Consider the following 66497-nt stretch of genomic DNA (forward strand, 5'->3'; position numbering starts at 1 on the left):
TTTGTAAATCCCAGTTCAGACCAAAGATTCACAACAAGTTGAGTTGAAACTTGCAACTGCTTGTGATGAGCCACTCTGCAACGCTTGTCAGTTGACACCACTGCAACTGAAGGAGGCGGTGCATCGATTCCAGGACTCAGTCACACAGTTTACGTTAACATTAACTGTTTTTTCCTGCATCCTTATCATCATGATAAAGCATAACATCAGGCTGTATGATTGCTGCTCTGACCGTCTCTAGTGATGAGCAGTGTGGCAGTGAAAATTCACAGCACATATGGACACAAAAATGCTTGGCTAGCTCAGCCTTGTCCTAAGTAATATCTGCTGAGACTAATTATCTTTCCCCACATAAGTTTTGTTTCTTCAGCCTCGAATATCTCCCTTATTTCATATATCGCTGCACGTCCTGCTTCCGTGCACAGCTGGAAAAACTAGAGCCTTTTCAAAACAAGATTTCTACTTCCCTTTATCCCAATTATCTGCTTTTTGGAAATGATTGCATCTGTCTTTTTTTAGTTTTCCACACAGAAACTTCATCCCACAATCATTCCATCAGCTGTGCATTTAAGCATGACATGAAGCGGGCAAAAATGAGGTTTTTATTTCATTTTTTTCACATTTATCGCTTTATGTCCTGCAGCCCGCTGTCTGGAACTTAACAAGCTGAATCCCAGGCAGTTTGCTTTAAGAACAATGTTCTAAAAGGATTTTGATGCATCTTTGGTGTGAACTGGGTTTAAGGTGTTTTGCTCTGTGTGCTTAATAAAAAGTCCCAGAATCCTGCTGTGTTAGCAGCAGCTTTAGACCTGCACTTGTTACCGTAAAAAGTTGAGTCATATCAGTATGGCCTCTGCCACTGTATTTGACAAAACTGGCCTCAAAAGTCCTGCCTTTTCTTGATTTTAATTGGCCACTGAGGTAGATGTGACCCTGACTGGTGCAGCACTTTTCCAAAAGTTTCCCTGTTTGAACTGAAAGCCCTACAACAAAAAACGGCTGCCATCAAGTGCGTTATTCCTCTCAGGATGCTGAGCACTAAAAATACTGGACTGCATTGGTTTAGCATTCAAAAGGAGTCCTGCCAGTGCACAAATCAGCAGCTATGGACACAAGCCGTTAAAGATGTAGCTTCACAATGTAGCTTAAAGTTTACACATAAATTAAAGATTGCTTCCTCTTCTGAACCCTTTCATTTCCCAGTGTTTTGTCTTCATTTACCCATCTTTTGTTGTCTGTATTTTATTCTAAAATCAAAAACAAAACAAAGTTTTCATGCTAAAAGCAACGACTTCTGCAACTCAGCGACACAAAACTAAAAAGAGGAAAAGCCTTTGTAATATTTCATCGGGGTAAAAACTGTAAAATTCGTCATGGTCTCTGTTGTTTACTCTAAACCATTTGTACTCCAAAGAAAATGTAGCTTCACAGTAGCACTCTGTGTGTTTTTGTCGTCCTCTGTCTGAGATGTTAGATTTTTATCTGAAGCCATAAGCAAAGCTGTGAACTGCAGTAGCAATTAAACTCTGAATTTCAATCCATTACAACAGAACAAGTGTTTAATATATTCTCACAGGCCTGTTTTTGCTATTTACTGATATTTTATTATTTCCTACTATTTATGTCCCTCTAGGCTGTATTATCAGTAACGTGCACATGCATTTTCTGTTTTATTTTATATTGTTGCTGTTACAATAAGTTGTCCTGTTTATATTTGTACTCTGTCGTCTGCAGATATTTCATTGTCCTACATGTCTTCTGACCCTCATGTGTATCATGTGACCCAGGTAGCCGCTTCGCCCGTGTTTTACTGAAAACGATGACTATAGTGCCTGATAGAGATCTTTAAATAAAAGACATTTTATCTTCAAACTAAAGGTGTGATCTTGTCTCTTTGACAACATTTTAGCTTTTAATCATATTAACATTTCTTTTTTTCAGTGCATTCAGACAGTAGTGTTTAAGAACATGACGCAACTAGCATTGCACATCTAGATTGAGGAATTTTCTGCCATGCTTCTTTGCAGATCTTTGCAGGTGAACCTTTGGTTCAGTCTGAGGTCCTGAGCACTGCGGAGCAGGTTTTCATTGAGCATATCTCTGTATTGATCAGTCTCTCAGTCCCTGCTGCTGAGAAGCACCCCCACAGCATGATGCTGCCACCACCATACTTCACTGTTGGGATGGTATCAGGGGATGAGCAGTGCCTGGTTTCCTCCAGATTTAGGATTGAGGCCAAACAGTTCAATCTTGGTCTCATCAGACCAGAGAATCTTGTTTCTCACAGTCCTTCAGGAGTTTTTTGCAAACTCCAAGCAGAGAGTCATCTGTCTAGCTACTCTGCTATAAATCCCAGATCCATTTAGGACTGCAGAGATGGTTATGCTTCTGGAACTCTGTCCCATCTCCACACAGGATCTCTGGCACCATCAGGTTCTTGGTCTCTTCTCTTACTGAGGCCCTTCTCCCCTGATCGCTCAGCGTGGCTGGGCAACCAGCTCTTGGAAGAGTCCTGGTTGTGCCAAACTTCTTCCATGAATTCTGGAGGCCGCTGTGCTCTTGGGAACCTTCAAAGCAGCAGAAATGTTTTTGTAGCCTTACCCAGATCTGTGCCTGTCAACAATCCTGTTTCTAAGCTCTGCAGGTAGTTCAAGTAATTATACATACAATTACTTTCAGTGATTAAGTTGTGCAATTCAAAGTAGCTAAAGGGTCAAGAGTGATATCTAATAGATTCTGGTTATCCTTAAAGTCCCCGAGGAAGACCTGCAACCATGCAGTTCATTAAAAATGCACAGTTTTTGGCAGAAAAACTGGTATTTTGCCATCAAAGGATTATTTAAGATCATCTTCCTCATATTTCAGCTATCCTTCAGAACATTTTGTTCACTCAGAATGATTGTGTTTACCTAAACAGGCGAAGGCCACTTGCCTGAGGCCCCCAATTAACTAACACTAGCCCTGAACATTATGTATGTTTCCTCTGGGTATTATTAAGAGAAAACACTCCATTAATGCTCATTGTTTGCAGATGATACTCATACATGTACCAAAAAAAGACAGAGGAGGAAAAATGAGGGGAAAGGATTTAAAAAGAGAAAGGACAGAAAGTAAATGAAGTGGTCAGGAGGTAGAAATGTGGAGTGTTTGTTCTCCCTTTCATGTGAACCTCTTCACTCCTCTTTCATTCATAAATCCTCTCAAATGTTAAGAGCTGAAAGAACCCCGTGCCAGACAGCAGAGCACTCATGAACTCAAGCACACGGTTGTATCCGCTGAGTCAGACCACTTCTTTTTCTTCATAAATATTCAACAACTCTCAAATGATCATGAATTACTTACCTTAGTACTCCATATAATGCTGTGAAATAGTGTTTCCCCCAAAAATGTCTTATTTTTTTACGTAATTGTCACTTTAGTGTTTGTATGTAGTGAAATGAACGTTAACATTAGACAGGATGACTTAAATGAAAACAGAATGACGATTTAATATTTAACTTTCTTGTTAATTTATTGTGTTATTTCCTTTCACTTTGGTTGCAAATTTGAAGTATTTATAGTTTGATGTATTGACAAAATGCAATGCACTGTTTAGACTTAATCAAGATTGCCAATTTGAATTGCACACCTGTTGCAAATTCAGGTGTCTTGAATTGAATGGAGCAAATAAACAGATGCACAGCTGAAGTATGCCCTGCATTGAAAATCTTCAAACCACCCTTTATGATAGACTATTGCCTGTCCCAGGCAGGACGTGACCGACACAGTGGGTAACTTTACTCATGGTGCAGAAGTGTCTAACATTAAAAACATCCATAATCAGCCAGAAACAAGAGCAACTGAATCCCAGCAGTGATCCCTGTATACCTGGCACATATAAATATACATCTTCTTCTGTCTGGTCAGTCCACAGAATTTTTCCCAGAAGTCTTTGGGATCATAAGGATGTTTTTAGTCAAATGTAAGACAAGTCTTTGCGTTTTAAGCAGTGGTTTTGGCCTTGCAACTCTCCCATGATGCCATTTTTGCCCAGTCTCTTTCTTAGTGTTGAATCATGAACTCTATAGGGAGGGGTTGGCTTACAGTTCCCCCCTGCTCACATCTAAAAAAAAGCTAAGCAGCCCCAGGACCCACTTGGGAAAAGAACAAATCATTTTTGTTTTCATTGAAAAAGTCCAACCAAAACAGGCCTGCACACACTTGTTCTTGAAAAGAGATCTATGTTTTTATTGTGATGGTGTATTAAGGCCACTCGAGAAAAAGGAAAAATAATAGAGGACCTGTTAATGTTCAAGAAAAAGATTCGCAAGTTTGAAAAGTCATTAAAAGTCATGAATTTTGTAATTTTACATCAACCAAAACTTTGAATTTTTGATATTAAAAGATTGAAAATCCAACCACTGTTTTCAGTTTGGTTTCTCAGGTTTTTTTTACTTACAATGTTGTGAATTAATGATTTTAAAAAACTTGACATGTTAGAGATTTTAAATTCAAAATTTAAGACTTTTAAACTTTTACAGACCCAAAAGTTTGGTCTAAACCCCAGATATTTAACTTCATGGGCTCTCTCCTGATGAACTCTGACCTTAACTGAGTCAGTGAGGTCTGCAGGTCTTTAGATGTCCTGGGTTCTTTTAGGACCTCCTGGATGAGCTGTCAACTGACTCTTGGAGTAGTTTTGGTAGGCTGGCCACTCCTGGGAAGAGTAGTTCAAAGTTTTCTCCATTTGTGGATAATGGCTGGCACTGTGGTTGGCTTAGAAATGGCTTTATAACATTTTCCAGATTGATATATGTCAATGACTTATTTAATTTCTTTAGATGATGCCATCATGTGTTGCTTTTTGAGATCTTTAAGCCTCCTTTACTTTGTCAGACAGGTTCTATTAACGGGGTTTCTGGATTCAACAGGTCTGTAATCAGGTCTGGGTGTGGAAAGTGAAACTAAAATTCTGCTTTCCTTTATATTTAGTTAATCACAGCTAATGTATGAGGGGGCAATGACTTTTCCACATAGGGCCAGATAGGTTTAGATAGCTTTTTCCCTTAATAAATGAGATCATCATTTAAAAACTGAATTCAGTATTTACTCATTTACTCTTTGTTGAATATTGAAATTTGGTCTGAAACATATAACTGTCACATATGTGTAAAAATAGAAGAAATCAGCTAGTCAGTATAATCCTTAATGTATTCCTCATTCTGTTAGCTTCCTCTCTTTTATCAGCAGTCTGCAGAGTCATGACTGAGCAGCTGTTTATGAGCTCAGCTGGATCAGAAACCTGCAGACTCTTGTAGCTCTGTGGCCGTTAAACACCTCTGCTGTTCAGCCTGCACTTCACACTCCCCCCATAAATATTAACAGCACCACCATCAGCACAAACACGACCTAATGAGACCTGTACATCAGCCGCTCCCTTCAGAGCTGACGATCAAGAGAAAACAAAAACCTCCAACGACCTCAAACCGTCTTTTAGATGTGCGCTGTGATCAGCAGAGGGGCTAGCGGCGAGGACAGACTTCACATTTGAAGCACGATTATGGCCCGGTCTGGCAGAGGTAGGGTTTCAGGTCCTGGAAGATCAGAAAAAGGATGGTTTTATTCTAGTAGTGATTCAGAGTGAACGACAATCTAGGCCAAAGCTCGACCTCCCAACAGACCGATGAGTTCTCTTTCTCCCTTTCAGAGTTTGTTCTGTCACTTCAGGGATGTTTCCCAGAGACTTCTGCTAGGTATAACCTCACAAGAGTACAGCCCCAGTTCCAAAAATGTTGGGGCGCTGTGTCAGGAATATAGGAAATCAATAGGTGTTTTCATTTGATATTTTCAATTTTGAATCTCACATTCACAACTTAAACTTGGGATTTTTTTTTTATTGTCATATTATGACATTTTATAATAGTAATAATAATAATTCTTAGACAGATCTTAAGATTTCAAACTCTTGATTTTGAATTTTATCTCATGTTTGGCCTTGTCAACTTCTAAGTCTGACTTTTTATTTCATATTTTGGAATTTTAACCGCAAAATTAAAAAATTTTAAACTCATGTTTGACCTTAAAAACTCACTATTTCAATTTGTATCTTGTTTTTTTGCTCATATTTTTACCTTAAAAAAATCTCCTGATTTCAAATTTTATCAAACATTTTGACCTTTTTAACTCCTTGGTCTGACTTTCAATTTTATTTTTAGACTTTTATATTCACAATTTGAAATCTAATGTCATAATTTGACCTTTTAAACTCATGATTTTGGATCTAATCTCACATTTTGACCTTGAAAACACATGATTTAAAATTTTATCTCATGTTTTGACCTTTTAAACTCATGATTTTGACTTTTTATCTCAAGTATTTGCCTTTAAAAATCTAATTTTAACATTTAATTTTGTATTTTGACCTTTTAAAGTCATGATTTTGAATTTGTTTTTATATTTTGAAATTTTAAACTAATAATTTTGACTTTCTATCTCATGTATTGCCTTTTGAAAACATTACTTTAAGCTTTAATTTGTATTTTGAATTTTTAAGGTCAAGATTTTGAATTTAATCTTCTATTTTAACCTTTAAAACTCATGAGTTAAATTTTTATTTCATATTTTGATCCATAAAACTCATGATTTTTAATTTTATCTCATATTTTGACCTTTTAATCTCATGATTAAAATTTTATCTCATGTACTTGCCTTGACCTTTTGCAATAATAACTTATTTCAGATGTTTTTGCCTTTTCACGTTTTTACTGTGGCTTTCAATGATCTCAGAACCATTTATTGTAATTGGTTTTTTTTTTCTGCATAATTCATTACTGATGAAAATCACACTGACAGTTAAATGTTGACCATGTAGGCGCATCTTTGATGGTATGGGGTTGCATTAGTGCTTACGGCGTGGGCAGCTTACACATCTGGAAAGGAACTATCAATGCTGAAAAGTAGAGAGGGGTTTTAGAGCAACATATTCAGTCTAAATCTTACACATTAGACAAGAATGGGACAACATTCCTCTCCCATAACTCCAGCACTTGGTCTCCTCACTCCCTAGATGTTTACAGACTGTTGTTAAGAGAAGAGGAGATGCTACACAATGCTAAATATGACCGTCCCAACTTTTTTGAGATGTGCTGCAGCCATAAAAACTCAAAATGAGCTAATATTTTTCATGAGATGGTAGAATGTCTCAGTTTCAACATCTGATATGTTGTTTATGTTCTACTGAATAAGATATGGGTTTATGAGATTTGACAATCATTGTTTTTATTTACATCTCACACAGCGCCCCAACTTTTTTGATATTAAGGTCATAAACAAATAAATTGGCAGGATGATGAAGAAAAATAGGAGCTGTTTGCTGTTTGTGGTCTGACCTTGATTTAAAGGAAGTGTTTTTATCATACTGGATCTGCATGTAAGGAAATAAAGTTTGATAAATTAATCTAAAGAGGAGAGGGGGAACAGATTTTGCCTTCTTTGCTCCGTAGTCCTTTTTTTGTAATATGGTGTGTGTTTAAAAAGTAAGAGATGTAAAATGTCAGCCTCATTGATAGAGAAAGTTTTAAAAGGTCAGCTCTGAGATATTCTGCAGCACCATTAAAACTGAAGCGGACAGGCGGGAGTCGTCCAGCGTCTCGAGGTGATTATTCACTGCAGAGAGGAGCTGATGAGAATGAGAACGAGCTTCCTATTAAAACAGAAAAGACTCATTCAGGTTCAGGTGGAGAGATTAGTTTCAGATAATTAGAGCACAGTCTAGATGATCTTTTATATAAAGTTATAGTCTTTGCTTTTATATCGTAGTCACAGTATCTCACTTTAGGTCCTCTTTCATTTGCTGGAATTAGGACCATTTTTATTCAGAATGTTAAAGTTTGGTCATGATTGTTTTTATTTCAACCATTAGTCCACAAGTCTTTGACTGTCAGTCACCAATCATCTAGGAATGAGATCAGCTGACTAACTACACATCCTGTTTTCCATAAAGCAGCTGGTTTAGCAGTAGCACAGCCTACTTAACTTTGTAGCGCACTGGGCCTTCCTATAGGGGGCAGTGTAACTTTAAAAGGAGCATGAAAGTCATCCTGATTCAGTCAACAACATACTTTTTACTTCCTGTACTTCCTAAAGGAGAAACACAACAAACATTCTACAGTTGTTCCTCCAATAAAATTAACTTAGCTGCATTATGCAACCAGTTCAATCACGGTAAACTGCTGAGTAATCAATTTTTTTTTTTTTTTAATTTTTTTTTTTTTTTTTTTTTTTTTGTGGCATAAATTGTTGTGTGAGTCCCCCTTATCCTCTTTTTGCTTGGTTTTTGGTCTCCACCACTTCCTGAGTAAAACATCTCTGTATTTAACTGCTAAATTACCAACTGTACTTTCAAAATAGAATAATTTAGATAATCTCCACCCATGTGAGAGTGGGGATTGTTCATTTTTATTGATACTGATACCCTTATCAATACTCTCTAAATGATCTGAGATTTTCCTGATAACACGATAAATACTTTTCTTTTTTTCAGACAAGTTTTTCAGCTTGTTTGGTTCCCATTCTGGGGTCCGGGCACCCTCAAGTTGGTGCTCTGCTCTAAGCTTGTAAAAATAAGATGTACACATCATTTTTTTTTTTTTTTTTAAACATGATGAGAAACATTATGTCTTAGGGCCAACTTAAAAGATTAAAAAAATTAAGAGAATCTGTTCATTTTCGTGCAAATAAATTAACATTTTTTAAGATAAAAACATTTAAGCTCATACTGTTTTTTTATTTAAAAGTTCAGTGTTTAAAAAGTTGGACATTTACAAGAAAATTTGCAATTTCCACGTTTAAAAAGTCTTAAATTTTGAAAATAGACGCTCAGAAAATTTAAGTTTTAAATATCCTAAATTTATGACAGTGATAAGCCAAAAGTGAACCAGAATCCGACCTGAAAATAGTGCTTAGATTTTTAGATTTGGTTCACTTGAGTTTACAACTTTTGAGGTAAAACAATACACATTTCTTTCTAAAAAATTAACGACTTTTTAACCTGAGAATTTCTTAAAAATTAACTAATCCCTTTTTTAATTGTTTTTCGAGAATGGCCCTAGTACACCATCGTAATAACGGATAGTTTAGACATTGATCTTTTGTCAAAAATGAGTGAATGTACGAAAACAAAATTGATGCCTACTTTTCTAAGTGGGTCCTGGAAGGGCTTAACTTCTCTTAGATAAAAGTAAGGGCGCCCACGAAAAAACGTTTTGGAACCACTGAGCTACATTAACAGAGTTTGACTCTTTTGCTATTCTGCTATTTACTTATACATGCCAGGGCTGTCACATTACTTAAGTGTTAAATTTCTAGATGATTCTATTCATATTTTAGCATTTTTCTTTTTAAATAGAGTCTCTTGGGCGTTCATGCAGTCTGCTCTTGTGTGATCCTCTTTAACTCACTGTCAGGACCAACTTGAAGCTCCTGGGATGTTCATTAATTTCTAACTTTGCTTCTGTATAAATCTCTGACAAGTTAGAGGACGCTGGGAAGAAGAGCATGAGGTTTGGTCCTGAAGGATTTAAGCTCAACTCTGACAGGGAGTCCTCGCAGCTCTTTAAAGCCGCTCATAGTTGCTCTACATGGGTAACCCAGTTCCTCTCCGGCCTCGGCGTGCCCCAGATCGATATGGAAATCAGAGGGATGGAATCCGGCTCCAGACATGGCAGAAGAATACAGTTCAAATATCCAAGTCTGAGTTTCAATTACTGTAGTATCTGTGTAGATATATGTGTGCACTGCTGTTTCCATCAAAATGTTCTGGTACATATGAATCTAGGTAGTGTGGACTTACATTAGTGTTAGTATATTTTGGCGTGTTAGTATGTGTTGATTTCTGTTTTAATTCTTTCATCCATGATTTTATTTTCTATATTGGGCTGATTTAGAGGAATCATTCAGGTCTTTTGTTGTGTGATGAAATCTGTTAATATGGATATGTATTGATTATTTTCACTGAAATATTTGAGTTTAATCAACAAAAGAACTGACACCAAAGTTTGAAAAGTTTTATTTTATAATCATTTAATAACCCAGTTTCCAGTGATCTGACAGCAAAATTTAAAAACAGATGTACATTCTTAGGTCAGTGGTATATCATAATATCAATAAAATATATTTCTGATAAGAATATGTGTCACTTTATATCAGTAGAACAAACTTAATGATGCTATACACTAGAGGAGTGTGGGTTTTCATAACCTATATGATGACTTTATAATAATACTAATCTAAACAACTTATCATTACGACAGAATATAAACTCAAAAAACTGGAACTATATAAAAAATATCTATCCAATTAAGGATAATAGTTTCAAATTGCAAATAATCACATGAAATATGGTGAATTTGACACCTACATCATTATAAAATGTTGCAAATTTTGACAATCTCATCCCATATAGTTGCAAAACAAAATTTTCAACATATGTTTCAACAATATATGAACAACTTTTATATAAAAAAGGTTATATGTTAAATCTAAATATACACTTTAAAAGCAGGTTACACTTGAGTTTGAATACAGCAGTTGCATCTACTTTGCCAAGTGTTTGATTTCAGAATATTACAAAAAAAAGTCAACATACAGTAAATGTGCATAATCATATCTTTAAAAAAAGGAGTATTACATCAATATTTACATACAGCAATGTGTGTAACATATTAAATAAACAGCTTATAACTGAGAACATACAGTAAAATCAGAAAACAAAAATGGCTCTTTCCCTCCTGCAACTATACAGATATTTTGAGGTTAGTGGGTCGCTATCACTGCTAACGTTTTAAACTTTGCTATCCACCAACGACCTGAGATCAACCCGTTTGTCTTTGAAAAACCCTTTAACAAGTTAGATTAACACCAGTAATTTTGTAGTGAAAGTCTCAAATATTCCCCCAATAATATTGCATTACTTGCTTTATTTTCTTTCATAGCATCCTGATTTGCCCCTTTTTGTCTTGTATTTCACTTACATCCTCTATTAATTGGGATGGTTTTGAAATTTCAAAGTAAGCCGCAATAGAAACATTTCTTTGCTCTTGATGGGATGATGGTTTAGCGTCCGGTGTAAATGAAATCTGTAGAGAAAAATAGGAAGAGCTGTTATTCATCAATCATATCTAAATTGCAAAAAATCATAAGCCTACAACTACTATTTCTATTACCATGGTACTGAAACAGGCATGGAGTTTGTTTATTTTAACAGAATCATATGAAAATATAATAATATTATATTTCAGTAAAAGCTTTCGTCCTGTATTCTCACCTCGGCAGTACTCAGGGTTGAAGTTTTCATAGATGGGGTAGAGAGGATTCTCCTGCTCACTGCGATGTTTTCTGGCTCTCAGAACGTCTCGAACACACTGGTGCAGGAAGGCATACTGGCACTGTAACAACCACAAGAGAAAAGAAGAGTATTTAAAACTTGAAAGTCATTTTGATACCGAAACAAAAGGGTTGTCAAATTTTTTCTGTGCTCTTGAGAACTCTGTTTCCAAATCATCAAATCTTCTACGTTGTAATGATCAGTGGTGTCAGAAAGTACAGGGTCAAGATGATCTTTGGTCATACTTTTAGTCTAAAGAGAGACAGAGAGCACTGTCTAAATTGCACAAATATGTTGACAACATTTTTGAAAAGTAGGTGGAACTGGCAAAGAATGAGGGGAGCTCTTGCTTCTCTCCAGTATCAACCACTTCTCCAAAGGTTGCCTGTATATTTGTGGAACATAGACTGTACACTGTGATTTCTAATATTTTAAAACAATAAATCACCAAATAATGGCTAGCACTTCTGTTTTGTTACCACGGCATCAAAGTGGTTTCAGTATCAGTTTTATTTTCTATTCCTTATTGTAGACTTACTATTTTAAGGAGCATTGGGACAAACATCTTGTTTTACTGTAGACCAGGGGTCATCAAGTACATTTCACAAGGGCCAGCTTTAGTCTTGACAGAGACTCTGGGGGCTGGACTTTCAAATAGGCAAAAATTCAATAAACATTTTGGTCTGATTAACATATTATTGATTTAGTATTTTTATTTTCTTCCAGAACGCAGGACATTTCTAGTCATTACCAGTGAGATCAATCCTTATTATCTATAATGCAGCAGGCCACAATGAGACAGGCCTGCCTACAGAATTAGCTGTGCCCCTGAAAATCTCAAAAAATAGGCCCTCCCCAGTTGTGATTTTTGTCCTCTTTCTTTTTGTCCCCTTGTGCCCCTCTTGAATACCTTTTCATCACTTAATCTGGCTATTTTTGCAAAATTTCTTCCAGTCCTGAACAATCAAAAAAAAAAAAAAAACTTATAACGGCTGACAAGAAAAATGTTAAGTCATTCTATAACTATTTCTATACTTATTGTTTTTGGGATGGATTTAATAGCTGCAGACATTTGAAGTTGAAAGATAAAATTCAAATCACAACATCTTTTCCTCCAGTTCTAAATAAAATGATCTTCAGAGGCCAGACAGGAAGCTTTGGGGGGCCTGATTTGGCCGCCAGTTGATGATCAGTGCTGTAGACTTTTGTTTTCAAGGAGCATTAGGCCTAACATCTACTATTACTGTAGACTGTTGTTTCAAAGGAGCATTAGGCCTAACATCTACTATTACTGTAGACTTTTGTTTTCAAGGAGCATTAGGCCTAACATCTACTATTACTGTAGACTGTTGTTTCAAAGGAGCATTAGGCCTAACATCTACTATTACTGTAGACTGTTGTTTCCAAGGAGCATTAGGCCTAACATCTGCTATTACTGTAGACTTTTGTTTTCAAGGAGCATTAGGCCTAACATCTGCTATTACTGTAGACTTTTGTTTTCAAGGAGCATTAGGCCTAACATCTACTATTAGTGTAGACTTTGTTTCCAAGGAGCATTAGGCCTAACATCTACTATTACAGTAGACTTTGTTTCCAAGGAGCATTAGGCCTAACATCTACTATTACAGTAGACTTTGTTTCCAAGGAGCATTAGGCCTAACATCTACTATTAGTGTAGACTTTGTTTCCAAGGAGCATTAGGCCTAACATCTACTATTAGTGTAGACTTTGTTTCCAAGGAGCATTAGGCCTAACATCTACTATTAGTGTAGACTTTGTTTCCAAGGAGCATTAGGCCTAACATCTACTATTACTGTAGACTTTGTTTCCAAGGAGCATTAGGCCTAACATCTACTATTACTGTAGACTTTGTTTCCAAGGAGCATTAGGCCTTTACATGTACTATTACTGTGGATTTTTGTTTGCAAGGAGCATTAGGCCTAACAGCTACTTTGACTGAACACTTTCGTTGCTAAGGAGCATTAGGCCTTTACATACCTGTAAAGTCTTAAAAAAGAGAGGCAGAATCTTGCATTTCACAGTTTTTGGATGCATACCTCAGTCTGGACCATGTGTTGGCGGTGCAGGCGGAGGTCAAACACGCAGCTGTAGAGGTCAATGGTTCCCTTGGTGTCCAACTGCTGCAGAACCCGATCCAAAGCAATGAACGTCCCTGTACGGCCAACACCAGCGCTAATAAACACAAGGAAATACACAGAGTCAAGCCTAGAGCAAAGAGTTCATAGCTTGGAGACCATTTTTTTGTTCTCTTTTGAGTTTTTTCACTTCCTCATTCCTACCTGCAGTGTACGATGGTGGCTCCGGTGCTCGGAGATCGGTCCACGTAGTCCCGGACCGTCCTGACAAACTGGATCAGAGACTGTGTGCTCTCTGGGACTCCATGATCGGGCCACACAGTGTAGTGAAAGTGGCGCACCACCCGAGGGTAACTGCAGCTGCTCTCCTGTTAGGATTCATTTAAAATAATAATTCAGTTATTTTTTCATTTTATCAACATTAGATTAATTGTCAGGATGTCAGGATTCATGGTAAGGGGAGAAGGGCAGGTACCGATGTGATCTTGAACTCTCGGATTGTCCACTCTGGCAGGACCGACTCTGACAGCATCTGGAGGACCAGATCACCATAGTACAGTGGCTCTCTGTCTGCAGGCCAGTACTGATCACATTTCACCTGGAACACATAAATACAACATTCATAGGATTTAACAGTTCCTTAAGAATGGACTTTCTTAGTTTTCAATCCTCTTCTTGTTGAATTTAATTTTATTTAGTCAGAGCTTAAAGATTTCTTCCAAGCTATAGGATATTTCAATATAAGAATCTGAAAAATATTGAGTTTTGATTGATGTAAATGTCCAACTTTTTAACCCTAAAATTTAAATTTTGTTGGTATTAATTCATGACGCTAAACTGAAAAAAATTCTAAATATACAACTTTATTTAGCTGAAAATTATTTTAAAGAAATTAATCCTCTTTATAAATCTTTTAAGAGTGGCTCTAATATACGACTGTAAGTAAGAATACAACTACAGTCCCACCATTTTTCAAGTCTTCTATTAGTTTACATTCTTATTTCATGTGAATAACTAGAATCAACTTTAACTGTAAAGATATTTCCTCTTTAATTGTTGGACTAATTGGAGACTAAAACAGTAAAACCCAGAATTAAACCTTCACTGACTCACCCGTCCTTTCTCCACACACTGTGTCACCATGACGACATTGTAGACGCCGTGCTCCCACACCATCCGCCAGAAATCGTCTTTGGTGCCGGGTAGTGGGCCCTGAGTGGCGATGTACTCCCGGCGGTAGTTGTTACCCTGAAGAAAAAAAACAAAAAAAAAACAGGAGGGAAGTTTAAGTGTGTGTTGAGTGTGTGGGGTGTTAAATGTAGAAATGCATGTTTTCATTTCAGTACGTACAGGCATGTAGCTGGCGTTGATGTAGTCTGAGCAGGGATCATCCTCCAGGTATGACAGTTTCACTCTGGTGGAATCATCTGCAAAAAAACAACTATTATTCATTATGTTACTATTTAAAGGGGTTAAAGTCAGAACTTTCTGTAAAGTAACAAAGTCAAAGGTAAAATGACAAAAAATAAATTTTAAAAGAAAGGTTATCCACCACCTCCTGGGGGAAATAAAGCTGCTAAATTATCTGTTTGGTTTGAAATATACTCTAATTCAGATTATTACCATCTGAAAATAATTCAGTTTGGTCCTGAGTTTGCAACTTTTTGGAAAACAAAAAGAAAAGAGGCTGACGTTAACATGCCTTTCCCTTCCTAAATAAAATTATATATATTATCATATTAAATTATTAAGAATGCACAGGAACATTTTTTGATAAAACTCATAATTTTATATAAAAAAAAATTTAACAAAGAAAAGTTTGTATCCATAGCGACTGCTTTATTCACTGCCAGTGCAAATTTTCTATACCAAATGAAAAGGCCAACACATCCAAACATCTGTGAGTTTTTCCACTGCACAAATAAAATGAATGTATATGTCATTGTTATAGTAGAGGTAGCATAGTAATTTCAAAATTCCCTAAATCCTTTACTGAGGTCATACAAGGGAGAACTGAAGAAAAATCATTGACCCCAAGCAGGTGTGGAAGACAGTCATAATAGGTACAATGGGAAAACTTTATCCTAAGTGCATCATTGTCCTCTATAACAGAGGTTCTCAACCTTTTCAGCTAGCAACCCCCAAAATAAAGGTGCCAGTGACTGGGGACCCCTGCTGAACACAGCCATGCACATATAAGAATAGTCATGTGCACACAAGGCCGCCCACAAGGGGGAAAATGAGAGAGCTTTCTGGGGCCCAGACAAACTGGTAGCCAGCAAAATCATGGTCCATTGTAAAGTTAAGCAGTGGTATTTTATATTTAACCTGAATAATAACCACTCTTATCAAAGAAACACATTTTAATTCATTTGTGTAGTAAGTAGCCCTCTTAAAAATGTAAATCCTTTTGTTAAAAACAGAATTAAAATACATTAAAAATAACTAAAATTTGTTCATAATGGCAAAAAATGGTCGGAAAGGTGGGGAAATCAGATTTTTAAAAAGTAGCAGAAATGGGTTAGAAATGCCAAAAATGAGATATAAGTTGCAAAAAATAACCAAAAAAATGGCAAAAATGGGAATATTAAGTAGTGAAAGGGATTTCAAAAGTGGCTGAAATGGCATTAAAGTGGCAAAAATAGGTGGACATTTGGTGAAATGGGATTAAAATTGATATAAACTGACAAAAAGGGTTAGCTGAAGCAGAAATAGTCAGAAACTGGCAAAAATGGGCATATCAAATTGTGAAATGTGGCTTAAAAGTGGTAAAATGGGTTAACAGTGGCAATAATGTGTCAACAGAGCCAACAATAGGCAGACAGCTGCAAGATTTGGTTTAGAAGTGGCAAAAACAGGCAGAAAAAAGTGGTGGAAAGGGTTTAAAATTGACAAAAAATATGTTTTAAGTTGCAAAAATAGGGAAAAAGAGATGAAAATGGGTTACAATTAGGCAAAATTGGTGTAAAGTGGCAACAGTATAATTCAAAAAAAAATTTCAAGGCATCTGGAGACCCCCTCTCAGTGTCTCATGACTCCAAATGGGGTCCAGACCCCAACATTGAGAACCCCTGCTGTATAACATAACTGAAAGTTATATTTTGTGTAAAGTTATGGCCAGGCTTCCTCAGGGTCAGGTAATTAGTGGCCCTGACCTGCACCATAGCCTACCATTTAGGGAGTCAAGCCCATAACAACAAGAAGAGAAGCAACAAACCCTGTTGTGTTTGAAATAATAACTGAACTGAATCGCATTTTAATGAATGAACATGTCCCCTGCAGCATAAATAACACCACCAGGCTCCTCTTTCATTCTAAAGGATGCCGACCTCTCGTTGTTTGTTATTATAAGTGAGAATATTAATAAAAATGTTGAATGGCTCTGGTCGCTGAGTCACAGCTGAACTCCTTCACATTTAGGCGGAGAAACAGAGTTATTTATTTTACTATGACTGTGTGTAATGTGTCATTATGAAGCTGCTGTTGGAAACAAATCAGATTTTTTTAGAGAGAACAGGCCGCAGTTACACATGAGTGATGTTTAATTATGTTATTTAAAATGAGATTCTGACACATAATCAACAACAAACACACACATACACTACAGTTTCCTTAATGTGGTTTTAAACCTCACCATCAGTCACTTTATAAAATGATCATGAAAATATAATTAAACTGAAATTGAAAACCAGTGAAGGAAAAATAGAAGAATCGATGTGTCAAATGTTTTATTTATTAAAAAGTTAATGATGTAGAGAATCTAAGGTTTCAAACTAAAACGTGTACAAAATTTTGTTTAATTTTTAACTTGGCTGACTGTGGCTCAGTAGTCGGAGTCAGAGACTAACTGGGCTTTGTATTATGTGCATAATATGTTTTTGCATTAAATTGATAAAACAGGGGCGCAGGTGGTTTAGTGGTTTGAGGCGCGCCCATGTATGCAGACAGCCCAGGTTTGAATCCCGTCTGAGGCCCTTAACCACATGTCTCTACCCCGCTCTAATCCCTGTTTCTGACTCTATCCACTGTCCTCCTCTATCAAATAAAGGCCCAAAAATGTCCAAAATAAACCTTAAAAAAAAAAACATAAAATAATGCATGATGGTATGATGGTGCATGCACTAATGCACCCTCATACCATCATGGATACTGTTCTTTTAACTGAGCACAAATGGCAAGCCTGACTGCCCTTCATCTCTCTGGCCTGAAGGACAGAGTGTCCACTATTTACAAACTGAATTATACATTCTGACTCATCAGACATCAGGACAGGCTGCTCTCTTAGTGTTTTTTTATTTAAATGTGGGGTTTCATTATTTTGAAATCCATCATATGTTGTTTAATGTCTTTTTTATAGAGCGTCCCAATTTTTATGGATATTGGGGTTGTAAAAGTTTACTGGGGGTAAAATAAAAGCAACTTTTGGGCATTTGAGACACTGTTTCATGAAGCAAAATATAAAGTAAACCAAACATATTGAATCCAAATTAGGATGAGTGTTTTCACAGTTTTTGGGCGATAACCATTAAAAGTACGATAAATCAATGAAATAACAGGTGGGATAACTGGTAATGAAAGTGGAAGCTCTGCTGAATGAGGAGAGAACAGGGAAAGAAAAGAGAAGTGATGGGTCTGATGTCTGAGGGAGAATGAAGCCGTAAAGGACAGAGGGATCTTTAAAAACACATTATATGGTATTTAAATTAGATTTTCTGCTGCAGCATGAACCCTCTTCTGCATGTTAAGTTGAGCCGTTATTAATGTTTTTATCACCTCCAGGCTCAACCCTCACACTCCTGCATCTCTGTCGCCATGGGAACAAGAGTTACAAGTTAATTAAAGCTCTTGTTGAAGTCGTCATCATAATGATTTTCCTATTGATTGGTTTATTTTACTTTCAGAGGGAGCCGATGGCTGCAGGCTTTCTACAACTATCACATTAGAAACTTTATTTCTGCTCAGTAACTTCAGGTTTTGATTTGGTGCGGCAGAGAAAACTTTAATGCAGCAGGACTCACATGGCAGGATGTTGTTGTAGCGGTTCTTTCCTCGGTTCTCGGGCACTCGGGCGACGTCCATCGTCTGGTTTCGTCCGACATCCTTCAGATCCTGAAAATAAAATCAAAAATATGTCCATGTTTACAAAATATGTCTATGTGTGTTTTTACATCAGTAATATTATCCTTGCCCAACACAGTCATTGACGGTATGAGCACAGTTGACTTGCAAATCCGCCAAGAAGAAAGAAGAAAAAGAAGCAGCCGTGCAGCTAAAGTGATGAAATGGGTCCATTCTGCACAGATACAATGATTTTCAAAGAGACAGGAGAGTTTTTAAATTTACTTTCTAGCTCTTCTTGATGAGCATTCATAACTCCAGTGTACCGTGCCTGAGTCTATATGAATCATACCCAAGACTAAGCGGACTTGAGAACCCTGAGTATGGTGTACTTGCTTTCACACTGAGTAAGAGAAACCAGACTTTGGGGTCAAGATTACTCAGATCCAGGCCAGATCCGTTCCTCATGTGAAACCACCATAAAAATGCTGTAGCAGAACACATGCAAGGCCAGTAGTTTGCAGTGTGACTTTACAATGAAACAACGTGCGTATTCTCTTCCTTCTACAGAGCATGGCTGAGGTGGGCTTGTTACTCCAAGTGAGCCTAAACCACAAAGCAAGAAAATATCCAATTAGAACTGGCTGCCTAAGCAGAAGTCCCAGTCCATCATTGTTGTTGTAGTCCACTGACTCGCACAAGGCTATTGACTAGAACCATAATGTGCATGCATGAAAAAGAACCTGCTTTCAGGCACCCAAAACACAAGCTTTGTGCTCAATCACTCTCCTATGTTCTCCTCTAAGCTTCACAAGTCACCAGCCTCTCAGCCTACCTTAGCCTCAGCTGTTGTAATGAACACTACAGAGATAGTCTAACTGGCTTCGTTTTAGCTGAAGGCCTGTGTGTGAACCACTCCAGATAAGATGTGAGGACTTCTCTTAAGAGAACCATGGTCTGCTGCCAAAGTTACATAGTTCTGAAAGCAGACTCAAGGGCAGGGCTCTCTGTGGAAATGGGATAGACAGTGCTCTACACCTTGAAAGTTATTGTGCAGTCAGATCAACTTTGTCTATTCAAGGTGGAAAAGTTGACTATTGTTGCTTTGAGTAGTGAAAAAATAAATCAAACTTTCCACTTGAATAAAGGTTAAACAACAGGGTGTCTAAAGTCTCTCTGGTTTGATTTTTTTTTTAGTTGTATTTGATATGAAACTTAGGGCACAATAGTTGCCTGCATCCCGATGTTGCTGTAATTGCAGGCCATGCATGCATCTACCGCATATTGTCTGCATCAGTTCCCATATTGTGTGCCCTGGTTATACAACTATGATATAACTGCACTGAGAGACTGTAACCCTTGTTAAAAAGGCTATTGTGCATGGATATGGACATGGTGTTCTTCAAGATTCTGACATAACCTTAGGTATGCCTTGGGGAAAAAAAGAAGAAGAAAAGAAAAGAAACATACTGTCTTATTGTATTGTATTGTGACCTAACCTCTCTTTTCCTATAATTGGTTGGTTAGGAAAGAACAAGAACAAAAAGGATAATTTTTAACACTAAACTTACCTCAAACTCTTCAGAGAGCAGGTAGTTGGAGTCAGCCTGTAGTTTGCTTAGGTGGGACTCAAAGTTGCATGCTTTAATGGGGCTGTAAACAGACAGATTGATACCAATTCAGGGATGTCAACACTTTTTCCACTGTGGACCACATACAGAAATATCTAAGCATGGTGGGGCCAATTTCATGTTTCCTCTTGAGGATATTTAAAACCAATGAAACCAATCTAATGTAGGTTAAGATATGAAAAGTTACTGAGTGAGTCTAAATGGCTAGTTAACAGCTGACAAGGAAAACGGACATTCATTTTCAGGATTTTGGGGAGGCCAGTCAGATTTTAGGGGGCCCTGTTCAGCCCTGGCTACCACTGGCTCCGCCCCTAAAATGTTACTGGTACTGCTATTTGCTTCTGTAAACCATCAGGGAGTTATAAATCAAGATAGCAATTTTAGTCACAAAAAAAGCATAATTAAATTTTTGTCAAAATGTTTGTTTACAGAATAAACATGGTAGCACCAGCTTGTGCTGAAACTACGAAGTTCAACACAGTCAAGCACATTCATGTTCAAACGTGGGCCATGTTTCATTTTATATAAAGAATTTGTTCAGGGCTAATCAAAAATGGACTGCGGGCTGCATTTGGCCCCCGGGCCATAGTTTGGACACCCCTGTGCAAGTTGTTTGCAAGTAAATAGCATGATGAAGTACTGAGAGAGACAAACTTTAGAGTCACTTGGACAAATGTGATATAGTTTAATATAAGTGGTTTTCATCATTAAAGTAATAGATTCTTACCTGGTTACCCGACGATTACTACAACAGGAAGAAGAAGAAAAAAAAATATTAGTCATGATAAAAATTTGGTTATAGATGACAAAACCCTGCTAATAATGCTCAAGACAGAGAGAAAGTAGTACTATTTCTGTACTACTGGACTGAGAGAAAATGTCTAAGCAGATTTTTTTTCATTTTTTGTTCATTCTAATCAAAGCAGGATGTGAATTCAAAGGTGAAATTATTGCACAAGTCAAAGTGCATAAATGCATGGCATAACTTAAGTTGTGTTGACATCTGCTTTTAGATATTAGGATAAACTAGAGGGATAGAGGGGATGCATGTAAGAAGCTAACAGAGCTCTTAGGTTTGTCATTTTTAATGGTCTCATGTAAAACCAGTTATCCATAGACAGTCTAACTGAGCTATGATTCCAGTATGGCTTCACTTTGCATGTAAAAACCATCTGATTTCATCTCTGTAAGATCTTTTTGTTGCTAACATTGCGATAGGTTGCATGAATAATAGTGAAAGTGATATTTCCTGATGATACTGCTGCAGCTCTAATTATAAAGACAACTTTAAAGTCTTACACCATAATTAAGCACAGAGACAATCTGCCTCTTCAACTACGACTCACTGATCTGAGTGGAACAAACAGCAACACACAACAACACAGTAACACACACACACACTCATGGTAATTAACAGATGCTGTGGACATTGTGGGTGAGCGATGAGGTAATCTGAGAGAGAGAGGGAGTGTTTTATTGGAAACTAATACTTCACACACTCACATATTGGATGGAGGAGGTATTGGAAACTAATATCTCTCTCTCTCTCTGTCAGACTGAAGAGAAACAAACTCAGTCTTACCTCCGGACGCCAACGTATAATCCTGAAGATGGAACCTCCTTCCACATGCTCATCCTCACCACCGGGTTCTCCTGCACCGCTCTGCAAAGATGGATAGATAACATCACTGACCACTTCATTAGGTACACCTGTTAACTGCTTATTAACAGGAATATTGAACCAGCCAATCACATGGCAGCAATCAGCATTCAGGAACGCAGACATGGTTGAGGCTGAAGTTCACACTTTGCTTTAGAATGGAAAATAAGGGTGATTTAATGGACAGACAGAAATTGAAATTTAAAGTTTGCAGTCATTGGATAGATTTTTGTGAAGGCTGATATAAAATGAGGTAAACCTAGAGCCCTATCCAGAGCAAAGATTTGCGATTAAAACAGCTGTAATGCTACGAATGCCTGTCAATTTACGTCACTGAAGCAAGAGACCTTACATCATTTGTGTGGCAAAAATGGACCTGACTAGTCAGGCGACAGCTACAGGCTTGGTTTACATGGACTGTAGGCCAACAACTGCTGCCAGTGAAGCTATCAGCTTGGATGCAGCTTTAGCGACATTTTATTTTCCAGACCGGCTTCAGCTTGAATTTCATCCACCAACAAGCTCCACCACTCCAGCAGCTTGTCTGTCAAGCTCAGGTTACTACCAGAGTTGTGTACGCCTACTACCTCACTTTGTCCTGACGCTCTGATTGGCTTGTCATGAATGTTCGTCAAATCATCTTCTGAGAATGTTTTGAAAAGTCCTGCCCCTCCCGGACACTTCCTATGGGAGGTTTCCAAGACAAATGTAAAATAAATCCATTCAATGGGTATATGAAGTCCTCTATCTGATGCTGGCATATGTTTCCTGCATGAGGGTGATTGATCACTAATCCCGCTTAGTAGAAAAGCTTCTGGCATGCTTAAGACAAGATAAGATGAGATAGACTTTATCGATCCCCTATTTAGATAAATACAACATCTTATAGTCAGCAAATGTTTAACAAAAAAACAAAAGGAAAGTTTCTTGTTTCTTGCCACCACCATCAGCTCAATTTCACATATACAACATATAGGTCAATCTTGTTATAGCTAAGATATCTGTGGAAAGCAATATTTTTGCCATGGACAAATTTAGCCTCTGTAGCCTTAAGTTGCTCATAGATACGCAAATATAGAGCTTCATATCCTGACAGGAGTGTCGATCATCAGACTGATGTTTTTGTGTGAAAAGCTGATTTATAAAAACAGATAGATTTAATCATTTCCAACATTCACGGATGATTTTATCTCATGAACTGCTCTGCTTTGTCTAGTATTTGTTTGCCCTTATATCCTTTCAAAATAAGACTTCCTTTTCCTGTTTATCCGCTTGAAACCTCCTAAAACCACCCATTTGTGATTTGACAAACTGAATCGTAGGCATCTTCAGCTAATCTGATTTAAGCTTCAACAACTCAGTTCACAGAGCTGCAACCGTCCCCTACATCATGCCAAAATGGTGTTACTGCCTTGCTAATCTTTGTTTTTTCAAAAGAAAAGTATGCATGTGTGTTTTTGTGCACTCACACTTTGCGTAGCCTTTGTCTGTAGACCAGCAGAGAGACGACGGCCACCATCATCCCAATCAGGAACATCCCAGCACTCAGACCCTCCACAACGCCCCCTAGAGGCTCTGACACACAATAACACACAGTTAAGACTTCACAGTTTCATTTCACCGTTGGAAAATAACTTCTACTGTTTACTCCTAACTGACTAAAAAAACAGAAAACTCGCCACAAATTATCCAACACTTGAGAGGAGTAATCTGAGTGTTAAAATGAAGTGGTTATCTGGTGGGTTTTTTGGATTAAAATGATCAGATTTGTACATTTTGTTTTGCAGTTGGCATCTATGTTATATAACAGGCAGATGAAGTTTATCCAACACGCAGTTTTCCTCCTCATCTTTATTTAGGACATTTGTTTGTGCCAGAAACGCCTTTGGTCTTCCTGTTTTCACTGGAGGAAATACAGATCTCACAGTGTGGGAATTTTCCTTTCATTAGGACAAGGTTTAAGGGGAAATACTGGCTATTATTCCCAGAAGAATCTGGGAATAAAGCGTCAGTAAATGTCCTCAGAGTTATGTAAACTCACCTGCGTGCGTCCTGAGCGGTGCAGACAGGTAGGTGTCACTGAACAGAGGCTGAGGGAACTCTTGGTGGTTTTCGTCGAACAGTTTGGTGAACGCTCTCACGCTCAGCCTGTAGGAGGTCTTGGACTTCAGCGGCCCGTCACAGAAGCCGCCGTAGCTGTCACTAAGGTAGAGGTCATCATCATGGTAATGGTCACAAGACCCGCCAAGGCGGTCCCCTCCAGCACCCAGGTTCACCTCGATCACCTGAGAAAATTTCAATTGACAGATAAACTTGTTTAATACTGTAAAACTTACACTTGTGCCTTTTCATTCACTTTTTAGGACTTTATATTTGGGCTGTTTATTTTACACTGAAGATGTATGGCATAGAAGGTAAAGTCCATTCTTTCCTGGACAGCATTTTAGCAAACAGAAGTGTGTTAATGATACTGTGTCAGAATTTATGATGACAACCTGTGGAGTACCCCAGGGATCAGTGATTGGGCCACTACTGTTCATGATATCTGCAATATTACTCATTTTTTTAAACATATGTAATATTTGCAGGTAAAATTGATTTTATTTTGTTCTGGACAGAGTCGAAAAGAACTTTTGTGTGGCATTGAAACAGAACTGGAAAACCTCAAAACTTGGTTCAATGCCATTAACCCTTAAGAGATCCTTTAATATTCTTATGCATTTGTCCCTAGGACAAAAAATGTCAGCTTTCGAAAAACTGCTGTAGAATTAATATATATTTTTCCAAAAAATCTACTTAAAGGCCAATTTGTTTGTACAGCTCCACTGTTTTTTTTTTTAAATCAAAAATAAAATAATTTAAAATAAATTCCTTAAAATAAATTTCTGCATTCAGAGTATTTGATTATTATTATTACTATTATTATTATTATTATTATTATTATTATCGGGCCCTGACATGGGTCAGTGAGTAGCAGCAACATTGATTTTGATGCATTGTTATTTTTTTGCAGTGTCAGATTTAAAAAAAAAAAAACCTCAAACCTGTGGTCCCATAGACAAAAAAGTCTCCTTCCCAAAAAAACACTTTTCATTAGCGTTCATTGGTTCATTTCAGTACCAAGGCATCCTTGCAGAAAACAGTAAAAAGTGTGAAATTTTGCAGCATGCTTTGGCAAAGAGTAGCACCATCTGGTGGACAAATATAAAATTAAAATTGAAAGCTAGTAGTCCAAAATGGAATCTTAACATAAAGAAATGAATTAGTTTATGTTGAGATAAATGTGGGATCAATAATGTCATTTTCAATGGTTTTCAATGGGACATTTTTGGTCCTTATGAACAAATGTGTCAGTTTTTGTGTAGTTTAGCCATTTAACAACAACAGATTGACTATATGAAAGTTTTTTAACTGTTTTATTTTTACCTGTCCAGGTGAGGACTCGGTGTCCTGTGGGCAGCGGCTGACGAAGTAGGCAGTCTGATACGCTCTGACGGAGGAGTTACTGATGTAGTCGCGGTAGGAGGGCAGAGGGTGGCGCTGCTCCGGCTGCAGCATCTCATTGGCTGTCAGAAGAGAGACAAAAATGGCAACTTTAAACAAATAAGATATAACAGAGACGTTCATGTGACTGGTCACATAAACAACAACACAAAAATGACTTACTTAAAAATGAATTATTGCAGTTTCTTTAACATTTTAACTAGGGATGCATGATGTTATCGGCAGATATTAAAATTTCTGATGATATCTACATCTGATATTTTAGCCATGAATATCAGCATACATCCACTGTAGAATCTGTCCATACACCAGTAAATTAGTGGAGTTTTAGGCTGAACCAACACACCTGTAAGTTAAGATTGTTTTCTTTATTCATCCTCATTCTTTAAACTTTAAAGTTTTCTTTTCTTTTAAGAAAAAAAGTTTTTCTTTTTTCATCCTCAAACCTTAAATTGGTGAAAGGGCTGAACTTTTAGTTACGTAAAACATATTTAAATATTGGTATCGATATCAGTATCAACTAACTGAATCTGTGAATATCGGCATATCGAATATCGGCAAAAATCCAATACCATGCATCCCTAATTTTAACATACATTAATGTAGGAGTCAAGTCCAAAAACCTCAAATTTTAGACAGCTTTTTGCTAAGGACACGCATCGGTACATTTCATTTTACTCTGTTTTTACTAGATTTAGAGTAATTATTAGATGTTTTTCAAATTGTTGACTTATTTATCTTATGTTTGGATAACAACACTGGTTCCCCCATGAAAAGAAGTATATAAGACATTATGTGAAGTCTTTTTCTTGAGATAATCAGAATGAATTTATCTATTACAGTGAAATTGGCTTGTTATCTTGAGATAATGACATAAAGTAACTCAAATGTTTTTAGGGATAATTATTGACTAGAAACAACTAACTAACCATAAATGACTGCAAACATCACCTATAAATCGATTAATGCTAAAGCTTTTTTATCGTACCATCAGACTCGGCCACGATCACAGCGAAGTATCTGACGGCTCCGTTGGTGTCGCTGAACCACGAGCAGTTGAAGCGGAACAAGATGGAGGATGACGTGAGCTTCGATGACTTCTCGCTGACACGGACGCTGGATGGCGGGACCGGAGGACCTGAATGGAAAAGGATTGATTAAAGCATAATGTCGATCACAGTTAATAATTGATATTTCTGTGTAACATTCTTATTTTCTGTGTTCAACTGCTAATTAGTTTTGGCTTCTTAGAACAACATATTTTATTTTGTAACAACATATCAGATGAGATTCATGAGTTGATGTTCCATGTAACCACAGAACAGTTTTCCATGTTTCCTCAGTCCATTTTAAAGAGCTTTGGTCCAGAGAAGACGGCGGTGTTTCCAGATCCTGTTCATATGGCTTCTTCTTTCCATGATCCTGATTTAACTTAAAAGTCATCAAAATCCACATAATGACTGAAAAGTCAAAAATAATGAGATGCAAATGCAGAAAAACCATCAAGTTTTTACTTTGCCCACCTTTTTTGTCCTCATAAATGAATTTCTGTAAAAAGAGAAACTGACCTCTGGCGGTTCATCCTTGTTTTTCTCTGCTCTAATTGTCAAAACGTTATAAAAAGGTAAAATCCTTTCCCCTTTTCTCTCTCTTTTAGTCTCGTCTAGGTTCAGTCTCACAGTCCAGTTGTGTCAGGATGATTTATAACACAGACGGAGGCAGGGATGTAGAGATTGTGGGCGAAACAGGTAATAAAGAGAAAGAAGAGAGAAGTTTCTAGACTGTGTTTTGGGTCACAGAGACTTTTTAAAAAGAAAGAATGAAGTTAAATATACAGCTTAATAAATGGAAGGTACTTTATTCAAAACTGAAGCAAATAAAGGTCCTGTTCTGTTTTACACTGCATCAGGAGTTGGTCACAAAAACCTATCTTTAACCCAGATTTAGCCTGGTCATGTTAGCTAAAGCTACGGTGTCACATCATTCAATAAAAGGTTGTTTTTCATATTCTAACAATGTTAACAAGTGGTATCTGCAGCATTTGTGCCTTCTCTGTCTTTCTTACTCTCTGTGGTTGTGCACTTAAATGTAAGGGAACTAGCTTTCCTTCACATGCTGCATTGGTGAATGTGCACACATTAAAATGCCATCTAAGGATCGATGTGCTGCCATGTAAAATGTAATAAAAAAAAAAAAGTCATAATTTGCAAATCTCATAAACCCATACATTATCACATAGAACATTAACAACCTATGAAATCACATTTTGATCAACCGACCACAGAACAGTTTTCCATGTTTTCTCAGTCCATGTTAAATGAGCTTTGGTCCAGAGAAGACGGTGGTGTTTCTAGATCCTGTTCACATATGGCTTCTTCTCTCCATGATCCAGCTTTAGCTGTCATTTGTGGATGGCACAACCCAACTGTGATGTGTTCCTGAGCCCATGCAGTGATTTCAGTCCAGAATCATGCCTGTTTTTAATGCAGTGGCCCCTGAGGGCCCCAAGATCACCAGCATTGAATACAGACCATCAGTCTTGTCCCTTGCCCACAGAGACTTCTCCAGATTCCCTGAATCTGTTGGTGATATTATGGACTGTAGAACATTGGTCCTCAACCTGGGGTCCTGGCCCCTCCAGGAGGAGTGCCAAATTTATTTTTTTTTTTTTTGGGTGGGGGGAGCCTCTGTCTGCTCTGGCATTGTCAAATTAGATGAACATATGTTTTTTTTAAACCACCAAAATATGCAACGGCTTACTAGAACAAACCTAAAAAAACTTAAAAAACTAGAGTATTTGTTAAATGTTGAGGCAAAATCCCTAGAGTTTAAAAAGTTGTTAATTTGGTTAAAAAAAAAAAATCAAAATTATAAAGTTTGAAAAGTCATAAATATAGGGAAAAAAATATTTTTCTAAGGTTTAAAAAGTCGTACATTTTAAGAATATAAACTCAAAAAGGTTATGCTTTTAAAGTAATAATTTATGACATTGTTAAGTCATAAATTACAAGAAATCAAACTGAGAACAATTGTTGGATAACCCCAAGTCCAGATGACAGTGATAATGTGATGATTCAGGGCTGAAATCATGAGGATTTCTTTATTGATCGGTCCCAGTAAAAGTATAATCTGATCTGATCAACAGCAGAACTTGTGCTAGGAAAACAGCTTCATCTAAGGTGATTTTCTTCCATGCAATTGGCTATTTTAGACTTTATAATCTCAAAAATTCTAAGTTTTCATTCATGTTCATTTCTGATTTTTAAAGTAAAAGTTCCAACTTTCAGGGATGCGCAGATGGTTGAGTGGTTTAAGGCGCGCACCATGTACGCGGGCGACCTGGGTTCAAACCCGGCCTGTGGCCCTTTGCTGCATGTCTCTACCCACTCTCTACCCTGTTTCCATGTCTATCCACTATCCTCCTCTATCTAATAAAAGCATGAAAACACCCCAAAATAAATCTAAAAAAAAAGTTTCAACTTTTTTTTCCTGTGAATTTACAACTTTTCAAACTTGAACATTTTAGAGTTTTTTCCTGGAAAATTAACAGATCTCCTCTAATATTTTAATTTTCAGAGTGACCCTAATATGCCATCGTACAAATGGATAGATACAGTAAATCATGGTAAGTAGGCCTAAAATGTTGGGATATTGTCATTAAAAACATTTAAAATTTATGTTTAACTTTTCTTAGTGGGTCCTTGGCTAAACCTCTGCCCATCTTTACTTCAGATAGGCTTTGCCTCTCTAAAATGTTCCTTTTACACCCAGTCATGTTACTGACCTGTTGACAATTAACCTAATTAGCAGTAAAAGGCTCTTCCATCTGTTTTTCTAAGTACCTCTTACTTTTCCAGCCTTTCATTGTCCCGTCCCTACTTTTTTGAGATGTGCTGTTACCATCAAATTCAAAATGAGCTAACACTTCCATTAAAAGGTAAAATAGCTCAGTTTCAGCATCTGAAATGTTGTTTTTGATCTATTGTAAATAAAATATGCATTTATGAGATTTGACCATCATTGACTGATTTATGTACATTTTAAACATCGTCCCAACTTTTTTGAAATAGGGGTTAAGAAAAATAGGGAAAGATTCATAAGCATGTAATACTTCTGAAGACCCCTCCTAAACACCAGGTATCTACTCGATATTTGATGTCAAAACAAAAACAAATGTTGAATTTTCTGATGCAGATTTTTGGCATTTCTGACCCACAATCCCCTGCAGCATTCAACTAAAGGAACATTTTCTTTTAATTGTGCCTCCTGATTTTATTCATTTGTAGTTTATTTATTGTCATTGTCGATTTATTAGTAGGATCAGAAGAATGTGAAACAGAGATCATGAATAAAAGAATAAACCCAGCTCTTCTCCTGCTTCGTCTCTGTGTCTCCCAGGTGAGTCGTCCTATTTATCTAAACACCAGACTCCAGCGCCTCAGGGACAGAGTGTGTGTTTCTGTGTGTGTTTTCAGTGTTGTGTATGCGTGAACTCACGGTCAATCATGGTGACAGTTGTGTGCGTTGCCGGCGGACTCGTCTGCCCGGCTGACGACACTCTGACCGTCACAGAGTACTTCCTGAACGCCTCCAGGTGATCCAGCGTTACCGCGTTGACGCCTCCGGCCAGGCGCAGCGCAGAGGTCAGCTCCCCATCATCGTGGCGGCGGCACTCGACCTCGTAGGAATCGAAGTCCGAGGGAGGGGGCGACCAGGAGCAGGAGAGGGAGGAGGAGGAGAGAGGGAAGCAGTGGATGGACCGGAGAGGAGACGGACCTGGAGGAGGAGACGAGTGATGGTCTAGATCAGGGGTTCTCAGCGGGCGGGTCAGGACCCAGAAGTGGTTCCTGTTTTCAGTGGGTTGCAAATTCAACACTAGCTTGTAATGTCAGCATTTACTGTCAGTGGATAAATTTAAACTAAAGTGTCATCCTCATATTAACACTGAAACATGGACAATTAATTACAAAAGAGGGAATATTGATGAAACAAAGATTTTAACAGTATGTGCTATTTCCTGTCACTTTCATTTTTTTTCATGCACTTTTCTTAATTAGTAAAAATTGCTATTTTGTATGGATACCTATGACAAACTCAGGTTAAGATTAAGAGACTAATGTAGAGTTGGGAAGCACCCTTAACACTTGTTAAGAGTAACAATTTTTCTGCCAGTTCTCCCAACATTAAACCTGTTTATGCCATTCTCATTACCCATTCTTGCCAATTTAAGGCAAATTTAGCCACTTTTAAACAATCTCCACCACCTCTTCTGCCCATTTTTGACACTTGACGCCTTGTTGAACTAGTTTATCATTTCCACCAATCCTTTCCTCCATTTTTGCCACTATTAGCCCTATTTATGCTGCCTTTAAAATCCCAATTTCACCACCTTTTCTCCCCATTGTTGCCACCTGAAACCCCTTTTAAACTTTTTTTCTGCCTCTTTTGCTACTTTCTGTCAATTGTTTCCGTATGCCATCCTATTTTTGCCACTTCAAACACCTTTTTTGCTATTTTTAAAAGATTTCTGCTATTTTTAAAATCCTCTTTACCACCTGTCTTGCCCATTTTTGCCTTTTTAATCCATTTAATTCTGTTTTAAGCAGGGCTGTCAAAATCAACGTGTTAATGCGGATTAATCCATCATCATGATAAATCTGATTAAAACTTTTAATGCAATTAATCCACCTACAGCGCAGATTGACTCAAAATCCCTGAAATGTCTCTGGCAACGCATTTTGGGCAGTTTGTCCAAGTAGGGTTACTGTCGAGCACGCCGCCGCAGATGCGCAGATGGGCCGTTGATCCGGTAGTGACCAACCAACTCAATATGGAAGACGCTACATAGCACATTGGCCCTCTCGACCAACATAAAGTATTATGCACATCCTTCAGGAAAGAGTTTTCTTTTCATGGAAGCACTTCCAGCTTAAAACACCAGGGATTCTGTCAGCACTTTGGCTAATGCGTCACCAAGCTTGCAAAATAAAACGCGATTAATATAAATTAAAAATGAATGTTATTCAATCATGATTAATCAGAATTAATCCACAGCAACCCTGTGATTAATCTGATTAAAAATTTTATATGTTCGACGGCACTAGTTTTAAGATAAGTGGTTTACATTTTTAATAAATAAAAAATATATATTTGTTACTAACATAAGTATGGATTTTTATTCATGTAAAGAAAGGAAAATAAAATATAGTTATCAGAGCTTCACTTTACAAAGGGCCATGATTTTGCACTACATAGGCCCCAAATTCATCAGGGCCCCAGAGAGCACTCCCCTTTATCCCCCCTTATGGGCGGCCCTGGATACTGGATGCAAGAGAATACAAAAACAAAAAGAAAGGATAAAAATAGGGGACACAAGAGAGGTGGGCAGAGGAAAAAGAAGGAGGAAGGGGCAAAAGAGAGGAGAAGGAAAGGGAGTGAAGGAGAGGATGATAGGAGGGAGATAAGGAGGCTTATTTGGTGCTCAGACTATAAAAACACTTTTATTGTTCTTTTTTCTTCATCATTTAAGTTTTGCTCTCAGTATTTTACGGGCTGATCATAAACACAAAGCGTCTGTTTTTCCTAAAGTTAAAGCTTGTTTTTGTTGTAATGAGACGATAAAAGTGTCTCTTTAAGGGATGATGAATGAGAGAGGACGGGAAACGGAAGGAGAAGGAGGGCGCATTCATCTTCTTTTGGCTGCAGAATACCGATGATAAATTTTCTCTAACCTCTAAAATCATCTCTTACGTGGACACCATAGGTCAGCCTAAATATACAAACACTTCAATGCCTTATTTGCCCTTTTTTTCTGTTATGTTTTAGAGTCAAAACAAACAGCTTAGACTCCTGTAACTAATGAAAGATCAGTCTAATATTTTTCTTGATTTTTTCCCTCAATTAACAACTAAACTAAAGTCTAAGACTGCCTCCATGACGGTCTGACTCCTGTAAATCCTGTCTGTATCTCCTCTTTGGCCGACCTAAACAGACTGGAATGAAACCAGGTCATGTCATCCTTATTTATAAATGTCTGTCTGTCAATCTATGTCAGTTTTCTTCCTCATGGCAGTCAGATTTGATCCCTGCGGCCGAAACGTCAGCGACAATCAGAACGTGATTAAAAATGTATCAATAACAACAGACAGAGAGAAGGCAGAGTGCTCTGGTTCTAGATGTAACTCTGCTGTTATGCTGCCATCTAGTGGTGAGATGATTTTAAAGGGACATTTCACAATATTTTAATCAATGGACTCTCCACATTTAAGTCTAACTGATTACATTTAATCTAATACAGAATGATTTGGTGTGACTGGATTTGAAACAGAAACTTATCATGGATAGAATTATAAGTTTGACCTGCAGTGAGATGTATCACTTTTATCTGATTATTCCTTTATATCAGACCTTCTGCACATTGATATTTATTTTTAGTTAAAGTGGAGTTACTAGTGACTGTTTTCATCTTTCTAATGTGATCTAATGCAGAAAATTACCTTCATGCATAATTCTGGCAGATATTTGGATTTATTTCAAGTTTTTTCTGTGGCATTCACAAAGACACTTCCATTATAAGTTGTAGCATAAAGGTCAAAAAGGTTCACAGGAAATAAAGGGTTTGGCCTGGGTGGGTTTTTTTAATTAAGCTGTCTGAGACAACCAGATGTAGTCTCGTAACCTGGTTCAGGACTGAAGGTCTTTTCTAATGAATAAAGAAACTCACAGAAATGTTTGGATTTGGACCCGTACCTTTACAAAAATGGTGGATTTTGAACCAGTTTTTCTCTACAGAAATGATGGATTTTGAACCAGTTTTTCTCTACAGAAATAAGGGATTTTGAACCAGTTTTTCTCTACAGAAATGGGGGATTTTGAACCAGTTTTTCTCTAAAGAAATGGGGGATTTTGAACCAGTTTTTCTCTACAGAAATTATGGATTTTGAATCAGCTTTTTTCTACAGAAATGATGGATTTTGACCCAGTTTCCTCTACAGAAATGACAGATTTTGAATCAGCTTTTTTCTACAGAAATGGGGGATTTTGAACCAGTTTTTCTCTACTGAAAGGGTGGATTTTGACCCCCTATTTGTCTACTGAAATGGTGGATTTTGATCCAGTTTTTCTCCACTGAAATGGTGGATTCCAAACCCCTATTTCTCTCCTGAAATGGTGGATTGTGAACCAGTGTGAACCTCTACTGAAACTTTTCTCCATGGAAATGGAGATACCATGATTTTGTCAAACCACACGTAGTACTGATTTTAGGGTATCAGGGACTCTGCTGCTTCATCCACCACTTCCATGTTGTTCTTTTATTACACATGAAGTTCTCTCTCTGCAGGGATCTTTCCTGTTGTCTGGTCATAAACTTATAATACCAATCCTAGCCTGTCAACAACTTTTGAAGCCCCTACTTTGATTCATCTAGCTGGCGGTTGCAGCAGTGTCGGCCAGTTTCATAACTTGAGGCTGGGGAAATCCACTGATGACTCACTTTTTGGCACATTTATTTGCAATAAATGGTAATTTTTTGCAGGAAATTTTCCACCTACTTGTCCTGACATTCCTCTGGATCGACCGACTCCTAACTGTAGGCCCGCCCCTAGCTCCGCTGCCGCTGATTGTCTCCACAGTAAAGTTATACCGTCGCCCTGGAAACATCCCGCCCACGATGCGGCTGGTGAACTGGTTCTGTCTGACCGACAGCTGGTCTGGAGGAGTCCACTGAAGGCTGAAGCTGTCATAGTCTCCAAAGGCGGGAGCGGACCAGGACAGCTCTATCGTGTCATTGGTCGGGCCTTGTTTGACGGACAGGTGGGTGGGCGGCTCTGGAGCTGGGAGGAAAGTAAACATTAAACAAAATAATAATGGTAATCTTTGTGTTTTTGTATTTGAACTTGACTTACTGGTGCGTCCGAGTGCTGAGACGTTATTGGACAGTTCTCCGCTGTGTGTGATGACCTCAGCGCGATACAGCCTACCAGGAATCAACCCAGAGAACATGTGACTCTTATGCTCCGCCCCCAGAGTCTGTGCACCCAGAGAGGCTCCAGAGATGTCGTATAAAATCACCTTAGAGGTGGAGAAACAGCAGGTGAGACTTTTTAAGACTTTATATGTTCAAAGAAAATCAAAGCTGATCGTCCTTGTGTTTACCTGGTAGCTGCTCCAGCTCCCTTCTCCGTGCTCCCAGCCCAGCGTCAGTCTGTCCGTCATTTCTGAACTTTTCACGCTGAGAGACGAAACTGAAGACGGGACTGAAGAGCAGGAAAAACAAAAGACACTATGACGATTTACAGCAGGATCAGAAGAAAAGATAAGACCATCAGCAGTCTGGTCTTTTAAACGATGAATTTAATAATAACATGAGGACTGACCGGTTCTGGCGAGTACAGACGAATCACTGTTCATGCCTCTGCTCCAGCTCTCCACCTGCAGCCTGTACAGACTTCCTGCTTTCAGACCGGTGAACACACAGCTGTCCACATCCCGACCGACTTTCTGCAGGTCCACCAGCTCCCCCAACACCTGCAGCATGAACACAGGCCATGATTGTCATAAAGATGGCTTTTATACACATCTTAAAAAAATAAAAAATATTATTACGCCAATAATAGAGACAAAAGTAGCTAGGTAGCTGTAAAAGACACATTAACATACAGAAGAATGAGAAAATATCAGTATCTCTACTGTCGTTATCTTTAATGATCCCACCTGGTGATGCTCCTTCCTGCTCCCTGCAGCGTTCTGTCTGTGATTGGTTGTTGCCTTAGTGACGCTGTAAAGCGACAGGTCGTAGATGTCAACGTGGCCAGTGGATGGGCGCCAGGAGAAGGAGAGAGAGGAGGTGTTGACAGAGGTGACGGTGAGATTAGTGACTGCAGACGGACCTGGAGACAGAGATTGTATTTCAAATTGTCAGAGTCTTAAATCAACTGAACGTTAGCCAAGGAAACACAACTTTACATCATTAAACAATGGGGGATTTAAAAAATAGACCTAAAAGCAAACTGGAGTGTAACTGACAATAATTATTACCAAAGTTTTTGGTTTTATTCTCTTCCTTTCATGTTGTATAGTTTTGTATTGTTTGGTTTCATTGCTGTCTCATCATTTCCTTTTGTTTTGTTCCTGTGTTATCATATCATTTTGTTATAATGTTGTATCGTAACATAATGTGACATTACATAATGTGTCATCTGTATCATATCGTCATATATCTATCATATCATAACGAATACTACCATAACATAACATATCATAACATGTTGTATGGTATGTTATGGCATGGTATTGTAACATATCACATCGTAGTGATTTATGAACTCACGGGTTTGTCCCTCTGCTGTGGCCTCCTGTGATTGGACTCCCCCACTGAGCGTCACCACCTTCACTCTGTACCACTTCCCTGATGTCAGACCCTCCAACCGCTCGCTTCGACTCTGGGCGGGGATCGACCGATTGGTCAGAACGACTCCAGCCTCGTCCAATAGCTGCAGACTGTAACCGTCGTAGACGCCCACCGGCCTCTCCCAGCTGACGGTGAGACTGTGGGTGGTGTGGTCGTTATCGGCCTGTAGGGCGGTGACGCTGGCCGGAGCTGGAGAGAAAATAGTCAATGATCATCAGTACTGGCATATTTACATCTAATTAAATAGCTAGATTTAGTCTTACCTGTCCTGCCGGTTGCTTTGTTGCTATTGGTCAGCTTCCCGCTCTCAGATTGGACAGTGATGGTGTAGGCATTTCCCGGGATCAAATCCAGGAAGTCCAATGAGGAGATGTGTTTGGGAACGGGACGTCTCTCCACAACAGAACCATCCTGGAGAAAAAAATATCAGTCATGAACATACCCTCTATCAGTTGTCTATTTCCATATATATTTTTTTATTTACAAAGTGAGGATAGAATAGTAAGAGTTGCTGGATTTATTCATTCTTGTTAATTTAGTTGAACTCACCATGGTGGATAGTGTGACGGCGTACATCTCCATGTCTCCCTCTCCAGGTGTCCAGGTAACATAAAGTCCACCTGGTCGAGGAGCGAGGTGCAGGTTCCTGACTGCACTGGGGACTGTAGAGAAGAATCTGAGCTCAGGAAAACTGGACTTAAATGTAAAAAATAAAATGTGAGTTTTATGATGGTCTTACCAGTCCGTCCCTTGATGAACTGAGCTCTCTGGTACGGTCCGCTGAACGTCGACACCACAATCTTATAAAGTCGTCCAGAGTTCAGTGACGTCAGCCGATGATGTCTCACATCGCTGCTCAACACATCCGGAGGGAAAATGCGAGTGTCGTTGAAGAATAGAGTCACCTAGGGACAAGGAGTGGCATTAATAATCATTCAAACATCACTCAAAGAGCATCTTAGAGGGCTCTTTTTTATGTTACACCCACTCAAAGGGCATGCTTGAAAGGACTTTATCAAATGTTATCCCATTTAAAATACCGTAGAGGGAACTTCTGTCAAGTTCTGTCTAGCTTGCAGGCATTTTGTCATGGTTTTTTTTTCCACTCCATAGGGCACTTTGTTCAATGCTTTCCAGCCTCAAAGGCACTTTATCAACATTTGTCCACCTTAGAGGGCACTTTATGTTCACCCTATGGGCACTTTGTCAAGTAACATCCATGCTAAAGGGCACTTTGTCAAATTATGTCTAACCCTTAGGGCATTTTGTCAAATAATGTTCAAACTAAAAGGTACTTTGTCAAATTACATCCAACTCAAATGGCACTTTGTAAACTAACATCCATGCTAGTTGCCACTTTGTCAAATTATGTCCACACTAGAGGGCACTTTGTCAATTTTGTCTACCACAGAGGATAATTTGTCAAATTTTGTCCCATTGGAAGGCCCCTTAGAGGGCACTACACATAAAGTAACAGCATGTGATGTTTCGATCATGTTCAGTATGACACTGATACAATGCAAATTTACCCCTCCATATCCCTAGTAATGTTACCATAATGTTATGCTGACATTGCTATCCTGTAAGGTTAGCTTACTAGCTTTAATGTCAACCTACAACTGAACATTACTGCTGGGACACCGAGGCAGATAAGACTGTCTAACACAGTATGTTAATCCTTATTTGCAAAGCAACCACTTTTTAGATGAAGTAACAGAAACCAAGAGGGGCTGGACTGTAAAAGTACCACTTAAAGGCCTCAGCCACTATTAAAAAATGTATGGTTATTGATTATCACAAAAGTGCAGACACAGACCTCATAGTGGTCCACGTCTCCAGGGGCGGGGTTCCAGGTGACGGTCAGATCACTCGTCCCTGCGTTGCTCAGAGACAGATTTCCAACAGCTGCAGGAACTGAAGAAACATTTCCCATTAATAATTAATAAAAACAACATTTAAAGGATTCAGTTTCTCTGGTTTTTGACTCACGGGTCCGTCCGTCGGTGGAGACACTGCTGACAAAGTCCCCACTCCAGGTTTCCACTGTGACGGTGTAAAGTCTTCCAGGGGTCAGAGATGAGAAGGCGCACTCTATGTGTCCAGCAGAGACGCTTTTGTTCTGCAGGACGCTGTTGTTGTAACGGATCAGAACCACATAACGGTCCAGATCTCCTGCTGCGGGACGCCAGTAAACCTGAACACACAACACAGGACCAAAACTACTAAAACTCAAAGTAAACAAACCAAAACCGCTCAGCAGAAGAAGTTCTTCAAACAAACCTTGAGGAAGTCGTCTCGTGCAGAATGAACGGCTGTTGGGTTCTGAACAGTCGCAGGTTCTGCAACGCAAACACAAGAAAATACAAAAAAATTAAAAACTGGTAGTATTCTCAAGTTCACATATTTTAAATCATTGTAGTTTAAATTTGAGATATGTCAATAATTTTATAGCATCATTACACTGAATGATCAATAGATTCTTTCTGTGATGAGCATTTCTTCTTACGTGTTCTGGCTTGAACCGTGGTGATGTTCTCTAGGCTGCCGCTCCTCGTTACTATGACGACTGAGTACAGTCGACCAGCAACCAGTGAGCTGAAGGAGCACTCTGGTGGCGAGGAGTGGGACACTGTAGACGTGTGGACAGTTCGACTCCCCTCCTGAAGGCGCACTGTGTAGCTTTCCACAACACCGACCGCCGGACGCCATGACACCTGCAGAGCATCTGACCTGCCGCCGTTTGATGCCGTTACCTCGGAGACGGACGCTGGAGCTGAAAAGAAGACGAGAGCTCTATTTTAATGGATTAGCTTCATGAGACATCCACACCACCACCATTAAGTACATTTATTTGTTAAATTTGGGAACTAACTGACCAAAAGAAAACCAGCATCATTTACCAGGCCAATCAGCCAATAGGATTTAATCTAAGAACCCTAGGGGCAAGACGTGTTGTTATCTGAGTCCTGATTGGCTGGCAGGTGAAGCACACAAAGACACAAACATTCAGGGCTGAAAATAACCGGGACATTTTTCAGGAACACAATAGGTGCTCCGAACAGGAAGTGGGTGTTTGTGGACAGGAAGCCTTTGAGCAGAGCTCTGGGAGGGTCTCTGTGTTTTCATTCCACTTCGACTTTCTGGTATTTCAGCTATTGTTCTCAAAAATGTTATCATATAATACACTCTGAACCACACACACACTTAAAAATACACACTTTAGCCTCGAGACCTTTTAATGTTTTTACCTGATAAAAAAAAGATGACGGTAAAAGAGGAAAACAACAAGTTTAAAGACCTGGAATAACCCGTTCTTTATTCTAGAGTTTCTATTCAACTAATTCTAAGATTTACAAAGGATTACAAAAATAATGAAATAAATAATTTCTGAAATAAAAACTTAAAAACATGCCCAGAAATGCTGAATTTTCAGCCAATCAAATTATGGTAAACTCTCCTGTCTAAGGAGTTTTCCCATCAACAGCCTCTGAATGTGAAACAAGAGAATGATTATTTCTCACAATCTGACCAATCAGACAATCGAGTTACATAACCGCTCGCATTTCTGACCTCGTAAACAAAAACTACAGACACAACCCCATTGAAGACGAACTTCCGCTCAGGATATTTCAACCCTCAAAGCAGCACTGAGAAATTCTGCTTGTAATCTCTTTGTTATAAAACATTAAACTGAAGTTATCTGAGCAAAAAATTCTAGTCATGTAGAGGAGAAAAGCTGACATGAGTATAGTTTCCATTTAAAGATATATATAAGTCTTAATACCATGGCTGTCAAACTCTTAAATTTTTTAGTCAAGATTAATCACTGTTTAACCCCTTTACCAAATCTAGCTATTTTTATATCAAAACAAATTTTTAAGGCATACAAAATAATTCTTCCTTGTGAGTTGATTTGACAGTAAAATAGTCAAAGAGATGGCTTTTATGATGTTGGCTTCAGGATATCAATGTGTACTGCACTACGTCAATGTTCAGTGGTCCTAAACTGGTCCGGACTCAGGACCCACCACCTCCTCCTTGATGAGATATTGTAAACAAAATTTCTGAGAAATTCTCGCCTCTTTATATTTATTTAATAACAAACTGATGCAGTTTGGACTTGAGATGGAACAAAACTATATGTCATTTTTCCATACTAGGTGCCATTTCCCATGAAAACATGTAAACTTGGGTTTTTTTCTAGAGATCTTGATCTTTTGGCTCCAGACCCGCCAGTTGAGAACAGATTTAGAGGAAGGAGACAGCTTCAAGGTGCTTCAAATACACCATGTAAGAAAAATGCAGGAGCGTATGTACAAAATGACTAATTGGCATCAGGTGACAGCATTTACACTTTTAAGGAGTTTATGTGCTGATGCTTTCTTTGTGTGAGTTTCTTTGTGATGCTTTTACAGTGGAGTTTATACTCACTTAAGCAACAGGCACTTCACTTCCCGTTTGGATAAAAATCTGGTTTTATTTTAAAAGAAAAATAAGGAACTTTTGGTGGAGCGGATCATAAGCTGAATCACAGAAAAAAGAACTTACTGTGGATAGAAAAGTAAATAAAACCATGTAAAAGGAAAATGCCTCAGGGATCAGCATCCAGCAGCTGCCCTGCTATATTAGCTTAACTACAGAGCACACAGAACCACAACGTAGTACAAATATTTTCATTAATAATATCTAACTCACAAACACACTTTATTGCTCCAGTGGGGAAATTTGTGCTGGACTCCATGTGCTGCACACATTAAACTGCCATCACAATAAAATAATAATAATAATAATAATAATAATAATAATAATAATGACAATAATGATGATGATAATGACTATAATAATAATCATAATAATAATAACAAATTAGAACACAGTGATCCACCTATATACACAAAATCCAAAGTACACAGATTTGCACAGACCAATAAAGAAGCACACTTTTTTTTTTTTTAAGAATTAACATCAAATCACAATCAGGCAAATTTAATCCAATGGGAAAAAAAAAAAAAAAACAAGAGAAAAAACATGTTACCACTCCAACAACCTTATGTTTGCAGGGTGTAAGGTTAGTGAAGGTTTCAAATGGACATTTCTATTGAGGAAAATAAAATGTTTCCTCTTATGGAAAGTTTTGAAGATATTACTTCATTCAACGACCCCTAAAACAAATATACATATAAATAGAGATAATTGTAGAAGTGACTGATCGAGACTCACTGGTTCGTCCGTCCAGACTGACGAGCTCAGACTGAAGTCCTCCGCTGACAGTAGCAGCCTTCAGCTTGTAGAGGGCGCCGGGAGTCAGACCAGACAGCAGCAGAGAAGAAGAACCAACCGGAACGCTGAAGTTCTGAACAACACTGAGGAGGAAACACAAGGAATAAAGCTTTAGTATATAATTAAGTATTACTGATATAAAAACCGCTCAGTCTCAGTGAAGGCCACAAACTCACTCGTCCTTCTGCAGTGTCAGTATGTAAGAGTCCACATCTCCTGGTGGTTTTTCCCACGATGCTTTGAGGCTGTCTACTCCAGAGCTCCTCAGAGTGAGGCTGCGTAGAGCCATGGGGTCTAAAAGCACACAAAGAAAAATATACATGCTAGTTACTACATATGTGAGGACCAAAGCCTTCCAAGGATCTTAAACCTTTTTAATTTCAGCAGTACTGGGCCTGGAAACCCAGAAACAGCTAAATAAACTTAAATGAAAAACAAATCCCTCCAAGGAGAATTCCTTGGACCACTGTGGGAAACATTTACATCTTAAACCCACCTGTCGTCCCCTCCACTGACACTGACGTGTTCAGTTTCCCACTCCTGGTCGTCACGGTGATGTTGTAGCGCCTCCCAGGTGTGAGCACATTAAACGTGCACTCCCTCATGTTTGGCTCCACTTCCCTGGTGGCCACAGTGGTGTTTCCTAACAGAAACAGAAAATAAATAAAGTTTGTTTACTGTCCCTACTTTTTTGAGATGCCACCGAATTCAAAATGTGATAATATTCTTAATGAAATGGTAAACTGTCTCATTTCCAACATCTGATATGTTATTTATGTTCTATTGTGAATATAAAATTGGTTTGTGAGTTTTGAAAATCACTGACTTTTGTTTTTATTTACATGTGACACAGCGCCCCAACTTTTTTAGAACTGTAGTTTGAGACATTTTCAGTCTGGCAGCTACCATGGATCGGCTTCAGAAGTCCTCTATATTATGATGTCAACAGACTTTTTACAGTTTTCTCTAGTATTCGGTGGTTACCATGGCTAAGAGTCAGGAAGTAGCTGTCCCGTAACCCAGAGGGGGCGTGGCTCCAAAAGGCGCTGAGTGAGGTCTCGTCAGCGTGTCTAATGTAGAGGTCTGTCACCGCCGCTGGAGCTGCAGAGAAGAGAAAGTTGAAGGTTAGTCTTAATGATAAGTTTGTGTATTTCACTTAAGCTAATGCTAAACCCTCATCATTCAATAAAGGTTTCTCTGATATGATACTGCTGAGATTCACATATATACAGTGTCTGTAGTACCGGTTGCTCCTTCACGGCTGCTCTGAGCCGTCAGTCCTCCACTCGCCACCCTCAGCTCGGCTCTGTACCCTTTTCCAGGAATAAGTCCGGTCCCAGAGAAGCTGAAGTTAACCGCCTCTCTGTCCAGAGTGGAGCTGACTAACTGCTGGGAGCCGTCAAACAGGGACACGTTGTAACTCTCCCAGTGACCACCAGGGGGAGTCCAAGAGAGGAGGAGGCCGCCGTCAGAGGACGAAGGAGACAAGGAGAGGAGGGACGCTGGAGCTGGAGCTGGAGAGATAGGAAGATGGGATGAGGTTAGGAAATACAACAAAAGAGAGAAATAGGTTTAAGGAAGAAGAAGAGAAAATTAAGGAAAACAGGATGAAGAAAATAATTCATAAATGAAGAAAAAAGCAAAATATTTGTGACAGATGAAGAAAAAAATTAAAGGCTAGCAAATTGGGAAAATAAGGCAGTGCTACATTTTTATTACCAAAAAAGGAAAAAACATGTTTCCTGATTTTTATTTTCCTGATTCTAATTGTTATTGGAAAAACAGGTAATCTATTAATTTTTGATAATTCAGAAAAAATAAAATTTATTGGGTGTTAAAAATCACTGACCACGGGGAGCAGGTGGCCTAGTGGTTAAAGGGCGCTCCCCAAATATGACCCGAGGCCCTTCACCGCATGTCTCTCCCCCACTCTTGACCCTGTTTCTGACTCTATCCACTGTCCTCCCCTATCTAATACAGGCACAAAAATGCCCTAAAATAAATCTTAAAAAAATAAATCACTGACCACCAAAATATTTAAGGAAAGACAAAGGGCAAAATGATGGAAAATTAAAAAAGGTACAAAAATTGACTTGCAAAATAAATGTGGAGGAAAAATATTATAGGTAATTCAATTTGTAAAATTGTAAATTCTGACTTGTAAACAGAAAAAGTAATGCAAAGGAGTGGAAATTTAAGAAAAGGCTGAAATATGAGTGACAGACTAGGAAAAATTAGAAAAGATCGCAAGAAATATGGTAAAGAAATCATTAGAAATAGAGAAAAGGTCAAAGCAAGAAACGGTCAAGCAAAAACGCCTTATTTTGCCTTTTAGTATCAAAATATAATACAGAAAAAAATTGGTTCCTGATCTTGTGTTTTTCCACTTTTAAGAGATTTTTTAAAATTGATTTTTTTTTTTGAAATGTAAATACAAATAGGAGAAAAAAGCAATAATTGAATACACAGACTGATTAAAGTTAAGTAAAGAAAAAAGTTAAAGGAGATAATGAACATTAACCCATTAAAGCCTGAAAACACAAATATAGCCAGAAAATTCTATTTTTTTGGAACTGAAATGTTTATTTCACTTTCTACTGAAATCCAAAAGTTTCAAATTTCCATAAAATTTAGTATATATATATATATATATATATATATATATATATATATATATAAAGTTTAAACAACACACAAGAAAAAATTAAAGTGAGAAAAAAGAGCAAAGGGAAGCAGAAACAGAAAAAAAATATAAAACAGACCAAAGAAACAACTTTAAAAAAAAATCAACACAAAAGTAAAAGGTGACAGAAACAATGATATTAAGTTTTTAAAAGGGGGAAAATAAAAGGATAAAAAATGTAGAGAACAAGAAACTGACTGGAAATATAGAAAATGGACAAAATAATATTGCAAATAAATAAAAAAAAAGAACAAAAACAGGAATGAAACATGAAAGAATCAAAATAAGAAAAGGGAAAGATGAATAGAAAGATGGAGAAAATGCAATAAAGCAGAAAAAATAAAGTTATAAAGAAACAGAGACATGATCACTAAAATGAGGGTTAAAGACCAATTTTAAGTTACAGACTGAAAACTTGAGAAATTATTTAAAAAAAAAAAACAACAAAGCTGAAATATAGACAAAAAAAAACAAACATAGATAAACAAATCAATAAAAAATACAAACCTAAAAGAGGATTAAGAGAGAAGAAAAGCCAGAAGAAAAATTTAAAAAAAAATAGTAATAGAGAAAGGATAATTCCAATGTTATGACAAAAGTAAGGAACGTGAACTCTCACCCGTCCTGATGGTGATCACTGATTGGTTTGTCAGTTTCCCGCTCCGGGTCATCACTGTAACCTGATAGGCCGAGCCTGGAGTCAGCTGATCAACTCCTACTTCGGTGGCGTTTGGAGGAAGCATCATATCCGTGTGGCTTGTCCCATTGGTCGAGACGACGACGACTAGTGTGTCCAGGTTACCTTCAGGCAGTTGCCACGACAACAGGACGCTTGTGCTGTTGTTGTTTGTGGCGGTGAGATTTGAAACGGCAGCAGGAACTATAAGAAAAACAAATTTAAGATTTATTAACTCCCATAGTCTGCTTCCTCCTTCTCCTCCTCCTGTTGGTTTGTTGTTACCTGTCTGAGCTTCCATCGTCAGGCTGTTCTGGAGCCCACCTGCCTCTGTAACCATAGTAACGTTATACAGTCGTCCAGGCAACAGGTCTTTGAGTGTATGTTGGGTCGTTGTGCTCTCTAACGTCTCGTTCCTCAGCAGACCTGACAGAGATTTACATGAAGAAACAGATTTAGTAAACATGAAGTTAAATGGACGTCAGAAATGAAGGAGCTACTTCCTGATTTATGGCGACAACACCAGAGTTTATACGTTTACTGTAAAACAACCACAATCAAACTAGCAAGGAGAGGAGCTGGACCGACATCACTACAGCAATGGTTGTAGCAGGTACAACCCCAATTCCAAAAAAGTTGGGACACCTTGTAAAATGTATTTATTCATTTATCTGAAGCTTATAAAATAATATCTGTATAGATTTAGGGTTAAACCTGTATCATCCTCAAGCTGCAGCCTGAAGCGCTGTGTCCGGCCCGGGCCGGCCTGCCAGGAAAGTCCCAGGCTGCTGGTCCTGGAGGTAACCACCAGGTCACTCACTGCTGACGGCCCTACAGATACAAAACACATTCCTGTCAAAAACCTGGAATCAAGTTGTTTTCAGACTCAAAGAAGAGGATGGATGTCAGCCTAATTTAGACTAAACACTGTAAAATGAACCCCCATGTGTTTAAAAACATTTGAACTGTCCCTTTAAAGTGATTTATCTGTTTTCAATTCCAGCTTCAGTGGAACAGCAGGAAGGTTTCAGCAGGAAAAGCATCCCTCGCCTCGCTCTGTGGCCTTGTCATCAAACGCTGAGCTCTGTGGGAGTCCTGTTGACACTGAAAAGCACTCCCACTCCCCTGCTTCTCGTCAAGCTATCGACGTTTATTTTCACACAATACCTCTCTGAGTGTTAGGGCCTCTGTGTCGCCACTGGTGCTTCAAATCGAGGTCGAACAATATTATCAGGACACGATATCTCCGCTCCGAGTGCCGCAGAGGGACAAACAAACAGGCAGAGTCAGAGGCAGCTTTCAGTACTACTGACAAGTTTTGAAGGAAACAGCAAAAATGGAGAGGGGAAAAAAGTCAGACTCTTAATTCTAATGGCCATGTACTGCCACAGTGAACTGATTTGATTTTAGTCTGAATAAATCAGAAACTTCCACTCCTTTCAGAATCTTTTTAGAGATGGGGGCTGATTTGTGTGAGTTTCACAAAGAAAATTGGAAGTTTGGACATTTCTCTCTGTTTTCTAGATAATTTCTGCTGGAAAAGGCTGTACAATAGAAAGATCAAAATATTTTTATATAGAATTGTTAAAAAAAACATCTCCATTTAGGAGGCAGTTATTTGGGATCCAGGAGGTTCCAAGCACCAATACAGTGTTGAGAGAATGGGCTAGTATCAAAGTGTAAAACTGCAATTCCTTTACTGTCCACTAGGGGCTAACTCTAAAGTGAGTTAATCCCCCTTGAGTTCTATATAACAATGTCAAACTTCACAGCAGAACATAAGACATTTGCAGCTTGGTAGAGATAACTTTATAAGTCTAAACCAGTGACACTCAACCTGTGGCTCATTTGTGATTATTTGTGTCTCTTTTAAGTCTTAATTTGAAACATAATTCCCCCAGAAAACCTTAAAAAGGAAAAATTAACCTCAGAAATTATCCATTGCAAGTAACATTAATCAGTTTGTTTCCCACTCTTACACAATAGGCATTCATTTTCAAACTTAATTGTCAGCCTCTATTTTTGTCTGCATATTTCCATTGCCCTTATATGCAATTTTTCACTACTTTAATTCAATTTTTACTGCTCATTTTTGGCACTTTTATCTAGCTTTTTGCAATTTTTGCCCCTTTTTTTTTTTTTTTTTTTTTTTTTTTTGCCTCTTTGCCTTTTTTCGCACTTTTCCCTGTTTAAGCTGCCTTTTGCAATTAAATGCCACTAATTTCCCATTTTGCCACTCTTTGATGCTTTTTGCCAATTTTTTCCGACCTTTTTTAAATTTTTGCTCATTTTAGTCACTTTTCACTCATTTTCTCCACATTTTGCTACTTTCGGGCCATCTTTGCCACCTGTTACTCATTTTCTTGCCACTTCTCACTCATTTTTGCCACTTTTCTCCCAGAGTTTGACACTTCTTTTTGTCAAATTTTCTCCCCTTTTTCACACTACTATCCTGCTTTTTGCATTTTTTTGCCACTTCTCTCACATTTAAGCTGCTTTTGCAATTAAATGCCACTTTTTGCCCTATGGCAGGCATTCCTAAGACCAGGTCTGTGTTGTATGCAGTCAGAGACTTCTTTCAGTAAGTATTTTAGCACTTGTGTTTGGATTTCTTTGCCTCTAAGGTAACATTAACTTAAAGATTCTGCAAGCAGCAATGATTTCTTGCACCCAGGACATCACTGAGTGTGTTCAGACACTTAACACACAACATATATAAATACCAGACGTGGGGATGCAGATGACAGGAGGGATATAGTTTTCCAGGACGTTTCAGAAGCTTTTTTTTTTTTTTTTTTTTTTAACTCAGCTTTATTTTTATACATAACAAACTACATTACAAAAGTTTTGATTTCCGATCCAGCATTTAAGTTACATATTGAACCATTTTAAAAGCAGTTGCACAAAGGGTGGCTAGCTTTAGCTTTGTTAGTTTTCACTAAAGTTAACATAGCTTTGCTAGCTACATAGTTAACGTCACTAAGCCAGTGTAAGCCAGTGTAGCTTAAAATATTAGCTAAAGCTAAAAAAGCTAAAGCAAGCCACTGATGGCATATCTACTTCTAAAATGGGTCTAGTTTTAGCACATGTAGGGTAATCAATGTAGCAAACGTATAGCTTTGTTTGCTTTTGATTTAGCTATGTTAGGTATGTAGCTACATTATCTACACAGCTAATATAGCTTCATTAGCTCCAGCATTAGATATGTCAGATATGTAGTTGGGCTGTCAATATTTATCCCAAGTCCCAATCGAATTGCATTTCTAATTATTTGCAAATTTTGAATTATATTTGAATATTTATGCACAAAAAATATTTCAATAAGTACGTATGTACATACAAAACATTCAGTTGTCAGTGCCTTAATCACCATTTATAAACATTTGTCCACTAGAGAGCCTTCCAGCATCACTTTATAGATTGCAATGAAGAAAAAATGAGCAAAGGATAATTCATTTTATTTATTTTTATCAACATTGTTGGTTCAAAAACTTTGGTGAACATGATAAACATTCCAAAGGGTTAGAAATTAAATGTCATTATCTATGCAGCTAATGTAGCTTCATTAGCACTAGCATTAGCTCTGTTAGGTAGGTTAGAGTGCTTTCATGGAGGCAGAGCTTTTTTCCTGTAAGAATACTGTTTACTTTATCAAATGTTTAGTAATCAGGTTTTGCAGGTCAGGTTTTAAAATTTAAACTTTTGGTATCAGAAGTTTAATCCAATTTTATTTCATCAGTTTTAGTGTTTATTTCCGTTCTGACAGATTCTTGTAAATACAGAGACCATGACCCCTTTTGAAGGCACTAAAGCTCAGCGTATGGTAGCGTGAGGTGGAGGAGACCAAAAACAGAGCTAAAAGAGAGAAAATGTTGGGTAGTTTTAAGTTGAATGTTCACCAGATCAACTTTTTAGAGTAAAATCTGTCAACTATTGGATCTTCTGATCTTCTAGCTTTTGAATATTGGAAACAGGTAAAAACAAACCTGCAGAGGTCACGTCACCATGGAGGGTCAGAGTGCCTTAAGAGATAAGAAACTAAAAACACCACAGAAGAAGAAGGAGTGTTTTGCATTGCCGAGAAGGTTACCTTCAGGACTGGACCGGGCACAGTAACACCCTGTTTCCTCCTTTCATAAACACATATACATAAAGAAATGCACACTCATAGAAACACACACACACTCTCACACCCTTTCCCACAGAACAAAGAAACAATGGAGGCAGGAAATGGCCGAACCCGGAGCTCTGCCCACCATGGAAATACACACTGAGGGCCCAACTTCTGTTCTGGACGCCCGCCAGCATGGAGACACAAATGCACACAAATACACAGTGTACTGCTGGAGCTCTATCACTCTCTCTCAGCAGGACGGGGGTTCCTGTCGCTAATCACAGAGCTGCAGAGAGGGGAAACTGCATGACATTAACTCTGACACACAAAGACTCCACACAGCACGGAGGTCGAGTCGTGTTCTTGTACTTCAAAAGACAAAGAGGTCAGAGGAGACAAAACAATAGAACAGAACACAATCGAATATTGGACTCATTATCGTGTAGAGACCTTTAAACTTTAAAAGATCTCCAATATATAACAGTCCCACTTCAGTCTAAATTCAAGCAAAAAAAAACAGAGGAAGTACGAACACCAAAGTAGAACACGTCCATAAATATTTGACTTTAGTAAAAGTAAGATTCATGTGAGGCTGCAGTGACCTTTGACCTCCAAAATCTAAACAGTTCAACCTCAAGGCCAGGTGTAAGTTTGTGCCAAATCTGACAAAAATCCTTAAAAGCGTTCTTGAAATGTTGAGCTCACAAGATTTGAAGTCACAGTGACCTTTGACCTACAAATGCTTTCAGTGTATCCCAGGAAGTATTCTTGAGAAATCACATTCACTAGCATGAAATAAACATGAGATCACATTAACTTTTTGATCTAAAGTACACTACATGGAAAAAAGTATTTGGCCATGCCTGAATGTGTGGGTATATTTTCTAAATTATAAATATACTACTACTATATTTCTACTTTAGTGTGTTAGGCTATGTAAGGACAGCTATGTGAGGTCTCATACACAGTAAAGTAGAAGTATAGTGGTAGTATATTCATAATATGTCAAATTTACCTACGATAGTAACTGAATTTAGATGTTTCAAGGTGTATAAAATCAAGCATTTAGCCATGCAGTCTCCATTTACAAACACTAATGATCCTAAATAGGTCATTCTGAAGAGCTCAGTGACTTTAAGCCTGGTACAGGGAAAGATGCCACCAGTGCAATAAGACGGTTGGTGACATTTCATCCTGACAGGATATTCAACAGTAAGTGAAATTATTAGAACGAGGAAGCATTCAGGTGCAACAGCAACCCAGCATTTAAGCAGAAGACTGTAAAATCCCAGAGCAGACAGACATTTTGGACAATGCTATGCTTCCAACTTTGTGGCAACAGTTTGGGGAAGGACCTTTTCTATTCAACCATGACTGTGCTCCTGTGTACAAAGAAGGACTGTAAAGACATGGTTTGATGAGTTCAGTGTGGAGGACTGGCCCACACAGAGCCCTGACCTCATCCCCAACGAGCATCACCTAAGGGAATGGATGAGGCTTTCTACATTACTGTGGTGAAGAAAGCAGGTAGCATTAATCGTGTGCGCCAGGCCTTTGGCAGTTGGCACCAGAATTACCAGCTGGGTTACCTAATCCTTTTATTTTAATAATTTCAGTCCTGCATCCCTGTTAAAATACTCTGGCTATGCTGTAACACAACTGCCCACCACTAGTAGCCACTAATAGTTTCTGTTGTATTCTAAGAGGATAAGCATTTTAAACACTGACTGGCTTAATAATATCCCTACAGAACCCGGCGTAGCGCCGGCGCTATTATTAGCATATTCATTTTTGATTCTGCAGAATACACCGAAGAACTTAGCCTGCACACATATTCGCCCTCGCTCTCGTTTCACCCCTACTTTTTTACAAAAACACTCAGACACACAACCCACACACGCCAGACATCCATCACACACACCTTTGACACACTTCCACACATGTGCAGTTATGTATTTGCAAAAACCTGGTCGCACCAAAGGTTTTACAGCTGGCACGAAGCTTTTGAACTAATTACAGCATCAGATGAAGAGTCCAACTACTTATCTGCCGTGTTTTTTTTTTTTTTTTTTGCACAGGTTACAAAATTGACTATATTTCAAAAAGTAAGTTATGTACAGACTCCAAATAAATTTCCTGTGGTTCCAAAGGATATTGTGCAACTTTTTTACATCTACAAATTTGAGGAGTACAGCTGTGCAATTTCTGTATTTTGAAATATATGTGGAAAAAAAACCAAAGATTTTCATTTTTTTAAGGTTTATTGCACTTTTAAGCAATTTATTGTAGTAGTTAAGACATAAGTCAATACAAATTAAAACTTGGGATGTAAGGGTTATATTGATGTAAAGAAAATAAAAATACCCCCAAAAATTGCACTACAGTATGTAAAAATGTAAGAATATGTCCTGGCGGACTAGCACAATGGTAGGTTTTTGAAGGGTTTTAAACAAAGCATCAGTCAGATATGTGGCTTGGGTGAAAATGGTTACTACAAAAGGGATCTGTTCACCTTAATCCAAATGTCTGCTTATATTATTCAGTAAATCTTTGTTAGATTACTATGAATGGGAACTGCTTTATCATTGCTGAGGATAACGTTTCCCCTTGTTTTTTGCTGTCCAGACTGTTTCTTCTTTAGACACCAGAGTCTGCTGATGCATGATGATGCAAAACACAGCCTCTTTAACTGAACAGTAAATGTTTGGACTCACTGGTGTGTAGGGTGATGTTTGCCGTCTCTTCATCTTTCTGTGATTTAACCTGCAGCAGGTAGGCGGTCCCCGGCTCTAGGTGATCCAGCACACAGGTAAAAACCCCTCCTGCCTCCTTGTTCCCTCCATCCTCCTCTCCTAGCTTGTTCGTTTCCAGATAGTCCCCTTGTTTTTTTTCCTCCTTTACCTCCTCCTCTCCTGGCTCACTAACTGGAATCTCATTTGTCTCTGTCTCCTCTTCAGCACTTCTTCTTCTTCTGCTCTTTCTTCGTCTGCACTCGGCGCCGTCTGCTCCGGTATCAAGAGACGTCACAGTGAAGGAGCAGTCGTGTCCAGGTGTGCTGATGGTCAGAGAGATGGAGTCCAGGGCAGGTATGTGTTCAGATACAGAGATGCTACATGGGAGGGACTGGTTGGCTGTGGGAGCTGCTCTGATGAAATCCTACAACAAAGAGAAGAGATCTCAGTCAGAACAAAAAGAGAAAGAGGCTTGTTTTCAGTCTGGATCAAATATTACAAATTCAGTGGTAACCCCCTCTGCAGCAGCATTAAAATGTGTAAATGAATCTTCACACATATAATGGTTCAAGTTACCACAGAGGTGGAAAGATAAGACTCATCATATTTTTGGTGATGTGTCAGAATTTGTGATCAGGCTGCCCACAGAAAAGTTCAACAAACAGGGCCCTCCCTTCATGACTTAGTTATATCGATGCATGTGAAGCTATAGTATTAGCACTAGCCTCCCTGCAAGCGTTCAACTCTGTAGCCTTTCTCTGATCAGCTTTAAGAGCTTGTAGTAAACAAGTCTGAAAACATACAAGTTGGGGGTCAAATGGCTCAGCTAGTGGTTTTCTTGTCCTCTCTCTTTTGGCATCCCTGACTTCCTGTTCTTGGCTAAATTCTGACAATGCTGGACAAACAGTTGAGTGCAGTTGGTGCATCTATTATGTATAGAAACAAATGGCAAAAGTAAAGGCAAACAACTGGTTTTGCCATAAAACTTGGTTAGCATTGCTTAATGTAGGATGGCCTATGATAAAGTGTCCATTATGGCCCTCTCCTTCTGCTGGACCCCAGAAAGCTTTCTGCCCCCCTCATAGATAGCCTTGGATGCAGATAGATTATTAGCCCCAAACTTCATTGGAAGTCCCACAAAATTTGCTGTGCTTTGGTTGCAGTTCAAAATGGCTGTGGATCCTCACTTGGGGCCACAGCCCCCACTATTGGAATCACTGAGACTCATACTGAAAAATCCACTTGCAGTCAGTAGACAACTGTGATAAATGTGATATTTGCACAAAGTTCAAATAAAATTCCTCAGAGTATTCTTGTTATATTGTGGTCAAAAGTGAGGTATGAAAATAAGGCCCAATAACTCCAATTGTTGTCCCAAAACTTAAGGCCCAGTTCAGACCAAAGGTCTAGACGAGACGTGGCAACACTCTGTAAAGTTTCTGAAGCTACTGTACCATAAATCTGTCTTTACAAAATGGACTCAATGAACAGTCACCGTTTCTTTCTTTGTTTTTTAGGGGGCATGATGGTGGTTCATCACTAATTCCCCCCGTCATCACTGTCATAAGGTGGCAGCACAAATTCACAACAGATGTAAACACAAACATTTTTAGCTAGCTAATCCAGCCAATCTTTTCTGCTTATCCGGGGCCAGGTCACAGAGATAGCAAACCAAGTCTTCCCCCAGCAACATTTTCCAGCTCTTCCTGGGGGACTCCGAGGTGTTCCTATCCCAGATGGGATACATAACTGACCGACAAATTAGAACACTTTTCCTTCCATCTTCACTTCAACCTACTTTAACACAATGAGCCCAAAAAAGAATTCATTTACTATTAGAAAGAAATACGTCTGTTGAAATTTCAACATCATGATGCAGATTTATAAAAAGTCAAAGGCCAAGCTTTGGTTCAGGCATCCTAATCCAATGCCTGAACGACCTCAAAGGAGTAATGCCTTTCTGATGTTCTAGCTCCTCATCCATCTCTAAGGCTGAGCCCAGACGCCGTCCTGAGGAATCTCATTTCCACCAAAAATCTGAAATGTCATCTTTTCGGTTATTACCCTGAGTTCATGCCCATAGGTGAAGGTTGAATGAAGATTGACAAGTAAATTGAAAGCTTTGCCATCTTGCTCAGCTCCCTCTTCACCACAACGGTCGGGCACAGCATCTGCAGTAATGCTGATGCTGCACAATCCCCCAATCCCAGGCTCCCTTTAACCCTCATTATAGACAAGAACCTGAGATGCCTGAACTCCCTCACCTAAGGCAGAAACTCACTCCCCACCTTGAAGGAGTAATCCACCATTTTCTGGCAGAGAACCATGGCCTTAGACTTGGAGCTCCGGACCCTCATCCCAACTGTCCCAATGCCTGCTGGAGATCCCCAGCTGAGAAAGCCAACAGAACCACATTATCTGCAAAATGCAGAGAAGGAATTCTGAGGCCACCAGGCTCTTAAAGCCTTGAGATCATGTCCCAGAATCGGCAATAAGGGGCAGCCCTGATGGAGACCAACATGCTCTGGGAACAACTTTGTTCTGAGAACACAGACACAACTCTCATTTTGGTTATACAGGGACCTGATGGCTCACTGCAATGGCCCTGGGGCCCATATTCTTGTAGTGCCATCCACATGACCCCCAAGGGACCCAATCATAAGTCTTCTCCAAGTCCACAAAATACATGTAGAGTGATACATGAAGCTTAGTCCTGTGCTGAAAATAACAATTTCTCTGTGGACAAATGTAGCACCAACAACCTTGAAATTCTGATGTAAAAGAGCAGCAAATCCTGATAATGTGTCCAACTGATGGGGAGGACAGCGATGTTTATCAGGCTAAGGTTTCCTCAATTCACGATATGGTTTCATCTAACAAAATATTCTATTTGGACAAATATTTGTTGCTGTTCATAGCCAATCAAAACAAGATTTACATTCCCTTTTACAAACTGGACAAACTCAGCTGCAGGCAACTTGACCAGATGGCAGAAATCCAAGCTCAGTTCAGATAATTGCAACTGTTTCCTGCAACAATCTACAACAGACACGCTGTGTTGCAAATCTTTGGTTTGAACAGCGAGTTCATCCTTAAGTCAGAGCGACATTCATGCAAAGTTTGAAGAAATTCCTCCAAGAGTTCTTGAGATATTGTGTCAAGAATGGACACCGTTTCACACTTTCAAAGATGAAGAAATATGCAGGAGTGTAAGTACAAAATGACTCAAGATGTTTCTTTTCTTACACATAGACAAGCCAAAAACATAATGGCTCCAGCCTTGGCTATTCCAGGTCTAAAGGCACTGAAGTTTGGAAAGAATAGCCACAGTGTTTAAGTCACGGCATGTGAGATCTTTAAATTCAACAGTTTTTTAAATTGAACACGAAAACATCAATCACAGTGCCTGCACAGTGTTTAAAACAAAAGTTTAGACTTTTTCACACCCAGTATAAGCAGCAACCTTTGGTGCTGAAAAATAAAGCAGTTCCTTCCTGTATGTTGGTTTCAATAAGGATATTAGTTCTGCATGATTAGGGGCGTGATTGATGTGACTTCAAATCTGCATGCTGCATCTGTTTGTCAGGAGGGTTTAGACCTTCCTTAGCTCTGCCTTTGTTTCTCAGTTGATCTAAAGTTAGTTTGTAAGAGCAGCTGCTTCAGTCTCAGAGTGCTTCAGAGACAGTTTCAGTCATAAGTTGGTTTCAGGTCTATAATGAGCAACGTTTCTGTTTTGTTGCTAAACAGGAAGCATCTTGCACGCTTCTGCAGCGTTTATTTAAAGATGCATCTGAGGTTTTATCACTTTTGGGGGTTCAGCTGTTTCACCCACCTCTGATCTATGTTGTGTTTGCTCTTCTGTATTGTGTGATAATTCACTTGGCGACTGTTAATCTGAACTCCTGTCACCTCTCGGGAAAAAAAAAAAAAAAAAAACAGGACGTGAAACTATTTGTCGCTGATAAAGAGGTTCAGTAAGTTCACAGACAAACAACAATGCGGACATGATTTAAACCCAAAAAATCAGCAGCAGATTAAAAATAGGGTCAAAGCAGTCCAATGTTAGGGATTTTAGGATCGTGTCAACATGCTTATGTGTTGACAGAGAGGCAGAATATTTGGGCAAAGAAATGGATCCAAGCAGCTAGATGCTACTCACTGTAGCTTCTTCCTGCTCTCGCAGTGTTGTAAAATACCTCCACTACTGCTTCTTAAAGTCTGATTCCACTTTAAAAAACCTCACAGAAAGCTCAGAAGACAAGTCAACAATCCTATACATATTTTTGTTAGCAATCATTTCACTTTTTATTGTTCTATTAGCCATCTTTATTGAATTTTCTACCTGTACCAAGTTCTTTTTTTCATGGTTAAACTAGTGTTTCTACTTTGATCCACAAGAAGTTCCTCAGTTTCTTCCAAAATAAGCGCATTTTTAAATCCAAACACAAAAGTGCTCTAGACTTAAGATGGTAGAAATTATTGAAAAGCACTGATAGTGGTTGCCAGTTTAGCCCAGTTTATAAGGTACCTCTCCCAGATTTGAATCCTGATCCTCTCCCCACGTTTCCTGTATCTCTGCTCTTTTTCTAATAAAGGAAAAAGCCCTACAATAATATTTAAAAGTAAAACACAGCACAGTTTGACTATAACGTTTCCTAATTGTTAACTTTAATTGGGTATCAATACAGAAAAGAACAATTACTTCAAATTCCCTCACATTATCACTAATCATTGGACGTCATTTTGTACATGAGGTCCTGCATATTTCTTCAGCTTTTAAAGTGTTAAACTGTTTATTTGATAGACTAAGCACTCTGAAGCTGTCTCCTAACTCTAAGTCATGGTTTTAGATCAGTTTTTTCTCAGCTGGTGGGTAAAGGCCAAATACGGGGTTGCAGAGCTGTTTTCAGTGGGGGGCACATGCAAACCTAGTAAAAAAAAAAAAATGTCAAAAAGTCTTTGTAGCACCTCCTAAACACAGTTGTTTTGGTGAATGTCTTTGTTTGGCTACATTTTGTACCTTTGTAAGGTCCAAGCTAGGGTATTTTTGGCAGCTACTTTAAATTTATTCTGTGGTGTTACAGATGGAGGTAGTCTGTGACCTCCAGCACTCCTAACGAGCCTCTCACTCAGCTCACCTGTCCTCATTGCACTCAGCTGGTGCTCATCAGCCTGGATAGTCTATAAAAGGAGGTTCTTTCCCTCAGTTTGGTGTGTGACACCAAAGAGCCAACACCTTCAGTTGGTTTCTCTTGGTTTGTGTGATGAGCGTTTTTGAGAGTGGTTATGTGTTTTGAGGGAAAGAGGGTAAATTCTAGAGTTTTTGTGAGGTGAGGGTTGATCTCTAGGGAGATTTTTGCACTTAGTGTTTTCTCCCCACCAAGCGATTCTACCTCTGTTTGAGGCCTTTTTACTTTAGTTTGCCTACTTTTGGCAAAATTAGTGGGTGGCTGTGGAGAAGCATAACTCCACTCCATCTTTTAGGACCCAAAGGCCTTATTTTTGTTGTAAAGGTGCAGATTTTCTTTTTGTTACTTTCCCTGTCCGTGACCCCTGTCCTTCACGTCATGCGACTTGCAGAAGCGTGACATGTGGTTAATTCATTTAAGATACATTTCTGTTGAGAAAGGCTGCTGGATGCTGTATCAAAGCCTAAATTTGTGTGTGCACATCCTATATGCATGAGTGTTCTTCTCACTAAGGAGCCCAAGGGCCCGTCAAAATAGCCCACTCTGGGGCCTAAAGTAACAACCCTACCGCTGCTGGTGCAGCAGTGCAGCACTTATTCACTTTTTTTAAGATTTATTTTAGAGCGTTTATGGCTTTGTTGAGATGGGACACTGGGAGATAAAGTAAGGAATGACAAGTGAGAAAGGAGTCACAGCTGCTTTGAAGACAACAGCCTCTCATACTCACATCTATGGGCAATTTAGAGCCATCAGTTAGCCCCAACTTCTGCAGTAGGTGGTAAACATCAGCCTCTGACCCCATAATTACACAGTCTCTGTAGGTGGTTAAAGCATAGCTGTAGACAGCCTCACACGGTCAAGAAAAGTCGTGTGCAGACTTGCATTTTAAGGATTTTTACTTTAATTCCAGCATAAATTATGCATATGACAATGGGTTTTTTAATCAAACTAATTGTATGCATACGGTTTTACAATTACGGGTAAAATATACAACTTGAAGCCATTTAAAAATGTTCTCTGTTTTTATAAGGTCCCCTTTCAGTGTCTTGAAACCCCCTGGGGGGTCCAAGCCCCAACTTTGAAAACCTCTGGTATAGATAACAGATGGATGGATCTAAAAATCAACATCGTGTGAAATATACCTCTTTGACTTTATTTGATTCATAAAACAAGACACTAGGAAGAACTGCCTCTTACTGTCAATATGAACTTAAAAAATGCATTAAAAGCAAAATAATTCAATTTTAAACATGCAATTACTTATGAATTTCATTGTGATTAGGGATTAAAATTCTGATATTAATTGTGAGTTTGCAAAATTGTAATTTGACAGCCCTGGTTGTTTTATCACAAGACTAAATTCCTTATAAATAACTTTCTGATTGCTGTTTTTACAGCATTTTCATGCTGTTCTAAATGGCATCCCCTTTACAGACACATCTAAGGTTCCTTTAATTCTAACTGACTATATTCTCGAGAAAGCATCTTCATATCAATCCAGAACAACTTTATCATCATAATAATCCATTTTAATCTCATAAATTACAATTATTCCATCCTTTATATGGCCTTGATACTATGGTGTATGATAAATAGACACTTTCTGGTACAATAAGAGAAATAAAATGAATATTTCATTAGTTCTATGTCTAAAGAGGGACATTTAAAATTGGTATTTGAATTTTTATTTCCTTAAAATAAGGCTAAGGTACACTTGCATCAAAAAGAAGCCATTTTCATCTCTCCAAGTAATAAAAATGAAGTATTTTTCCCTGATTTCTTCTGCAATATTGCAAATTAAAGCTCACTGTTGCATTTGATTTTCTGCATAAATGATGGAAAGATGAAACACTGGGAGCCGACTGACCTGGAGCAGCAGCAGTGAGGTGAACCACAGGCAGCAGAGGTAACTTTGAACTTTACATTTCAGCATTTTGATCCTCCTTCAGATCCTCAGAGCGACCACGCACCAACATAATCCTGAGGCTGAGGTAGAAGATGGGAGTTTGGAGTCGGGAAGATTCCAGAAAATAAACCTAAATATCCTGATGATTCTGTCTTTGAGGTCTTCAGCAGAGAGTGTGAGAAAGTCTGAAAAAGACACAGCAGGAAAACAAATACTTTCTCTTTAAGAAAAGTCAAAGAAATCCAGAGTAGTTTCCAGTTTTTCCAGAATAGTCTTCTCCGTCACACATCCATCCACATCTCAGCCGACTCAGACTTCAAACTCAGCCTTAGCCTTTCCTCCCTGTCTGTCCCTCTTCCTGCCTGTCTCTCTCTCTGTTGGTTGGGGTCTATAGTGTCGAGGCTGGGAGTCACTAACGGACTTCCTCAATCAAGCCAACAGCTCTGTGAGTCACTGCAAAGGCACGGCTACAAACCCAGCCTGCATAAATGGACCGATGGGGGATAAAAATAGGCCTGCAGCGACAATAACAGCTCACCTGTGTGCTCTAACAGCAGAGGTAGATGTTAAAAATAGAGACGAGTGTTTGATAAAGTCCCACAGAGACGCCGTGGTTGGAGTTGAAAGTGTCGTTTTTGATGTCCCTCCATCTTTGATTGGATGGTGTAAATTTAGTCCACGTTGAATCCCTCTCTGCTGCAGATGATTAGCAAAGTTAATGAGCTGAGCACTTAAAGACAAAGAGGAATAATGCTGTTAAAAGTCTGCTTTACAAGAAGATTTAGTTTTCAAAGTGGAGTTAGAAAAGACGATTGTTCCAAGAGGAGAGAGAGAACTCTGAGGGTCGGGAGTTTTTAAAGTGTTGTATTCCTAGAGTTAGCGCCTGGTGGTTATATCAGCCATGGCCTTGCTAATTATTGCTGGTGTTCTGCTGTATGTTTATTAGCATCTATTCAAATCTAAGGCATAATAGAGCAGACTCAAATTGACTAAAAAAAACCCTTTGACACCACCTAAGACCACAGTGACCTTTAACCTTCAAAATCTAACCAGTTCACCCTCAAATCCAAGGGTAGGTTTCTGCCAAATTTGACAAAGACTTCAGAAAAATCACTGTAAGCGTTCTTAGGACCTTGTGTCCTCATATGAGGACAATTTTGGTTCCTCAACCATGTCCATCTTCTTCCATTTATCCGGGGTTGAGCCATGGTGGAAGCAGACTGAGAAAGTCAACCCAGACATCCCTCAACCCAGCGACACTTCCCAACTCATTCTGGGATGTTCCCAGACCAGATAGGATATCTAACCCCTCCAGCGTATTCTGGGTCTACCCCGAGGTCTCCACCCAGTCAGAGATGCCCGGAAGACCTCTGAAGGGATGCACCCAGGAGGCGTGAACCACCTCAGCTGGCTCCTCTCCAGCCTAACTCTAAGGCTGAGCCCACCCTACAGAGAAGACTCATTTCAGCCGCAGTTCATGACCACAGGTGAGGGTTGGTGGTAGATCAACCGGTGAATTTAGAGCTTTGCCTTGCAGCTCCTTCTTCACCACAACGGTCCGGCACAAGTACTGCTGATGCCGCACCAATCCACCTGTCAGTCTCACACTCCCATTTACCCACACTCGTGAACGAGACCCCGAGATACTTGAACTCCTTCACCTGAGGCAGAGACTCACTCCCCACCCTGAGGGAGCAATATACCGTTTTCCAGCAGAGAACCATGGCCTCAGACTTAGGCCCCGTCCACACGGAGACGAAAACGATATATTGCCGTTTTGTTTTGCAAAAGTTTTCCATAAAGATGGGATTGTTTCAGGAAATATCCGCGTAAGCACCGGACCACTGAAAATGACTGAAAATGCTGTAGTGCATATGCCAAGCCTGTATGTGGCACTGTCACGCTGCCATGGAAATGCACCAAATGAGAGAAGAAGATCACAGAAAACTGGCACAAACAATCTTCTAGTTGTCCTTCTGGCTGTTCTCTGCATTGGATTTGAGAACATATGGCATGTGCGTTTCATGGTGGTGGTAAAGGAGCGTCAGATTTTGTTGTAAAAGCCATAACAAGCTCAGTAGCTTCTGCAGCATGAACACAATTCTGTCATCCGCCATTGTTGTTTTAGCTGGACCCACGCAGGCATCTTAAGAGAGCTACGCTATGTGTGATGTAATCGTTTCAAGAAAGAGAAAGAGGATTTACAGTCACCCAAAAACGCAGTTTCTGTGTGGATGAAACGCCGATACGACAAAAAACTAGTGTATACTCCTGAATTCATCTCCGTGTGGACGGACACTTAGAGGTGCTCACTTTTGCTGAACTTAGAACTGTCAGACTGCCACCTTGTAGTGACAAAATCACGTTACAATCATTAGTGCCCATTCAGGATGGCCACCTTTTAACCAAAATGCTCTCTGCACAAAACTAAGACAGAAAAACTCTTTGTATTTTAATGACTGAAACTTGTTTATTTATACTTGGTAATGTTTGTAGTTTGATATGGCTGCAAAATTGAGAAGTTTTATCTCTAGTAACAAGCTAAAAAGGAAGTACTCGTAAGAGGACATAGGGACTTTATTATCATTCTATTAAATTTAGGAAAGAAACCAACAGTTTACAAGTATAAGTGAGTATAAATGCATATTGCATGTGGTCCAAATTAATCTACACAGATTTTTATTTGCATGGGGGACATTTCTAGGGGAGATTTCTCTACCAAGAGCAGAGAATTTGATGAATGCAATAGAAGGCAAAAACTCAACATGCCACTGTGGCACAGCCTTGTTTTAGTCTACCAAAGTGTAATTGAAAACAAGAAATTGGGTGTCAAAGTAGTCTTTATCTTTTATCTTTTGATGTGCTAATAGTGCACCTCTATTTCTGTTGCTATGGTGACAAACAGATTAAAAATTGTTGGGTCTCTACCAGAATTAAATCAAAGTTTAAAAACCTAACTAGATGACGGATTAATCCTACTTTTGGTGTTAACCTCTGCGTCAAAACTTTATTGTAAGGAAAACATGATTCAGCAGAGATCCTAACACAACCATCAATTTCCAAGAATTTCCTAGAAACACAATCTTTGAATAAAAAGGGGAAACCCCAGAGATAACTTTCATTTTCAGGTATAATTTCAGCCCATAAAAGGCGACTCAGACTATTATTCATCGTTTTGTGTTAAAGGCCAAACAGCTTTTGTTTCAGTTAGCTGGAGCTACTTTTAGTCATCCACACCTTTCCTTCCTTCCTGCTCCCCTCCTCTCTCTCTTTGTCTCTCTTTCTCTCATTATGGGAGAGTTTATTTCTAGGAACCCATAGTTTGATCTAGAAACACGCTGTGACACCACTTACAACCTGTTTATCTGTTTTTTTTTTTTCCTGTAGGCAATAATGGGTTTGATATTTTAAAGCTTGGTTTGATCTTTGGCAAAGATGCTTTAAAGTGATATTTTCACAATTATTCTAATAGTTCTTCGGATTCAATGAAAAATGTATACATGTGTGATTTACAGCCACAGACCAGAGACCCCCCCCCATACCTGAAGGTGGTTGAACACAACCATGCACATTCAAGAATAATCATGTGCAGACAAGGCGGTCAATAAGGGGGGATAAATGGGAGAGCTTTCTGAGTCCCAGACATAGCAAATAGGGTTCTTAAAAAAGGAATCCCTTTTCTTAAAAGCAAAATTAAAATGGTTAAAATGGGTTAAAAATTGCAAAAGGTGGTGGAAAAGATGGTGAAATGGGATGCTGAAAGTAGCAGAAATCATTTCCAAGTGGCAAATATAAGTTAAAAGTGGCAAAAAAAAGACAGCAAAAATTGCCAAAATGGGTTAAAGTGGCAAAAATGGGCATTAAAAAAGTGGCAAAAGGGGATTAGAGAGTGGCCAAATGGTTGGAAAGTGACAAAAATGGATGGAAAATATGGTGAAATTGGAAGGAAAATAATTTGAACTGGCAAAATTTGGTTAACTGAGGCAGAAAAATATGTAAAAATTGCCATAAATGGGTAATACTGGCAAACATAGGCATAACAAATAGTTAAATTTGGATAAAATGGAAAAAAAATGGCCAGTAATGGGTCAACAGAGAGAACAATAGGCAGAAAGTAGCAAGACTTTGTTTAGCTGTGCCAAGAACAGGCAGAAAAAAAGTGAAATGGGATTTGGAAGTAGCAGAATTTGGTTACAGATGACAAAAATCAGAAACAAGTAGCAAGAAAATTTGCCAAAATGGCTTAAAGTGGCTAATTTGGTGAAAAATATGGTGAAAAGGGAATGAAAATTGGTCTAAACTGGGGAAAATTGGTTAACCGAGGCAGAAAAATAGGCAAAAATCAGCATGAATGGTTTAATCTGGCAAAAACAGGCATAACACATAGATAAATGCGGTTAAAATGGGAGAAAATGGCCAGTAGTGGCTCAACAGAGAGAATAAAAGGCAGAAAGTAGCAAGGATTTGTTTTGATGTGGCAAAAAAGCAGAAAAAAATATTGGAAAGGGTTTAAAACGGATAAAAGTTGGTTTTATGGGGAAAAATGTGTTAAAAATGGCGAAATTGTGGGGAAAAGTGATGAAAGCATTAAAAATACTACTGTTTTTTTAAGTATCCAAATATTCTTAAGGCACCTGGAGACCCCCGTCTTGGTGTCTCCCCAGTATTGAGAACCACTGGCGCAGAGGATGGGGAGGGCTGAGTGACATCCTACTGATCAATAATTTATAAGGGAATTAGAAATCAGGTCTGCCTCAGGCCCAGATGAGGTCACAAAATAATAAGTCCTGAAATTAAGAGGTTAGAAAGTTAATGCCTTAAAAATGTAGAATGGCATGGACATGCAAAGCCTTCACAGTTTAGGACGTCCTGTGTTGGTCCAAAAGTTTATAGTTCTAGTAGCGCATCAGTGAGAGTCAGAGAAAACAGGAGTCGCTCAGTTTTCTGTCCCGTGTTTATGTACAGATTATAGGTAACAACATATCCGTCCATATAGAGTAGATAAAGAGGTTACAGCACTACTCAGTGGCTAATGTTCTGGACTATTACAACATTCAAGCTGATTAGTAATACAGATAAAAACCACGTACACGTATTATCATCATCAGGTCTGAATGAGCTGAGCTCACACAGCAGGAGGTTAAAAGGACGCTAACATTTCAGATCAGTTAAAGTGGATGAAGATGGGTGTAGTTTTGTTTATTAAACTTTTCTAAATATTCTTGAGTTCATATTATGATTTCAAACAAAAGAACTGCCCGTCTCGTGACCATTTAACAAAAAGAACTTCCTGTTAACATTATTCAGCTTTCACTAGGAGAGTTCACCTTCATGTAAGCATGAAAACCTTTAATGGGTGTGATAACGACTTTTCTGTGGGCACTAAAAACCTTCATGTGAGCACGTTCAGCTTTTTCACGTGCATGTAAAACTTTCCTATGAGCATAAAGAAACTTCTCTCCAGCATTTCAAGCCTTTAAAATCTTTGATACTAACTTAGACGTTGTTGTGAGAATGGGTTAGTTTAAGATTTATACCATTCTTTAATCTTAACCGCTCATGTCCCTCTAGGGGGTTCTGTAGAGAGCTCAACGGTACTCATCCATGTTTTTAATGGCTCTGGTTCCAGAAGTAAATTTACCACTGACATTTTCCACTGAAAAATCCTTATACCAACATTTTTAATCCACAAACCAAAACAACTAATGACCCAAACACTTGTGACGATAACACATTCAATTTCATGCAAAATAGCATTTAAATAACGCAGAATAAAGGAAAGAAAAATAGTGAGTTTTTTAAGTTTAGAAACCAAATATGTACTGTATTTTTTGTATGTTAACATTTTGTATTATTACAATTACATTATTAATCCCTATTTGTATCAGAATTTCTGCTTTTAATTGCAACCAATTGCATACTTTTTATTGCATCATAAAATGTTACTATTTTGATTTAAAAACTGTTTTGCATCATTCTAGATTTTTCTACTCTCTCAGACTTAAGGTAACTGACTTCCTGTTTGGATACAGACATAAAGCGTTTGGCATTAGTTTAGGCCACAGAGTAAAGCGCTGCTGATCTCAAGCAAGCCCTCATCAGCTGATGGCCAGCTGATTCACTTCTAAGCACGCAATTGGCTAATCACGCTCATTCTGCTCTAGCCTGGCTGCTCACTCTGCAAGCTGCTTTTGCAACCGTCCTCCACCCCAGCTCCTCCTTTATTCTGCTTCTGAATTAATCAGTGTCATTCTGCTGTCACTGATGCCTGCTCTGCTGCTTCTCTCCCTGCCTCAGGCTTTCCTTGTGCGTACAGGAGAGGCAGGAATGTGTGACGTTCCTGCTTGATGCTTTCCACATTGGCTTGTGGAAAGCAGGGAGATCCCAGAACAGCCACACTGCCAAATATAAATAACAGCAGTAAATGCTAATTCAAAACAGCCAATAAAGAAAATAATGCAAACAATGTGGTTCTTGACCAAGTGGACCTGACTGAGCTGCTTTTATAGGCAGATTGAACACTATGGCATGAACTTGCAATGGATTGTCAAGGACAAAATTCTTCCTTTAATGCCCAAAGATCATTGAACGCCCTCCAACAAATTCTGAAGATTGAAGCTCCCTCTCTTGCAGGGTTTAGGACTTGATATCTATCAACTGTTTCACTTGATTTCCATTCAGTTTTCCTTGTGACTGACTGTGTTGTTCGCTTGACAGCATTGGAAATGAGGGAAACCTCAGTCTCCTATCAAGAACAAATAAAGGTTCTGATTGGCTGATTCAGTGCCTTTCTTTTGGAGTAGTAGAGAATCGGGTTGGGGTGTCGGGTACCGAAATGAAGCACCGGAATTTGTCTTGTAATTCAGTACGGTAATATCAGATGTGCTGGAACCGGCACTATGTTGGTAGCAGATTTCAATCCTCCTCTCTAGTTGCAGTATATCACAGTTTGAATATTTATTGCTTCATACTACGGCAGCATCCACTGGCGTCATCAACAGGCGTTTACGGTAAACATTTCCACTGTGCTGCAGAAGGCCCCACTGATCAGAGGATTGCTGTGACACTCTAGGATTGTGGGTACTGTAGTTTTTTTGGCCGAGATTGCAAATAAACCATGTTTATCATTAAAAACGTACAAACTTTTGTAATCTTCAGGATCTTAACCATTGTTTCATGCTCAGGTAGACAGTGGTAAGTCTGACTTGGACGTTTCTGACATTAAGACTCATAAACAGTATACTGTTGAGAAAATGAATGGGTTTCGTTCTTCTGGAACCACACTGTTGAGCTCTATGATAAAAATGAGGCAATTTTTAACCCTTGAGTCTGATTAGGTCTGTTTTATGGGTATTTGGTGATCCACAACTAAGTTTTCTTTCCGCAAACTTCCTCATTTGCTGAGTTGCAAGCTTGCCATATTTCTGCCCAATCTAGCTAAACTGATCAAAAGAAAGTACCGGCATTTATTTTGGTTTTATTGATTATAAGTGTACTCATCCAACATGGTACATCTCCTTACTTCTACGAAATAAGTAGAAAATATTTTCTTTTCCAACAACACCACATTCAATCCTTAAAAAAGGGGACTAATTTACAGGAAGTGAGTTTAAGAAAAAGTTTGCTTATCTAATATGTGATATATAGTAATGTTGAAATGTGTAGCATCCCTTTAAGCTGCATCAACAACGATAAAGTACAGGACACGAACCACCTACTGTACAGACACAATACTACGTCAGAGGCAGTGTGTGTTGTTGAACCCGCTGCTGCAGAGGGTTTGGAGGCTGGGCTCGACTCACTTTCACTTCAGCCACCTCCGACAAAGTCGACATCAAACCTCGTCATCTCCGGTTAAAGACCAAAATTAGCTCGATCCTTTCTGAACTGGCTGAAGTGTAAATGAGGCTCATCCCAGCAGGCATGTTGGACATGTAGACACGGAGACGTCCTTTGATTGTATCACAAGAAGAGGAAGAAATAAAAAAATCATTTGGTAACTAGAAAAAGAAGAGTCTTCAGAGTCTTTATTGTCCATCATTGGTCCACTCTGGTCCTGGTTTTAGCAGCAACAGCTCCCAGTTTGAGGTCCATGATTGAAACGTTACTGCCCACGTTGGTTATAAAAGCACTTTGACATTTACTGCACAATGTTTTCTCATTCATACGAAGCAGAATAAGATGAATGTTCTTCA

At 38.7% G+C, this 66497-nt stretch overlaps 1 protein-coding gene across 1 annotated transcript; it reads right to left on the reverse strand.

Moving 5' to 3' along the window:
- Window positions 1-10029: 10029 nt before the first annotated feature.
- On the reverse strand, window positions 10030-58661 carry ptprb (protein tyrosine phosphatase receptor type b). Its single transcript, XM_041780470.1, has 39 exons — window positions 58264-58661; window positions 51190-51631; window positions 45076-45192; window positions 44647-44787; window positions 44305-44565; window positions 42247-42516; window positions 41987-42103; window positions 41499-41645; window positions 41179-41296; window positions 40943-41085; window positions 38229-38495; window positions 38003-38061; window positions 37712-37916; window positions 37539-37636; window positions 36462-36627; window positions 36272-36384; window positions 35986-36133; window positions 35642-35911; window positions 35026-35201; window positions 34689-34839; window positions 34468-34568; window positions 34218-34383; window positions 33864-34145; window positions 29809-30087; window positions 26300-26449; window positions 25234-25373; window positions 23849-24092; window positions 23277-23382; window positions 21730-21810; window positions 20875-20892; window positions 20088-20169; window positions 18477-18567; window positions 14809-14885; window positions 14572-14706; window positions 13934-14056; window positions 13663-13826; window positions 13420-13555; window positions 11303-11423; window positions 10030-11114 (listed from the first exon to the last, which is right to left on the reverse strand). Exons 1-39 carry the CDS (start codon window positions 58327-58329, stop codon window positions 11092-11094), a joined length of 5994 nt encoding a protein of 1997 aa, XP_041636404.1. The 5' UTR covers window positions 58330-58661; the 3' UTR covers window positions 10030-11091.
- Window positions 58662-66497: the final 7836 nt, after the last annotated feature.

The sequence above is a fragment of the Cheilinus undulatus genome, linkage group 23 (genome assembly GCF_018320785.1).
Source record: "Cheilinus undulatus linkage group 23, ASM1832078v1, whole genome shotgun sequence".
In the NCBI taxonomy this organism is placed as follows: domain Eukaryota; kingdom Metazoa; phylum Chordata; class Actinopteri; order Labriformes; family Labridae; genus Cheilinus; species Cheilinus undulatus.

Coding starts and splice junctions, on each gene's coding strand:
- ptprb (XM_041780470.1), bottom strand. CDS start 58,329: ATGCTGAAATGTAAAGTTCAAAGTTACCTCTGCTGCCTGTGGTTCACC. Junction 35,202..35,641: donor CACAGCAGAGGGACAAACCC/GTGAGTTCATAA, acceptor CTCTGTCTCCAG/GTCCGTCTGCAGTCACTAAT. Junction 23,383..23,848: donor ACCGCTCAGGACGCACGCAG/GTGAGTTTACAT, acceptor ATTGTGTGTCAG/AGCCTCTAGGGGGCGTTGTG.